We start from the raw sequence: 61,092 nt of genomic DNA, 5'->3' as shown, positions 1-61,092 counted from the left end.
AAAAAGCCAGTTTTGTATCTGACAATTGCTACTGAAAGAATCTAGAACAACATACACTTCCATCTCAGCATCTACTAGAAACATCTAGGGCCTTAATCCTTTTACATCTGCCTCCTACAGGCTCTGTGGAGAAAATAACCGTACGATGGCAGGATGTTCATTAGGTTTTTGTCCTCTAGATCTGTGCCCACACATCTCAGCTGTTTTGTGACCCCGAGGCCCTCGCTTCCCTCCTGTATGTCTTCATTTCCTGATTAACTTGCTCTCTATTGGCTCTCCCAGGAGTCTTGAATTTTTGAGGAAATGCCACTGGCTCTGCGCCAGCCATGTGTCATCGGACATCAGGAGTTCAGATCTCTTCCTTGGTTCTGTTATTCTGGGACCAAGGTTGGCAAGTCTGTCCTCAAGATCAGTAGTTTTCAGCCTGGATTATGCAGGCCTCTGGGGGTCCTGAAACCACAGGATAAAATACAATACTGCTTCCTGGAGTGTCAGTTTTATTCATAGCAATGTAAGGCAGTATTTTCAATATTATAGTTATCCAGAGCATCTTCTCTGAGCCAGACTTACATGGAATCAAATCCTGGCTCTACCACTTGTGAGCTGCGTGACCCTAAGAAATTACTTAACCTCTCTGTGCCTCAGTTTCCTCAGTACAAAGTGAGGATAGTATAACTCACAGATGTAGAGAACAAACTAGTGGTTACCAGTGGGGATAGGGAAGATGGGAGGGGCAAGATAAGGGCAGGGGATGAAGAGGTACAAACTGCTATGTATAAAAGAAATAAGCTATAAGGATGCACTGTATAGAACAGAGAATATAGCCAGTATTGATAACTCTGGGGGCACGCTGGGTCTTGGTTGCAGCGTGTGGACTTCTCTTGTTGTGGAGCATGAGCTCTGGAGTGTGTTGGCTCAGCAGTTGCAGCACAGGCTCAATGGGATCTTAGTTCCCTGACCAGGGATAGAATCCACATCCCCTGCATTGGAAGGCAGATTCTCAACCACTGGACCACCAGGGAAGTCTCTGCTTATAATAACTTTAAATGGAGTATAACAGAAAAATGTTGAATCACTATGCTGTACACTTGAATATATTATCACAAAGCAACTACATTTCAATTGAAAAAATATTAGTACCTATCTTAGGAGATTATGATGAAGATCAAGTTAGACAGTGTAAAGTACTTAAAACATACCTGGTGTATAGTAAATGCTATTTAAGTATTACCTATTATTAAAACATGGATATATTATGAAGTAACAAGAAAACTAATGTGAATTTAAGATTGATGACTTTTGAAGAAATGTCACCTAAATTTCTGCCTCAGTTTCCTAGATTTGTCCTTTTTGACAGCAAGAATACTTAATACTTAATTTTTTTTTTTTTTACAAGAGAATCCAGATGTCTTCATGTTCTTTTAATTTCCTGGGTTATTCTGACTTCCACATATACGTTAATCTCCCCATCTAACCTTCCACATCTCAGAGACACTTACCCACTTGTTCTCAGACATTTGTTCTCTTCATGTCTTATATCTTACTAGAGACACAGCATGTGCAAGCTTGAGAAAATGTTGTATTTTGTTAGTTTTCCCAATATAGATGAATTTGGTATGTAACATACTGGAAGGATGGGGAGATGGCAACAGAGAAAACAGCATGAGCGAAGATCCAGAGGTAAGCGATAGGTTAAGTTCATACCACTTGAGGGTCTTGAATGCCACATGCTACATACAGTGGTGTTTAGATTTGATTTCACCTAAGTCTCCTTATTGCCAAATTCAGACTTAAATTGAAGAAAGTAGGGAAAACCACTAGACCATACACGTATGACCTAAATCAAATCCGTTATGATTATACAGTGGAAGTGAGAAATAGATTTAAGGGCCTAGATCTGATAGATAGAGTGCCTGATGAACTATGGAATGAGGTTCGTGACATTGTACAGGAGACAGGGATCAAGACCATCCCCGTGGAAAAGAAATGCAAAAAAGTAAAATGGCTGTCTGGGGAGGCCTTACAAATAGCTGTGAAAAGAAGAGAAGCAAAAAGCAAAGGAGAAAAGGAAAGATATAAGCATCTGAATGCGGAGTTCCAAAGAATAGCAAGAAGAGATAAGAAAGCCTTCTTCAGTGATCAATGCAAAGAAATGGAGGAAAACAACAGAATGGGAAAGACTAGAGATCTCTTCAAGAAAATTAGAGATACCAAGGGAACATTTCATGCAAAGATGGGCACAATAAAGGACAGAAATGGTATGGACCTAACAGAAGCAGAAGATATTAAGAAGAGGTGGCAAGAATACACAGAACTGTATAAAAAAAGATCTTCACGACCCAGATAATCACGATGGTGTGATCACTGACCTAGAGCCAGACATCCTGGAATGTGAAGTCAAGTGGGTGTTGGAAAGCATCACTACAAACAAAGCTAGTGGAGGTGATGGAATTCCAGTTGAGCTATTCCAAATCCTGAAAGATGCTGTGAAAGTGCTGCACTCAATATGCCAGCAAATTTGGAAAACTCAGCAGTGGCCACAGGACTGGAAAAGGTCAGTTTTCATTCCAATCCCAAAGAAAGGCAATGCCAAAGAATGCTCAAACTACCACACAGTTGCACTCATCTCACATGCTAGTAAAGTAATGCTCAAAATTCTCCAAGCCAGGCTTCAGCAATATGTGAACCGTGAACTTCCTGATATTCAAGCTGGTTTAGAAAAGGCAGAGGAACCAGAGATCAAATTTCCAACATCCGCTGGATCATGGAAAAAGCAAGAGTTCCAAAAAAACATCTATTTCTGCTTTATTGACTATGCCAAAGCCTTTGACTGTGTAGATCACAATAAACTGCGGAAAATTCTGAAAGAGATGGGAATACCAGACCACCTGACCTGCCTTTGAGAAACCTATATGCAGGTCAGGAAGCAACAGTTAGAACTGGACATGGAACAACAGACTGGTTCCAAATAGGAAAAGGAGTATGTCAAGGCTGTATATTGTCACCCTGTTTATTTAACTTATATGCAGAGTACATCATAAGAAATGCTGGACTGGAAGAAACACAAGCTGGAATCAAGATTGCCCGGAGAAATATCAATAACCTCAGATATGCAGATAACACCACCCTTATGGCAGAAAGTGAAGAGGAACTAAAAAGCCTCTTGATGAAAGTGAAAGTGGAGAGTGAAAAAGTTGGCTTAAAGCTCAACATTCAGAAAACGAAGATCATGGCATCTGGTCCCATCACTTCATGGCAAATAGATGGGGAAACAGTGGAAACAGTGTCAGACTTTATTTTTTGGGGCTCCAAAATCACTGCAGATGGTGACTGCAGCCATGAAATTAAAAGACACTTACTCCTTGGAAGGAAAGTTATGACCAACCTAGATAGCATATTGAAAAGCAGAGACATTACTTTGCCAACAAATGTTCATCTAGTCAAGGCTATGGTTTTTCCAGTGGTCATGTATGGATGTGAGAGTTGGACTGTGAAGAAGGCTGAGCACCGAAGAATTGATGCTTTTGAACTGTGGTGTTGGAGAAGACTCTTGAGAGCCCCTTAGACTGCAAGGAGATCCAACCAGTCCATTCTGAAGGAGATCAGCCCTGGGATTTCTTTGGAAGGAATGATGCTAAAGCTGAAACTCCAGTACTTTGGCCACCTCATGTGAAGAGTTGACTCATTGGAAAAGACTCTGATGCTGGGAGGGATTGGGGGCAGGAGGAGAAGGGGACGACAGAGGATGAGATGGGTGGATGGCATCACTGACTCGATGGACGTGAGTCTCAGTGAACTCCGGGAGCTGGTGATGGACAGGGAGGCCTGGCGTGCTGCGATTCATGGGGTCACAAAGAGTCGGACACGACTGAGTGACTTAACTAAAGTCTGTTTCATCTGTAAAATTAGAGTAATTCCCACATCATTGTGAGGATTAATGACAGAGAACTAAACATATAGGAGGGTTGTCCTACATAGGAAATGGAATGGCTGTCACTAGGAGCTGGGGTCAAGGAGAACTTTAGGAAGAGCAAATCATCTTACCTTTCAGGGTGGCCTGCGATTTAGTCTGAGATCTTATTTTCACGCAATGCACATCTCAATCACCAGAGGGAGCTCAATACAAAGGAATCAGAGCTTCCAACCCCACACAAAAACTGGTGGGCAGGGCTGGGCAGGGGATGTGGAATTCTGGACCCAATCCAGAGCTTCTCTATGGTAGGGATAGGGCATGGAGCCAGGCACTCCTCTCTCTGGCTCTTTTGTTTCTTAGAGCCATCCCAAAGGGGATGGGGCATGCTGCTGAGAGTTACAGCTTTGCAACTCTTCTGATTTAGATCTTTAGGATGGGGTCCGAGGCGGGGCGGGCGGGGACTAGAAGAGTGAGGGCCAGATCCAGTTTCTGTATTTCAATCAAAAGAGGCTTTCTTTCATTAATTCTGTTCATAAGTACCAAATTCCTTAGAATCTCTCATGCCAGTCCAGGTTGTCTAGCTAGGCCTGGGCACCTTAGAAAAGGAGCTGGGGATAAAGCATGAGGAATGAGGGGCATGGGGGAGAATGGGAGGCCATGCCGTGTCTAACACTCAGCCTCTATCTAGAGTGGCATCCACATTGCCCTGGGACCCCAGCCTGTAGGTCTATCGCATAGGGCTGTGGGCCCTAGGCTTCTCCAATTGCAACTAACCAAATGTGTTTCTTAGGATTTTTACAAAACCTTATCTTCTCCACTTACTGGTGAAATGGACTTTTCTGTTGTTGAAATGAAGGCCCAGAGATATACAGCAATCCACCCAAGATCAAGCAGTGCTCAAGGGCAGAACTGGGCCTGGAAAACAGCAGGAGCCGCTCTCAGGGGCCTGGGAGAGGGAAGGCAGGCACAGTAACAGCCTTCAGAACTACTGCAGCGAGCGCTGGCTCTTGGCCAGGCCTGTACCCGCCCCTCCGAGGCCGCTCGCTCTCCAGCTAGGCCAGGCTGCGGAGCCCCGCCCCCACACTCCTACCCCAGTCCCCTGAGACTCCATCACCCTGGCAACAGCCAGAGAAAGGCCCAGCTAAAATATTTATGGCTCAAAACAGTCCAGAGGCTTCAGCTGGGGAGAGAGGGGGAAAAGCTGATGTCATTCCTTCTCTGCTCAAAGGGGAGGTGACTGACATGCAGGGCAGCTGGGTGGGTAGGCCAAGCCCACTAGGTCAGGGCTCCCTGAGGAAAATCCCTAGGGCGGCAAGTGGTAATGGGAAAAGGGAGCATGTGACAGACATGACAGGTGACAGGAATGGGTAAGAAACACAAGCCAGGAAAGCGGGAGGAAGGACACTTGAGTGTGGAACAGTATTATGCATAGACCTGTGGGATGTATTTCACACACATTTCAGTTGCTTTTCAGGTCCCATTCAATGGATTGGGATTTTTATCCTACTTTTATGGAGTGAACAGACCCAGAAAAATAGAGTTAAGTGAGGAGCTGGGGTTTGAATCTAGATCTTGTCTGGCTTTGGCCCTGTAAATCCATGGTTTCTAAGTACATATCCTGTATCTGAGGTTGGAAGGTAGGCAGGGCCGCCTAGATTCTAGCATTGGCTTCTCAAGTAGTGACCCAGGCTCTGCACCTCCAATTTCCATGATGAAGATACCATCTGATTCCTGAACCCTTCTGCTCCAGATTTCTCCTCTGCCTACTGGACTGAGGCAGGTCCTCAAATGCTAGACGAAGAAACTGGCCACAGATGAGGCCTAGGAGACCAAGAAATCAGGGAAAATGAAGCCGGAGCAGTCAACCCTGGATTGAAGGTCTTGGTGCAAACATAGATTGACAAACTCATCTCAGTTTGCCTGGGACTTTGCTGGTTTTAGGACTGAAAGTTCAACATCCCAGGAATCTTGTCTTGGGTAAACAAGGATGGCTTGTCACCCTAAATAAACCTCTCAAACACAATGTTTTACTGTTTCAAAGTACTTCTAGCTCTAAGAGTTACAAAAGGTCAAAAGCAGGGACTGTGAAGTCTGATAGCATGTTTTTTAACCTTAGGCAAGGTATTTATCCTCTTTGAGCCTGTTTTCTCATCCCTAAAAATGAGTATAGTGGATTGGAGGATTAAGTGAAGTAGCATTGTTTAAATGGGGTTCCCAGGAGGCACTAGTGGTAAAGAACCCACCTGTCAATGAAGACATGAGACAGGGGTTCGATCCCTGGGTTGGGAAGATCCCCTGGAGTAGGAAATGGCAACCCACTCCAGTATTCTTGCCTGGAGAATCCCACGGACAGAGGAGCCTGGTGGGCTCCAGTCCATAGGGTTGCAAAGAGTTGGACACGATTGAGCACCACCACCTTCTTCTGTTGGTGGACCGTGGGATGTTTCCACTTTAACCTCTCAAGATGCCCTCTGTAAAATCAGCCTACGGGCCTATGGCACTGGCACAGGAAACCAGAAGTGTAGCAAAGGCTGACTTTCCCATCCTTTAAGAGAAAACATTAGGATAAATAGCTAGCCCAATATAGCTGGAAGGAGAGTGGGAGTTAAGACAGGACACCTCCTTTGGCTCTCTCTCAAAGCTGATGAAAGCCACCAGAGTGGGATTCATCATCACTTGACTGAACCTTTATTGAGCTCCTCAGTGCCAGGTATTTGCTGGGGAAGGGATATAGTCCAGAGGTTAAGTGGGAAAAGCCCTACCCTATCCTTCAAGAGATTTTTGGACTTAACTAATCAACAGAGAAAAACAACAGGCTCTGAGGCTAAAGAACCTACCTTTTAAAGTACATGAACCTTCTTACATGGCTTTTCTCAGCCTGTTACAGAGGTAGTGACCAGCCACTCTCTAGGAGACCTCTGCAAGTGCCCAAGGCTGGCACCAGCAACACACATGTGGCAGGATGGGAAACAGGAGGCGGTGGTAGGGGGCTCCAGCCAGTTCTGCTGGAGACTAAAGGGAAGCAGGCAAACTGGGAATGACACAATTGGAGTTGCCAGTTTATTCACATCTAGGAGGCCATGCTGAGGATACTGTTAGTCCCCTTCAATCTTTCAGGTCCTGAGCAGGTTTAATTGTTAGCATCACAATCCCCTGTTGCCCTAAGGACTCCATTCTGGGCCTAGAGACTCTTAGGGGACTCTAGCTGGCTTTCTGTGGGTAAATCAGACAGATCAAGAGGTAGGTGGGAACAGACTGTTGATCTCCTCTCCTGGGTTTCTCTGTGCTCAGCAAATGCCCTCAGGCCAGCCTTGACACAGTAGACAGCTCTCCTGGTTTCCGGAGTCCTCTGATTGCTGCAAAGACATAGGCAAAAAAATTATGAAGCATGAAGCTGCCATACTGGGGGGATTCCCAAGCTCCCATCTGACCACTCTGCCTCCCTTACAATCTCCCCACCCTACAGCACAACCCCAGTTTACTGCATCCTAGACAAGGTTTTAGGTACACAGATGGGTAGAAAAAGAAGTCCACAGTCTATGAGCTCTCTTTTTGCTGTCAGTCAGCAATGAAAATTGAGCCTCACACATCCCATCCTTGGCCATGCCTGAGCTGAATGATCTGGGACAGACGCAACTAGACCTTCGGGGCCATTAACTACACAAGCATTGGAACCTCTAGCCATATAAAGAAGAAAATAATTTCTACTCTCTCAGAGATGTGAAAAAGATAAAGATTGTAACAAAAAGTTTTAAATCCTTTGGAAGCGAACGGGCATCTTCTCATAGCTATTAGTAGTACCTCAATCCTAGGCTCAAGGGTCCACTTTTTCTGGTTCTTACCAGCCCCTGATTCTCAGCGTTATCCACTGAGAATTGGATAGGAGAGACACCCTAAGCCTGGGGCACAGGCCAGGGCCCTAATCTCATGCCAAAGAATGTAACTGTGCTCCTCATCTTAAAAAACAGAAATGGTACTACCATCCCCTACTTGTTCAAGCCAGTAACTTAGGGCCCTCTTCTCCCACACCTAATCAATCATCAAATTATGTTCATTCTCTCTCTTAAAAGTCCTTGAATCCATTCATTTTTCGACACTTTCACTGATGTCACCCTAGCGCAGGTCTTCCTCAATTCTTTCCTTGTAGGTCTCCATAACCCATTCTCCACTCAGGAGCAAATGAAGTTTAAAAAGGAGAAATCTAACTGTGCTTCTTACCTCAGACTTCTGAATTCAACAGTCTTCAGTGATGAGCACAGCATAAGGCCCAGATTTCTACCTCACCCTGAAGCTGCCTCAGCCCTACCCTCTGCCTAGAATGTGTTTCATGTCCTTTCCCTAGATCATCTCCCAAACTCTCTGTCTAGTTAACTCTGACTCTAGATGTCAGCTCAAACATTATTTCCTCAAGGAAAATCTCAGAGTTGGTTAGCCCCTATTTAAGTCCTCACAGTACCCATTCTTTTCTTTCATAGCACCTATCACAACATAGATGATTTATGCTATTTAAGAGATTAACACGTTTAGTGTCTGTGTCCCTGGATACACTACAAGCTTCACGAGGTCAGGGACTAGTTTTATGTTACTTACTTACCACTGACTCTCCAGTGTCTAGCACATAGTAGGTGTTCCAGTTTATAATAGTGAATGTGTTAAAAAAATAAGATTGAGAGGAGTCATTTATACTCATCTCTGAGAGAAGCTTATGAAGAATCGTTATCCGAACACCAGGTATTTCTCTTTTTCAAAGGCAGATGCAGAGTTTGCTTCCTATATTCCAACCCCAGAGAGCCTGAGATATTGGGAGCACTCATTTTGTACCTAAAGCGAGGCTGTAAGTAGGAATCATGAAGGCTGAAGGAGCCCAAAGACAGCAAGAAGAATTAGCTCTGTATCTCCATCTTCTGGCTCAAATGCTTTACGTACCTGCTGAGGAGACTGGCTACCCTGAGGTGGTCCAATGTGGGCTCCAGAGCTAATGCAGGCATCTTAATGTAGTATTAAGAGCATAAACAGTACCCAAATTTCCAGCAACGTGTTCTACTTTGGTGATTAATCTGGGCTGACAGCCTCGCTGGACTCTGTCTGGAAACACCTCAAATGGGCTGTCTTTCTTCAGGAGTCCCCACAACCTCTCCCAATTTGACTGGGAAATGACAAGGCCTCTTTGAAGCAAAAAGCTCCCCTGGTCTAGGTGGGGAAAAAGCACTGTGATAGCTTGTGTGCCTGTACGAAAATTCCAACCTGCTCATTCCTTCCTGAGATGTAGCTAAAGACAACCAGCACAGCTTAGGTTGGGGGTGAGAAGTGCACCTACTGCTGAGAAGCTGCTGGATTTGTAGTCAAGGAATGTCAAGGAGCTGACCTCCAGCAGCATGGTTATGAAATTCAAATCTCTTCCAGATACAAAGTTCCTTCCTTTTAAAAAGAGAGCTACAGTTGGCAGAACACTGGAAAAGAACACATCCTCAGCCCCAGAGCCATAGCAGGCTACTGAGAAGACATACAGCCGGAGGGGTAGAAAATTGATTTTAGAGGTCAGTGAATGTATCTGCTCCTCATTACCAAACAAATGAGTTTGGTCTACTGCTTGAATGCAGCCTCACTGGGAGCCATCAGGCCACAACAGGACTAGGGTGCAGTGCCCACCATAGGTCTTTGCTCCCAAGGGGCCTACAAGGGTAAAGACAGGGAACAAAAGGATGCGAGTAAGGCAGTGCACTGGCTTCCTCCCAACGGCTGCAGCCTCACACAGCTGTATGCAGCCTGTCTGCTCAAGGCTATTAAATACTCACTGGATGCCTGTTAGCTTTAAACATGCAATAACAATCCAAAGAGCAAGAGGTACATGAGGGTCCAGAGAGAAAAAGGGAGGGCAAAGAAGGATCTAATTTTTTTAATTTTAGGAATCCGGAAATCAAGCTAGGGGTACCACCCATCTCGTGTATCAAAGCTGGGAACCACTTCCAGTGTAAGCAAATCTTTTGGTGGCCACTGTAGATACAGAGGAAAGACCAGGAACAGAGAGACTTGGGTCTGAACTCCAGCTCATGGGCCCTGTGGTCATCCTAACAAGTGCATGTCAGTTTCCCAGGAAAACTCACTTCACAGGTTGTAAGAATTGCCCTAGATGCTGCAGTATGATACTCCCTGGACAGTTAGCTCAGAAATGGTGGCAGAGACTTCATTCATTCAAGACTTGAAAGTGGTTAAGCAAAGCCTTGCTTAGTAATTCCTTAAGAGTGTGGTTTTCATCAGTGGAGACTCACAGAGTTTTGGTCTCTAATTCACAGGGTGGGTGAAAAGGACAGTACATAGCATGATGCCCTCAACGTACGGTGAAGGCCTAACATCCCCGCCTCAAACAGCCCTAACATCTGAGAGGAGAGATGGCTGTTCTTTCTGAAAAAGGCTTTTAGGTAAGAGGGAGCAGAAGCCAGGCATGAGGAGGGGAGAATACTTCCTTTGCTCTCCCACAAAGGAGTGATGCATATATGGAAGGTATTTACCGTCTGTTTCCTTTACTTCCCCAGCTCACCAGCGTGAGGGCAAACACAAGTGTGCTCAAGTCACTTTCCTGGTTAAGGCCTTAAAATACCTCCCTAAACTTCAGGACAATGTCCAAATTCCTTGACTAAAATTTAGCTTTTCAAAATCAGCACTAACCTACTCTCCCAGCCTCTGTTTATATAGGTGCTTAGCACATGTCCTGTTGAATGTTTTATACACATTAACTCACCCAACCTTCACAACAATGTAAAGTAAGTATTAAAATTTAAACATATAACTGTAAAATAAATATTATCCTCCCATTTTACAGATGATGAAACCGAGACTTGGGACGTCCCTGGTGGTCCACTGACTATGTCTCTGTGCTCCCAATGCAGATAGCCTGGGTTCGATCCCTAGTCAGGGAACTAGATCTTGCATGCTGCCAACTAAAGATCTGTATACCGCAACACAGATCGAAGAGCCCGCATGCTGCAACCAAGACCCAGCACAGTCAAATAAATAAATATTAAAAATGAAACAAAAACTGAGCCTTGGAGAGGATAACCCACCAAAGGTTCCAAAGCTAGTTACCATTACATAAAAATGTGTGTTAAACTGTGTAAAAATGGGATAAAATAGTTACTTCACAGGTGGAGAAGATAGCGAATGGCATATAGTAAAGAATGTTAGAATTGACAAAAATGCAATTGTAGCTAAGTGACCTTTTTTCTCCGATTTTATCATTTCTGAAATCAGGACTCATTTTAACACTCATGAAAACAAACCACTTTGTCAGTTTAACTGACAGTATTTTTTCTTTCTGTGCACTATTTCATGATGCATCTCATAACACATGCCCTCAGTGTCAATGAAATATGGTGTTTATCTTAAAGCAGCAGCATGCTTTTGGCATCGAGAATGGGTTTTGGTGTACAAAATGCTAATGGGCACCTCCTCCATGACTTGTTATGCAACTGTGGTAAATTACTTCACCTCCCCTAGTAACAGCTGCCTCATTTACAAAAACATACAGTAGATAGTCAAATTAACTTTTTTTCTCTCTTAGCTTGGCAAAGCTGCCTATTTCCTCTATGTCACTTTCTCTAAAAAAAAGGCGGGGGGGGGCAATGGAGCTATCCGTGGTGATGCAGCAGATAAGAATCCGCCTGCCAATGCAGGGAACATGGGCTCGATCCCTGGTCAAGGAAGATCCCATACGCCACAGGGCAACTAAGCCCGTACACCACAACGACTGAGCCTGTGCTCCAGAGCCCGTGAGCCGCAACTACTGAGCCCACACACAACCACCAAAGCTTGTGTGCTAAAGCCTGTGCTCCACAACCAGAGAAGTCACTGCAAGGGGAAGCCCATGCACTGCAACTAGAGTAGCCCCCGCTCGCTGCAACTAGAGAAAGCCCATGTGCAGCAACAAAAGACCCAGCTTAGCCATAAATAAATAAATGATTTTTAAAAATGGGGTCAAGGTCAATAATGGGAATAAACAAGTAATAAAATAAGTTAAAATGTATATTAAAGTTAATAGTAACTCTGCTGGCAAACAGTCGCCTGTACAGACTCATGCAAAGCACGAGAACATATCAAGAGGGAGTCCGCGTGCTGCCTGATGTATTCTAACTCAAATGATCTTTGGGTGACAATACAGCTTCAGGGTTTGAGGTCAGGAAGGGATTACTTAAGGTTCAAACAACTGAGCAAAATACCCACCAGCACCACCCTTATCCTCCTAGTTCACTTGGTTCAGGAGCATTCTGTACATGCAGGCAAGAAGCCTTACAGGCCCTAACTCTCAGGTTGCTGTTCCTGAAATAAAACACGGTCCGAGTCTGTTTCACTCTTGGTGGCCAGAAAGCCCTAGTGGTTGCTAACCTATCTCCACCTACATTTTTAGTCTGAGACAGGAGGTGGCAAGTGGTGGGAGAGAGAGCAAGATGGACAAACCCTAAGGCTATTTGAATGCTGCCATATCCCTAGATAAGGAAGGGTGAGAGAGTTTCTTTAGCAGCAAGTGTCACTGATGAGTACCCTGGAAACCCTGGAAGGAGATGGGGAGAGGAGCAAAGGAGGTTGATGGTGGGGGAAGGGCATGTAGGCGCTCAGCCTCTGAGCCTCTGGAGAAGTACATACAGCCAGGCATGGTAGCTACAACAGCCTCATTTCCACGTTAGCAGCCTGCAGTGTTACAGGCATGACTTGGAGTCATCCATACCTGGGATCAAATGCCAGACCCACCAGTGACGAGCTCTTAATGATGCCAAAATAGTCTAATCAGCTATTGAGTAGCTGCTGTATGCCCCAAATTGTATTAATCAGTTTAAGTAATACCAACTTCAAAGGGGATAGATTTATACCTCTATGGTCAACTGATTTTCAACAAGGATGCCACGGTCTTTAAAGGGGAAGGAAAAGTCTTTTCAATAAATAGTGCTGAGACAACTGGATATCCACATGCAAAAGAAAATGAAATTCCCCCTTCATATACAAAAATTAAAGCAAAATAGATCAAAGATCTAAATGTCAGAATTAAAACTATAACACTCTTGGAAGGAAAAAGATATAAATCTTTAGGTCCTTTAAAGAGACAATGGCTTCTTACCTATGACAACAAAAAGCATAAGCAGCAAAAGAAAACAACAGACAAACTGAACTTCATCAAATGAAAAACTGTTGCATGTTTCAAAGAAAATAAAAAGACAGTTCCTAGAATGGGAGAAAATACTTGCAAATCATATATCTGATAAGGGTCCAGCATCAAAATATATAAAGAAATTACAATTCAATAATAAAAAGACAAATAGTCCAATTTAAAAATTGACAAAAGAGTTAAACATTTCTCTAAAGATGATAAGACAAATGGTGGTAAGTACATGAAAAGATGCTCAACACTGGTCATTAGAGAAATGCAAATCAAAACCACAATGAGATACCAATTCACATCACATAGTATAGGATAGCTATAATAAACAAAAAAAAAAAATAGTAAGTGTTGGTAAGGATGTGGAGAAATTAGAAACCTCATTGCTGGTAGGAATGGTTTAGTTTCTGTGTAAAAAATTTGGCAGACCTTTGAAATTAAACACAGAGTTACCACATGACCTACCAATTCCTCTCCTAAGATATATATCCCCCAAATTAAAAACATGTCCAAAAACCCCACAAAAAACATATGTCCACACAAACTCTGTACATGAATGTTCACAGCATTATTCATATTGGCCAAAGCAGTAAATAAAATGTAGTACATGCAAATAATAAAACAGTGTTTGACAAAAAAGGGGAAGTATTGACAACATGATGCAACATGGATATGGCTTGAAAACATTCTCAAGTGGAAGAAGCCAGTCATAAAAGATTATATATTGTATAATTCCACTTTATGAAGTGTCCAGAATAAGCAAGTTGATAGAGACAGAAAGTAATTAATGGCTGCTTAGACCTAGAAAGGATAAGAGGACTGTGGGAAATGGCTTAAAGGACATGGTATTTCTTTTTGAGGTGATAAAAACTTTCTAAAATTGATTGTGGTGATGACTGTAGAACTTTGTATATAATGAAAACCACTGAACTGTACACTGAGCAAGTGAATAGTATGGTATATGAATTATATCTCAATAATCCTAACATGTCTTTTAGTTTGTATTAATAGGAGCTAACCTATCTGCAGAAGCTGCAAACTGGCAAGTGATGGCAGCATTTGGGTTGCACAGATGTTTTACAAGGTTGACACAGATCTAAGCAGACGGTAAACAACTGGCAGTATATAAAATCCAAATTTCTAGCTTTTCTTGAAAATCAGATCTAACAAGTCTAACAAGTAACTTTTAAAGCTGGGAAAGAAACATAAATGATCTTCAAATACATGATAGGATATTCCTGCAGTGGTCTAAAGCAGAATCATTTTAAGTCACTAGAGCGACTCATTCAAAATGAAAGAAAACTTCTAATACGTGGAACTATCTTAAATGAAATAAGTAGCTTTGGGAAGTAATATGTTTCCTATCACTGTATATATATTAGGTACTGAAATGTACTATAATATGCATAAACCACCTGGCACAACCATTTTACAGTTAGGATAAAAGTCCAATATCCTTAACAGAAAACCACCTTAACATACCTGACAAGGGTCTTCACTACCCATTCTATTCCAGGAAATGCCTCAGGACTTTTCAACCACCTGAAAATGGAGAAGTAAGAGATCAGTATTTTGAAGAGGAAGTTTTAAAGACATACAAAATAAAAGATAGAGATCCTGCATGCAGTTTACACATTACAGGAGAGAAACATGCAACTTTAAAGAAATTTTAAGTAACATTTCATTGTGAATATCAATACGGGGACCTAATAGGGGATAATCCTTGTACATTTTAAAATAGCTGAGCAGAAAGCTTTACTTTGGGGAGCAGCAGATCTAAACTACAGTCATTGAAATTTTACAATGTGTCATTTAAGATGTCAGACTTTGTGCCCAGGTTACATTACAGTTCACTTGTGATGGGCAGGATTATTAAGAGTTATGGCTAATTTATGCGGCAGCATATGGTTCTTCTTTTTACAGCTATTTTTATTAAACAAGTTTTGCAAAGTTTTAACATTAAAATTAACAGCTAAAGAATTGTTTATGCAAGTTGCTGTCACAGTTTATGTAAAAGAGAAATATGTGCTATTAAAATCAGACATTTAGGTTACCTTTGGTTTTTTGCGATGCATGTTAGCTTTACACATCCTGATTCTCTTGCGATAATTTTCCTTTAAAAAGGGGGGTATAGAGTGATCTCTTTTCATCAAAACAAGACATAATGCCCTGAAAGCTGACTTCAAACCATGGTTGAAAATTCAGTTATTTACACTTTATCACAATCTACAAATACATTTTTTTTGTTGGTGTGTTTTAAAAAGAAAAAAAAATGTCCATCATGCACTGCTGCAGGCAGCTTGGCACTTCATACAAGAGGATTTTTCACCCCCGAGCAGTTTAGAGTGCTCCCTTAGGGAAGGCATGAGAATCCTAATAATTAATGTGGAGGAGTAGAAACAGGGTCAACCAATTCCATCACTTCCTCTCTTGGTCTCAGAAGGTACAGAGCCAGGCTTCACACCAGATCCTGCCCCAGCCCAGTTCTTTGATTAACAGCATTTCTGGGATTGGAAGGGAAAACCCTTAAGAGCACCCAGGGTTTGCTGAATTGTCATCATCTACAGACAAGTGCTATCCCTTTCCAAGCTCACAGAGATGATTTGGTGTCACACTTAGGGCCACCTAGGGGCTCTACAAAAGGTGCAACTAGAGTGACTGGAACTTTAAATACTGAGGCCTAGGTATGGAAACCAATCCAAGTTTTAGCTTAGTTTGATTCTTCTCTCCAGAAATCAGAGCTTGTGATAAGGACTGGATAAAACTTCTTTTAACAACTTCCAGGGGGTGAAAAAGCTTTGGTTATTTTTAAACTAAAACTTAACAACTCATAAACTTTTTTTTTTTGGTAAACTTAAAATAAAATCCCCCCCAACCACTTTTAAGAATGTCTCCAACTTTTAACAAGCCCATTAACTTTAGAGTTAATTTAAGTTTATTTGAAAGAGAAAACTATTTTATTGTCCACCCAAAAAAATGACAATTCATCACATTTACTTTGATTAAAAAAGGACTAAACTTTATTGACAAACTGCTGCAGACATTTTGACATAAGTTTAAGCTACCTATTTAGGCAGACTTACACATGTAGCATTTAATCTTCCAAGAACAAAATGGGAGGACGGTACAAATCCAATTAGGACTTTAACTTATGTACAAAGTGGATTTTGATTCCTTTTTCATTCAGCTGCAGTGTCCCTTTTTATATCATGCTAGTGTTGAGACATACTTGACTAACTTCCTTGGGAACAGCTCAATATTGATAACCGTCAACTTAAGGATATCATCAGCTTTTGGCCCCAGTGTCCAAGTGAGTTTTTCATGGAGTGTAGGATCTCAGATGGACAAAATACTTTGTCTTTTGAAATACTGAAATGTTAATTATTAGAACTATTACTGAAAGGTTGTTCATGATTAAAAAGCTCTCCATCAAATTCAAGTGGCCAGCCCCTCTCCCCAAATCAACCTCTTTAGAAACTTACTTCCCGCTAAGTATCTCTCAACACTGTATGTCTGGGGCTAGATTTCAAAACCCACGTAATGAAAAATTCAGTTTTACGAACCTAATTTTGTTTTGTTTTTAAATCAATTAACGTTAAAAATTGCATCAACTATTTAATTCATTAGGATCTTTCATATTAAAATTTAACCTTAAGATTCAACCGCCATGTGTTTTTTTATATAAAGGAAACATTTTTAGAGACATCTGAGCTCACTTTTTCATGGTGGCACCTACTGCCGTTAACATTTGTGATTTTAAATCTTAAACAGCCCTGAATTTTGAAATGTAGCCTAGTTTGGGATTCTGCAACTACAACTTTACGGGATGCCTCAAATCAAAACTAAGAGAAAGTTAACAAGCCTTAACTTCAGAACCTTTAAGCAAGCAATGTCACTTTTGAAACTAACAGGTTTGTGTTTTTTTTTTTTACTCAACTTCTTTTTTATTATAAAAGGTACATTTCTGTTTATATTTAAACAACAAAGAAAAAAGCATCTACACACTTAAAAAATTAATTCGATATTCCTAAATCTATTTTAACTCATTTTAAAATACTACATACAGAAGCCAGAATGCAGAGTTAAGAATGGAGTAAGGTGGGGAGAAGAAGGGGACCACGAAGAAAAACACTTAGACAATTACTTGTCTGTTGTGGGTAAAGCAACAGGAATCCTGGGAGATACAAGAAATCAGTAACAACTTTGCTCATAACTGATATTTTCCCCTCATGTTTGTTTTTAATAACGTCCATATGGGTGCTCTCTGTACGCTCCCTTCACCGGCCTAGCTGGAGGGGCCTTCAGCGACGGCCTGGTCCCATTCCAGTCATCCTGGCCTGTGGGGAAAAGCAAGAACAGTTTATAAACCATGTGCCAATGGCATTTTGGAATGGGCAGGTGTAGGTCACCTGGTAAAGATCACCAAACATGCTGCTTTGCTTCCAATGTCTTGCCACCTCCTCTGTGGTTTACTTTTTTACTCTGCTTGGCCCTCCCTGCCAAGCAGCTCAGGCAACTTCCCAGGTATAGGGCAGTTCTGAGTGGATGGCCAGAAGGAACAGTTCAGAAAGGACTTGCGGTGATGTCCAGGAAAGAAGCTGTCCATAGGCAACATGCATGATCTATATTCCAGCCCCCAAACCTGGATAAACCCAACACCTTGCTTCGGACAGTGAGGAATCAATCTCACTGGGGCTGCAATGCTCTTTCCTATTTCCAAAGCAGTTCAGGAGAGAGCCTCTAGTAAGGTGACAACTGGAAGTCTTTCAGATTGAAAGCAACAGAGGCAGCTCCCTCTCCATGCAACAGCAAGTCAGATTTGCCTGTGGAGAAGTATCCTCTGGCTCCCTGGGAAGAGCAAGCAAGGATCACATTTCAAGAACCCTCCACCAGCAGAGCTGGCCCACTGCTCTGGCGGTGGGAAATACAATCAAATGTATCTACAGCACTCATTAGGAGAATTTATTATCTCATTTTTGTGCCAATAGTCCAGAGACGCTAAACAACATGACATGACTGCTATCCTCAAATGGTTTTCCTTTGTGACGGGGAAAAGCCTATAGCAAAAACAATCATGTACTTTTAGAGTTGATCTCTCATGAACACGAGTCGTTTATAAGTTTATTCTTTCCGCTCACCCCCAGACTTTACCCAGGCCTGCTATTTCTCTAGCTGCTTGCATTCACAAACATCTACTTCCATCATTCTAGGTCTAAAACCCCTACATGGATGTAAAGTTGCTATCTAAGCCTGTTTATACCTCTAGTACAACAGACATGTCCATCACTTTCTAAGTGACTTCTTACTGTACCAATCAGATAGTATATTTTTCTAGCTCTGTTTATAAAGGCAGAAATCAGAACAGATTAACCATGGCAGCATCATACCAGAAGCACAAGGAGCAGCCTGCCTGTTGCAGTGCAGTCTTTTTTCTAGCAAAACAGAAAGGTAATTTAGTGAACACTTACAGAGGTCCCATTTTACTGCTCACCGATGATGGGAAACACCCTGGGGCAATCATATCACCCTTCTAAACAGTAGCATATGAGCAGACCAATGCAGTGTTACAGATGGCAACTGTCCAGGACCATTTAGCTAGAGCTGGTAAAAACTGTTCCCCTGGACAACTGACTGGCTGCTAAATACTATGCTGAGGAGGTGAGGAGTCTGTCTGTGGGAGCTCTAAGAAGCTCTTTCCTCTTTCAGTTAGGTGTAAGGGAGATTGTCAACTACTATCTTAAATTGTCAACTGCTGAGTCCCTTGCCAAGGTCTCTGGACTTCCCACAGGTATGCCAGAAACATCTCATATTTAAAAGGCTGCTCTCTCTACATCTACTGCCACATGGCACTCCCTCTGGGGCCCATTATCACAGGTCCATAACTGGCTCTTGAGGATACCTCCTGAGCAATGTGTTTTCAACCAGGCCTCAGGAAAGGCAGTTTGGTCCTGCTGCCATTCCAGCATCTACAGCTCTCTTGGGATTAAGGACTAAGTTGAGATGTCTCCAAGACAGTAAGGAAGCTGAACTGTCTTGAACTGGCTCCAGTCCCCAGTTTCTAATCTAACAGGCACCTTTCTTGCCCTCAAACTGCTCTTGTCATTGGGTCTCTTTCAGCTAGCATTTCCTCTACACTGAGATTCTTTACAATGAGATCCAAAATTGTTTTTAAAAATGAGATGGGTCAGAAAAGTTGGATATGATTCCATTCTTATTATCCATCAGTGTGGCCTAGGTATCTTGCAGCAAAGGCTCAGCAACATAACCTAGGTCTAGCCATCTCCCAGCGTCAGCCGAAAAGCCTGCTGCTCCAACCAGCCAACCTGGACCTTAGCCCGAGTTTAGGACATCCGCTTAGCCACCCAAGAGTACACCTAACTCATTTCAATAGTCTTTCTTTCTACTACACACCACCCGATTTAAATAACAGCAGGATTTCTAGTGTCACATCTATCAACATGTTGATCTTTTTATGAGGTTTCTCCTTAGGTACATGACTGCCTGACCCCCAATAATCCCGTCACCAGCATTCTTCTGGGCACTTACTTGCACATTTTGTCCCACCACAGAAATAAAGACATACCATATGCTTCATAAGAATCTTGAACCTCCCCATGTCCATAGTCATAATATTCTGAGTCCCTGAAAGCCAAAGATAGAGTATTAGAGCTATACAGCAACCATATTCAGTTTTACCTTTCTCCCAAATGCTTCCATATTTTAGTCATTTTACTGAGGGTGCAAAACAAACAAAAGAAAGTTCATTCTACCCTCATCTCCAAACTGTAAAATATTTCCAAAACATGTATATACTAGATACTCATTTAAAAATTATGACAACTACAGCAAAGAAAAATGAATAGCATACAATTTAAAGTGAAAAAGCTCAACCCAAAAGCTCAGTGTAAACACACACATTCACAGGGCTCACTGGAAGAGAATAAGCAAATATGAAAAGAACTGTCTTGTCCCCACTGCAGAATTATGAGAGGCCTTTCCCAACACAGTTAACATACATATATATACACATACACAAAAACATGTTTTTTAAAAAAAGACCAGAAGAGAACCTGAGTTAAGTAATGGGAATCTAGTACCCTTTTAGACTTCTATGCAACTTTAATGTAGTTGTGACAGTTTAAAGTAACAAATCAAAACAATTTTAAGGCATTTTCCCTTTGTTCCCATATAGTCACAGCTAAGGAATTTTTCATATGCCAACCCCAGATTCTACATTATAATTTAAGATACACAGTTTTCCAAATCTGCAGATCCAAGTGTGTGCCTTACAGATGTCAAAAGCAGAGGCAACACCCTGAAAAGGTGAGCCATCTGCTCCTTAGATTTGTGCTGCCTAAATCTCTTAGTTCCTCCAACTCCCTCTATATCCCAAGGACACGAAACAGCACTCCCACTGCCTGACTCACCCTTGGCTCTGGCTGTAATAGCCTTCGTAGCCTTCATAACTCTGTTCTGCATATGTATCATCATATCCCTACAAACAAAATGAAATAGAAAAAGTCAGAATCACACAAAGTAGGTAAGGTAATATGGAGGGCTTATGAATGAACAGAACATGGAATTTCCCTCCAAAGTATTAACATCTGTTGTGGAATAGTCAAGAAAGAAACATTTAGAAAATGATCAATCAAATTAAAAAAACCCTTTCAGCTTGGGCAGGAAATAACGTTCAAGTTGAAGTTTATCAGCATTATCAGCAGTAGTAGGGGGAGTCTCCTTAGTAAAACACTAAATATCAAGGCACAGCTTATTTCCTGTTTCATCTACATTTGTATACAGTAAATTATACTTAAAATGGAAAAATCTTCTCTCATAGTTTAACAATCACTGCAACAGAAGAGGGCAGATTCTAAACCTTATAGGCAGTTCCTGCTACCTACATCAAGGGCCAATGCCCTGTCACTCAACTTCCTTTGACAATCTGTTAGCTATTAAGAAATGGCACATGGTCCAAACGTCTTACATATTCTTCATATGTTTCTGGTGCAGGCGGTGGAGGCAAAGGTATTCTCTGGATGCCTGCTGTCCGTGCTCTTGGTGCTGGAGCACCCCTCACAGTAGGTGGGGGTGGCACTCCTCGAGTCACAGTGGCACCTCTGGTAATGGCTCCTCTCACTGGTGTACCACGCACTAAAGCCCCCCGAGGTGGCCCAACGCCACGGCCCCTGCAGAAAAGAGTTTATTTTAAATGGATATTTTTAATAAATAGGCTACTTTCATGTTCAGATTTGTCTTAAAATTCTGGAGCCAGGTAGATTTTATGATGCCTTAAGTTGACTATTATCAAAAACAGAGGAATGGGGACTTCCCTGGGGGTCCAGTGGTTACGGCTGTGTTCTCACTGCTGTGGCCAGGGTTCAATTCCTGGTCCTCGAGTTAAGATCCCACAAGTTGTGCAGCACAGCCAAAACAAAACAAAACAAAAACACAGAGGGATGTGTAGGTAGGTAAAGGACCCATTCTGGAAGGTTCCCTAGGCCCATGGTGGACCTGTTAATATATTATTAGTGGAGAGTCTGTCTTGAGAGTCTGAATAGTCCATAAAGGTCAGTCAGCAAAGGTAAAATTCTAAAGTCAGAGACCATTTAAAAATGCTGAAAACTGTTCAAAATTAAAAACAACAACAACAACAAAAAAAAACAGCTTCAGCAGGACTGCTGCACCTGCTTACGGCCAAAGTAACCAAGATCTAAAATTCCACTCTTTTTTTTTTTGCTGTGCCGCATGACTTGCAGGATCTCAGTTTCCCTGACTAGGGATTGAACCTGGGTCACGGCAGTGAACGTGTCAAATTCTAACCACTAGACCACCAGGGAACACTCTAGAACTCCACTCTTGATGCAACATACACATCCGGAGACCCCTTCTAAGCTGGAGATAAGGGCAGCAGGAAGATAGAAATGGTACTAGCAGTCAGATTTACATCCCATTTCTAGCTGTCTCTATTATTTTTACCTGGGAACAGGTGGAGGAGGCGGTGCAGCTCCCCGGCCTCGCACTGGCACCCCACGTCCACGGGAGGGCTCTGGTACTCCATTCAAGTAGGAAAGCTCTAAAAATTGTTCCTGGCAGATATCATCCATCATATCCTGTGGATAAAAGATAATGAGAAGGAGTATTGTGCAACATCTCTACCTTCTGCTGAGAAGTCATCTAGCCCACGTGAGCCTTGGATGCGAAGAACAACTTTGAAAGCCCAGATGAAATCTCAGATTATTCTCTGAAGTCAAATGGCACGCTACCTGTCACCTCTTTGAGGAAAATCTTGATGGTAGGCCCCTCATTGTTCAGATGAAGTTCTTCATGATGTGGTCCCTGCCTAGCTCTCCAGATCACTTCCATCCTCTATCCATGTATAACCTCCTTTCAAGCCATGCTGAACAACTTGCAGTTCAGAACATGGCATACTCATACACATCCATTCTTGCAAACAGTTTCCTTTTCCTAGAATAATAAAAGCCACTACCATTAATTAAGCTCCACAGCTGGGTACCATATAATAAGCCTTACATAGGGTTTTCAGTTTAATCTTCAAAATAATCCTGAAGTAGGCAGATCTTCCCATTTGGGAAAACAGATTCAGAAAGCATAAAGCAACCAATATAAGGACATAGAGCTAGTGAGTGGCAGATTCTATATGTTAATTCAGAATTACTTATCTCCAAAATCTAGGCTTTGAATCATTAATGTATCAATTAATCAGTATATTGTTGCCTTTTTCTGTCCACCTGAAGGACTCTAATTCTTACAAGATTTAATCAAAAGTATTACCTTACCTCTTTTGAAAAACTTTCTCTTGATGCCAACTCCTCACTCTCTCCTCTTTTCCCATGGCACAATGTAATCTTCTCTAAGCACTTACCACATCATTTAAAAATGTCTGTCTGTCTTTCTCACTAGGTTATAAGCTCTTCAAGAACCATTTCTGTAACTTCAGACCCAAGCATAGTATTCAGCACCTACTAGATACTTAACAAATGTTTGGGATGAACAAGGAAACTGAGGCTCAAAAAGTGATATAATAACTTGTCCAACATGATTCAGATAAAGCCCCCAGTCCAGTGCTCTTCCTGCTGTACCAGTTTCTAAGGGAAAAACGGAGGACTCTGGTCATGGATGCAAAAACAGGCTCATTTGTTTTCTTCACAAGGAGGAGGAACCGAGTCAAATGCCATTTGTAAATCTTTTCACGTATTTCCCGATGAGAGCATTCAGTCTCAACACTTAGTGCATTTTTATATATCCCAGGTGCATACAGCTTCTAAAAGATTCTGGTCGCCACAGAGATGCTCCCTCCACCTCCACGCCCTGACTCTTCACCTCTTCCTACCTTACACATTTCCACTGTTTGAGACTCAAACATTAGAGAGTCAAGTGACCAATGATGGGCCATTTGCTCAGATTTCTCTAGCTGCCATAGCAACACTGAGGAAACCCAGATCTCCTTGGTAGGCTTCTTTTTTGAAGACTCACTTACATGGAAGTCTTGAAGATGTAGCTCTTTTATATGCTGAGATTAATGATAAAGAGAAGATGGGCATTCCTCTGCAGTTCTTCAGAAAACGGATGGCTCAGGATGCTTCAATACACACCTCAAAGAGTAAAGAAGCCCCTCAAGGGAAAATTTACCAGCTCTGAGTTTTTTCTAGGATATTTTAAATATGCTGTTTCAAGTTGAACATTCTAATGATGACATACTTAGAAGCAGAGCAGAATAGATATTTGAGACAGTGCTGGAATCCTTGGAGCTCAGCATTACAGAGACACACTGCCTAAAAATTTTTGCTCTGCCCATTCTCATATCCTCTGACAGTTCCAACTCCCTCATTTTACATGTATAAGAAAACCAAGAACTATGTATCATCTCTTCTCAGTTGATGAAAACTATGATGCTTACTCAATTCTAGTTGAATAGTACTCTAAATGCTTCCTAAGGTTCCAGAGTCTTCTTTGGTTGTTAAATATTGAACAGTAAGCAGTATGTTAACTCTGAAAACTACCAGGTCTTGTCAAAAGGCAAAAAGTCATCATTTCCTACTTATTCAAAGAATGAATAACCTCTGATCAGGTGGTAATAAGGAAGACAGGTAACCTGGTCTGTTCCAACTCTTCCAAGGCCTTAATTACATTCTGAAAGAAGCTATACACCAATCTGTTTAATGTCATCAACAGTTACGCCTACAACCATCATGCCTCCTTCAAATCAACTCTACTTGAGTAAACTCCTCCAGGATAGATTCTTGAATGCACTCAGGTCAGAATTTAACCCATTTACACTGGAGGCCAGATAACACATCATCAGACTAGATGATGCTGTTACCATCATCTAGACTCTCAGGAGTCTACACTATAACCCCTTAAGCACAGGGGGTTACAACTGCCTTCACCATTTTCCTATCATAACCTCCTGGTCCCATACTAGCACCAAAATAATTTATTGAAGACCCTGTTAAATCTTTTTAACCAAATGCTAGAATGCCAAGACACACTGTGGATCCAAGATATTGACAAAAGATACTGGCATACAACTAAAATCACATTAGACCAGGAGTGGTAGAGTGGCCTCGGGGCACAGTGGTTTGAGAAGTAGGTACAAGTAATGGACTACCTCAGAAAAATGAACATAAATTGCGGAAGTTGCAATTTCAGGTTATGCAGAGACCCTGGTTAAGAACCCGTGCCTTAGCAATAAGCACAAGATCCCAGTATTCTCTTGCTCAAATGATACAGGATATGGATTTCCTTACTGGTACTAGAAACTTCTTGACTTCCTCCATAGCATGGGCCATAAGAGCATAAGCTTCACATGGGGGTCCAAAGACTTCAATGAAGACATGCAGATCCATATTCAAGTGGGCATATTTGGGGTCTCCACCTTTGCGCAACTCTTCCTCCTGTGGAAAAATGCACAAAAACACCATTATCACTTGGACTACGGAGAAAATGACACCTTTACCATTAGGCCAAAGGGACAGTGAGAAATGACTCCAACACCTAAAAAAAAACCCAGTAAAGTATAAGAAAAGAGTAAAAGAAACTCTGGAGTATCGTAATTTACACAGTCTGCTAAACCTACGATTGGTCTGCTGCTAAAAGCTAACTGTTGTTCTGAATTGCTGGTGTGTTCATTGGAGCTCGTATTAGAAGGCACAGAAGAAACAAACGTAATTCCAGTCTCCATTCAGATAACAGCTGTTTGCCAAGCATCCATCCACTCATTCATTAATTGCCAAGCATTTGCTTTTAATAAACCCCAGGTAGAGCTGTTAATCACCAGCTCTTCTAATATGCTTGTATAGAGAAGGAAAAAAGTCATAACAGAGAGAAGAAAATCTCATGTACACCTCATTAAACAGAGTATTATACTTCAGCCCTAACTGTATTCATCCAGTGAGAAATGTTGGAGGAAAAAGAAGAGGGTCTGAGAAAACGTTCATCAATTAGGCTGCATACAAGGAGGCCTGAAAGAGTAAGTTTTTAGGCTGGAGTAGGTTATATCCCATCTAAAAAGCTGAATCTAGAAAGCTAAGACTATTTTGTTTTGGTGGGAAGTTTCTCCACACTTAGAGTATAAAGAATACACGGCTATGGCTTGGGGAAAAGTAAGCTCTGGATCCTACTGTCAGGATTTCTCATGGTTCCTTCTGTAACATCTTCCTTTAGCATGCCTCACATTCCAGCTGGCTATAAAACAAACCAGCCAACTAATCCTCAAACTCACCTGCACTCACAACACTACTGCTCACACTTTTCCACACTAACTGGAAACAGAATGCTGTTCACATTTTAGTGTCTTTAGTCTGGGTAAGTTTCAGTACATTCAGCTTCCCCTTCCAAGTTTTCCTAGATAAGCTTACTAAGGCCAAAGCTGCTACTGCTATTTCTATTACTACACAGTGAAGTCAGAAAAAAAAACAATTACCGGGGCATACCAAGGTTCTTCTGGGGTTGCCAAAGTAAATTAACTGGTCTATAATCTCTCACATCCAATGCGAATTTAAGGGAATCATTTTCAGTACACATGTAAGAACTAGCTTCCATAAGGTATCCATACTGGACTCTAGGCTACTGGAAGGCATTAGGGTGTCTTGTCTCATTAATGTGAGCTTACCTTGGCTTTGTCTCTCATTGAGCCCTTTCCCAACACAGAAATCTTTGCACCAGTCTCTTCTTGCAGTCTTTTGATTGTATTTCCTTGTGGTCCAAGGATCTTTCCCACAAAATTGAACTGATAGAAAATAAAGACAGATTTCTAAATGTGTATGTTCCTATAAAATATTTCTACATGTATTATTTATCTTCAATAATCCTGTAAAGGAAGTAGAGTACTAACCACTCCCATTTTACTAAAGGATATACTGAAGTGGTACTGATAAAATTGATTAGCCAAAGGTTATACAACTGAAAAGAGGCTTCCTGGGTGGCTCAGTGGTAAAGAATCCATCTACCAATGAAGGAGATGCGGGTTCGATCTCTAGGTTGCGAAGATCCCCTGGAGGAGGAAACGGCAACCTATTCCTGTATTCTTGCCTGGAAAATCCCAGGGACAGAGGAGCCTGGCAGGCTACAGTCACTGGGGTCACAATGAGTTGGACATGACTGAGCAACTGAGCATAGCATGGCACAAAACTGCAAAGTGGCAAGTCTAGAACTTGAATTTCCTGATGTAGTGTGGTGCTCTTTCCAAATTATCACACCACAACTCTTTGTAATTTAACATACATAAACATTTTTAAGGCAGTTACTTTAGAACAGAACAGACATATGGTACCCTTTGGTAGTACTGGTCTGACTGACTAAAACTAGTTGTTTTAAAAAAAAAAAGGAGGAGGAGTAGAAACCATTTATTTAAAAGTGAAACTTTGGGAATTCCCTTGAGGTTCACTGGTTAAAACTGTGTGCTTCCACTGCAAGGGTCACAGGTTCCATTCCTGGTCAGGGAACTAAGATACTACAAGCAGTATAGCCCAAATCAAAAACAAACAAGAGCAAAAAAACTTTGAGTAAGAAATAAAATTAACTTATTTTTGTGTCACAAGGATTTGTGTTGTATTTCCTTTATTTAAACTTCAGCTGAATCTTCTGACAAAGAACAATTAGGGTTCAATTTTTTTCCTTTAAACTTGAAGCTAAACAAACACTTGAGAAGGAAATTCCTTTTTTGATAATAAAAAGATGGTCGCATTTCCTTCCTGGCTGTAGCTATGCTCTTGGTTGTGGGCCTGTGTGTCTCGCCTGCTGGATACGGTCACTACAAGCATGGGACAGAACCTTCACCAAGCCCACAATCTCTGTAAATCTTTTGTTACAGCCTGTGCTACAAGACACACCACATACTACATACTCTCATACTACGAAGACAACTCAAAGAAATGAGGCACTCTTTCCCTTACCTTGGGATACTGCTTGACAGGTATCAGAACCCTCTCCTTCAGCTTCATGTTCTTGTGAGAAAATAAATCCAAGTAATTCTCCTCATCGTCCTTTTTTGAATCCCCTTTCTGAATCTTCTCAATTTCTGAATAGGACAAACAGAAATTTAATTTAGCTTTGTTCTTTTAAATAAAGGCAAAATTCTAAGTCTACTTAAAGCAGTAAGAGGGAATAGTGTAATGAGACCAAATATTAATGAACAGTTCAGATGAATAGTGCCTTAATTTCAAATAGAGACAGCACCAAAGCTAGATGAAGTTGACTAGGAAACCGAAAGCCTGCCTCTTTTTATTTACTTGGCTATGCTGGCTCTCAGTTGTGGCATGTGGGATGATCTCTGAGTCGTGTGGGATCCTTCACTGCACATGACTCTCTAGTTTTGGCTTGCAGGCTTAGTTGCTTCGCCACATGTGGGATCTTAGTTCCCTGACCAGGGATTGAACCCACATCCCCAGCATTGGAAGTCTGGAGTCTTACCCACTGGACTACTACTTTGAGGGAAGTCTCAAAGCCTCCCTCTAGTAAGGGCAGTTTGCTCTTTACTTTCAGCTGAAACCTCTACAGAGACATTCCAATGTTCTTTAGACAGGAGCGAGACGAGGAAAGAGAGATAATTAAACTGAAAAAAATTAAAACCTCCATCAAGAAAAAGTCCAAAGCCATATCTTTATTATTATTATTCTATTTATTCATTTTGGCTGCACTGGATCTTTGCTGCTGCACTTGGGCTTTCTCCAGCTGTGGTGAGCGGGGGCTACTCTCCAGTCGCAGCGCTTCTGCTTCTCCCTGTGGTGGCTTCTCTTGCTGTGGAGCACAACCCCAAGGCGAGCGGGCTCAGTAGTTGTGGTGCACCGGCTTAGTTGCCCTGAGGCAAGTGGAATTTTCCCAGAGGGATCAAACCCATGTCCCCTGCATTGGCAGGTGGATTCTTAACCACTAGACCACCAAGGAAGTCCCCAAAGTTGTATCTTAATGAAGAGACAAAGGTAATTTAACTACACAACTGAGAGTCCTATTAAAATTTTGTAACAGTAGTGCTTTGGATAGGAGTAGTCCTTAAAAGTTTGAAAGACCTCGGTTTTACTCTGCCACTCACTAGTTGTGTGAACTCTGAAAAGTTTAACTGTTCTGAACTTTGATGTCCTCATTTGTAAAATGGACGTTATTATCTACTTCAAGAGGTTGCTATAAAGACAGAATAAAGTAACATGCAGGGACTTCCTTCGTGTTCCAGTGGCTGGGACGCCTCTCTCCCAGTGTAGCGGGGCCTGAATGTGATCCCTGGTCAGGGGACTAGATCCTGCATATAGCAATTAAAAAGATGCTGTATGCCCCAACTAAGACCTGGCACAGCCAAATAAATAAAATAAAATACGCAAATATGCTAATTAAAGCCCATTTCTTTCTTTCTGCTTTTCCTTTTGGCCATGCAGGATCTTACTTCTGCCCCCTGCAGAAGTCTGGAGTCTTCACCACTGGACCACCAGGGAAGTCCTAAAAGCACATTTCTTAGGAAGTGTTTTAATATCTACTTAACACTCTCTAGCCCAAATTCACTCAGTGTCCTAAAGGAAAAAATGCACCAAGGTAAGTTAAATTCACAGGTTAAGACAGTTTCATCAGCTAGAACCTTAGTATCCCAAAAGTTCATTCATTCATTCATTCAGTGATTCCAAGTGTTTGAGTGCTTCCTATGGTGAGGCACATGAAGGGACAGGTATAGGTATGATCACTAAGCACCATGGAAAACTTACTAAGGGCCAGGCACTTGGCCCTGTAAAGTATAGGAGAAACCACACAATCAGTCAGACATGGTCCCAATCTCCACTATGTCTATATACAAGAAGTACCAGTATACGAAGCTGGCGATGAAGAATAGTTAACAGCTACAAAAGGAGTACTAACAGAGATGGGGGCAGAGTATGGAGGCAATGAATATCAGCAATTAAAATATTATACTATGGTCCACTGAGAATAAAAAAAAATTTTATACGCCCTAAAATCAGTGGAACACTTTAACTAACACAATGTTCTCCTTATACAACATTTCCAGTGTTTCTATCTTCCAGATTTTAAAAAAACTTTTTGGCCATGCCAAGGGGCATGTGGGATCTTAGCTCCCCAAGCAGGGGTCAAATCTGTGCTCTCTGCACTGGCAACATGGAGTCTTAACCACTGGACCAACAGAGAAGTCCCTATCTTCTGTAATTTAAAGATAAGGGTTCTCAAACTTCAATATGCAGCAGAATCATCTTGATGGCTAGTTCAACTAGACTGCTGGGACCCAATCCCAGTCTGGGAATGCATTTAGGATTGTGTTAGGAACCTGCATTTAAAACCATGACCAGGTCATTCTGATATTGCTGCCCTAAGGTTCACACTTCAAAAACCACTAGTTCAATATACGGGCTTCCCCTGTGGCTCAGATGGTAAAGAATCTGCCTCAAATGTGGGAAACCCAGGTTCGATCCCTGAGTCGGGAAGATCCTTTGGAGAAGGAAATGGCAATCCACTTCAGTATTCTTGCCTAGAGAGTTCCATGGACAGAGGAGGGTGGCGGAGCTTTATATACCTTAGTATATAAAGATATAATACTTTAAACACATTCTGCAAATCTAAACCTTTAACAAACTTTAAAAAGTAACTGTTTAGAATAAATCTAGCTATGATGTAGGAAAGTTACTGAGACTCACAGAGTTCAGAATTCCAAACTGAAGGCTTCTCTGTTTATTAAAAAGCCTAAACTGAGATGTTATACACTTAAAAGAACCGTAAATGACCATGCTCTTTGCACTCCTATTTTTCATTGCTTGGAGTAGAAAGCAAATTTAACCTTACCATCAACAGACTAAATGCTTCATTCAACACCCTATTTGTTCACTGTTTCACTGCCTGTGTATCCTGACCTCCACTCCTTCCCATTTACTGCTAATATTAACTTTGCAGTCACTGGTTTTGAGCTACCATCTCTGAACACACCTCTTCTAGAGCTTTTGGGCTGGTCAACTGGGTACTTAAAATCTTCAAATGTCCTACAGGAACAAAGATGCCACATTTCAAACCAGAATACACCACTGAGGAGCTTCTAAAAATGTGGCACAAGTTATATACGTCATCTCACCCATGTCTCTGTGTGCTCTAACTGCTGCCATCTAGTTAGGCCCTTCAGCTGTACTTTCTACCACTTTCCAGAAACTTTAATTGGTCAGAACAAGAAGCTAAGATTCGAAATCTGTTAATCTGTATTCCCACAGGAAGCAGGGCTGCAAACGTTGAACCTAGTAGAAAGGTTTAATATCAATGAAATGTGCCCTGTGAATATAAGGCCTTTCTAAAACATGGATCTGGGACTTCCCCGGTGGTCCAGTGTTTAAATAAGACTCTCTGCTCCCAATGCAGGGGGCCTGGGGTTTGATCCCTGGTCGGGCAACTAGATCCCACACACCCCAACTAAGACCTGGCACAAACAAATAATAATAAATAAGCAAAATTTAAAACACAGATCCTTCTGCTATGTTTTGAATGAGGTAGATTTAATTAGGATCCCCTTGTCCACTTACCTTACAATTTAAAAAATAATATTAAAGCATTTTTTAGAGAATTCAGAGAACAACGATTTAAATACAACAGGACTGAAATGATAAATCAATCACAGGGTTAGCCTAGAAAGCAAAAGAAGCAATTTGAGCCTTCAAAGAGAGTCATCTTCCACTTTTGGAAGGGGAAGGACCAATCCTTTATTCAGTGCCGCCTGCTGCTGCTAAGTCACTTCAGTCGTGTCCGACTCCGTGCGACCCCATACATGGCAGCCCACCAGGCTCCCTTGTCCCTGGGATTCTCCAGGCAAGAACACTGGAGTGGGTTGCCATTTCCTTCATCCAATGCATGAAAGTGAAAAGTGAAAGTGAAGTCACTCAGTCGTGTCCGACCCTCAGCGATCCCTTGGACCGCAGCCTTCCAGGCTCCTCCGTCCATGGGATTTTCCAGGGAGGAGTACTGGAGTGGGGTGCCATTGCCTTCTGCCTATTCAGTGCCTACAATACATCAAATTCTATACAAATATGACCCCATTTATACTCAAACATTACTGGGTGAAACAGCTGGTACTATCCCTATTTTACAACTGAAGAAACAAACTCAGAGAAGTTAAATCTCTAAGTCAGAAAGCTGTTGAAGTAGTACCCAAATAAGGATTAAAACCCAGGCTTTCTCTAACTTCAAACCTCATGCTTTTACTATTGCCTCTCAATAGGCAGAGAGGGGCACACTTTATTTAAGTGAAAAAAGAGCTACTTTTGTAAAGTTTTGGGAAATTCAGCTTATACCCCCAGACACTGTCATCCACCTAAATGCAACAAAAGGGCTCTATCGACACCTCAGATGTTCAGCTGCCTGATCTTTTTCTTTTTCAATTTCTCTCCTTAGCCTCACTTCTTGTGGAGAGCTAACAAGCAGGCTGTAAAGGGAAGGAAAAAAAAAAAAAAAAATAAGGTGAAGCTTCCTAGAAATGCCTTACCCGCAGGCAAAAGTACTTCTAGACAATCTTTGTGAAATTGACTCCTTTAAAAGATCTTTTCTTGGGTCTCTGGAGACCTTGGATGTCCCAAGAGTCAAAGAAAGAAAAAGTATCCTGTAAACAACACAGAGAGGTGACCTGTTTGGTTCAGAGTCAGATGCTGACAATAATCATTATCTTACCCTTTTGGGTTTCCCTTTGTCTTTATAATGAGGATTATCCTCACTTAACAGGTGCAGAAATCCTGTCCAACATCACAAAATTAATGACAGAGGAGGTATTTAAACCCAGGTTATTCTGTATGTCAGTTAGCAAATTCAATCAGTGTTGTGGCATTTCTTCTACTATAACTTAACCTTTCCTTTTTTGGTAGGCCTTATCACAACCGTATTGTAAGTGCCAAAGGATGAGAACTGCTTCTTAAATGTATGTCTAAGAGGAAAACCTGAGTTTTGAAGCTAAACAGAACTGGGTGTGAGTCCCAACTCTGCTACATGCTTGCTGTGTGACCTTGGGGCAAGTTGTTAAACCTCAGTCTTGCTTCTTACTTTTAAAAAGGAAGATTTTTTTTTTTTTAAACAGAAAAAAGATTTCATGAACAGAAAAATATTAATACTAGAGAAGTTAGAAAAAATTATATACAGATTTTATTAACTGGCCTGGCTTAACTAAAAATGACTATCATGTACAATCCATTAACTGAACATTTAATAAATGCTACATAAGGAGCAAGACAGTCATGATTTTCTGACTAAGGCATCCAGAGATAGTGTTTCTAGAAGGGCAAGATTCCCAGGGTATCTGCTCCAAAAGGTCAGGTGTCACGCCCTCCTCCAGAATATCAATGTATTCACTTCAAACATCTAACAACAGCACTCCTGCCCCTGCTATCAACCATTTCTGGACCCCTTCATCACTGCCATTTATAATACAGTGCCTAATAGACAACAGGCATCTATAAACATATATCAAATTAAAGAAATATTCCATTAACACTCTCAACTTCCCTTAACAATTCATATAACTTTACCATTCCCAAGTTTATAGTTCTCTGCCCTGTATCTTGTCTGTTGGTAAATCCTTATGGATTCACAAGTCCAATAAGTTTATTAACTTTGTATAAAGCCACTCCATTCTTTTCATTTTTCAAATTAATTATTCTGTAAAGTAAGAACACAAAGCTACACATTTTTAATTTTATTTAGGGTCATGAGCCCTTACAGACTAACTCCCCACAAAAACAGACACGGTATTTCACATACAATGTTAACTAAGGGTGGGTATTGGCTCAAAAAAAAAAAAAAAAAAAGCTTCAAAGCCTGAGTTAAGAGCCCTCTAAGAGGGGTTCAATTCCCATATTTCAAGATAATGGCAAACTCTATCATGGCCTATTGACCATGGTCTCCCAAATCTCTTTCTTAGGGTACAACTTACAGTTTAGGGCTTTTTTTTCCTTTTAAAAACAAAACAAACAAACCACTTTATCTTAAAATAATTGTAGATTTACATGCAGTTTTAAGAAATAAGAGATTCCCTATATCCTTCACCCACTATTCTCTATGATAACATTTTGCAGGTCTATAATACAATATCATAACCAAAAAATGCAATTACAATCTACTGACTTTATTTGGATGTCATCAGTTTTGCATGTACATGTGTGTGTGTGCACGCGTGCGTGCTTAGCTCTATGCAATTTAATCAGATTCACTCGACCACCACCAGTGTTGGTACAGAACGATTCCAGTACACCACAGAACACAAAGTTCCCTCATGCTGCCCTTTTATAGGCACAGTCACTTCCCTTCCTCTCTCCTTCACACTGGCAATCACTGATGTTCTCCAACTCAAATTATTTTGTCTTTTTAAGAATGTTAAATTAATGGAATTATACAGTATGCAATCTTTTGAGACTGGCTTTTTCATTCAGCTAATTCTCTTGAGGGAATTCCTTAGCTGTCCAGTGGTTAGGGCTTGGTGCTTTCCCTGATGCTTTCACCAGGGCTGGGGTTCAATCCCTGGTCAGGGAATCAAAATCTTATCTTTTTTTTTTTTTTTTAACTGTTGAGTAGTATTTCATGGTATGGATGTACCACAGTGAAACTATTCATCAACTGGACATATATGGCTTATATCCAGTTTTCGGCTATTATGAAAATTCATGTACAGGTTTCCTATGAATGTGAATTCTAATTTTTCTGGGATAAATGCCCACAAGTGTAATTGCTGAGTCGTATGGTAAACACATGTTAAGTTTTGTTAAAAACTGTTTTATCTGAAATTTATTCATGCTAACAACATTTTAATTTTTCTGGTATTACATGTTCCATAAAAACAATATTGTACCACATGGATAAAGCCTTATGGGATTGACCTTTTCATATAACATTAGATTTCTAAGATCTCTCCATGTTGTGGCATTCAGCTATAGTTTTCATTTTCACTGCTGTATTTCATTTTGAAAACTTCTCAGTATCCAATCAATGATGAAATAAGGTACACCATTTTATTACTGAGGCATTCACGAATAAAAGTTTGAGCATATTCCCAATACATTCCTATTTTCCTAGATAAAACAACCATGAAGTTGTTGCAAATGGTAAATGCTGCCTCTTTCTTTCCTAGTATTTATATTCATACCTACAAAGACATCCCTCAGTGTCCCAAGAAGACTGGTCCCAGGACCACACCCCCATACCAAAATAAGCGGATTTCAAGTACCTTGTATAAAATGACAAAGTACTTGTAGATAACCTACACACACCCCCTTGTGTACTTCAAATTATAACGTCTAATACAATGTAAATAGTTGGAAATACAAGGTAAACCACTGCAAAGCCAATTCAAGTTTTGTTCTTTGGAAATTGTGGAATCCCCCTACCCCTGAATATTTCTGATTCACTGTTGGTTGAATTCACATACATGAAGAAACTGTGGATATAGACAGCCATTATTTGGTCTATATAGGTCCTCTTCAATTCCACTTCTCGGGTTTAATAGGTCTTGCCAGAGGTCTGTACAATCATAGCTACAGTTTTTCTAGTTGTCATGTACAGATGTGAGAGTTGGACCATGAAAAAGGCTGCGTGCCGAAGAAATGATGCTTTCAAATTACGGTGCTGGAGAAGACACTTGAGAGCCTCTTGGAATGCAAGGAGATTATATCAGTCAATCCTAAAGGAAATCAGCCCTGAATTCACTGGAAGGACTTTCGGTGAAGCTCCAATATTTGACCACCTGATGTAAAGAGCTGACTCACTGGAAAAATTCCTGATGCTGGGAAAGACTGAGGGCAGGAGAAGGGGGTGACAGAGGATGAGATGGTTGGATAGCCTCACCAACTCAATGGATGTGAGTTTGAGTAAACTCGAGAGATAGTGAAGGATAGGGAAGCCTGGCTGACTGCAGTCCATGGGGTCACAAAGAATCGGACATGACTTAGATGTATTTAAATACATAAAAAAAAGATGTATTTCTATAGCACATTGTAAATAAAATACAGAAATTAACTATTTGAAATTTAAATAGGTTTTTGTTTGGAAATATTCTGAACTGACGTGTTTTTTTGGCCTTGCCATGCTGCATGCAGGATCTGTTTCCTAACCAGAGATCAAACCCATGCCCTCGGCAGTGGAAGCGTCGAGTCTTAACCACTGGACCACCAGGGAAGTCCCTGCACTGAGTGCTTATGGAAAATGAACTGCTGAGTATCCTTTCAAGATCATCTGGGGATTGTTAATCTATTCAAAATGTTTACTTATTCCTGAGTCATTTATACTGACTTGTACTTTCCCAGTTATAAAAAGTAGAAAAAGAACAGTGATATATATAAAAACATCTTATGTTTATTATATAAGTATTTAACACAAATACTATGATAAATTATTTGTTTCAGAAAACAAGCATGGGTACCCTCAAAGTCCTTGTACTTCTGCAAACGCATTTAATTGTCATCATAGTTGATTATCAATTTGGCTAATATAGAAGTCTATATTCAAAATCAAAATCCTTCAGAATTGTGTTGATATTTTTCCATCATGCAATGAACATGAATATTCATTCACCAACTATTTAGTAAGAAGCCACTTTGTGCAGTACTCTTAAAGGAACAGAAGACACAGCTGTGAACAAAGCAGACAAAAGATCCCTGCCCTGGTAGAGCTGACATTCTGGTCATAAAGAGGGGGTAGCCAACAAGCAAACACATTAACTACAACATATGGTGCATCAGATGCTGATAAGTACAAAATAAGGTTAAGCTGGGAAAGGGAGAGGGAGGGCTGGGAAGGCCAGAATGGTCTGGTTCTTGTGGCACCTCTTGGGAAACGGGCAGAGCTGCCTGGAGGAGTCACAGTCTCAAGTGCTATGCTCTCTGGGTTTCCTCCTCCTTCTATGTCTTGGTCTCGTTACCTTCACTGATCTGTTGGCTAGACTATGATGTGTTCAGATTTTCTTTTAATATTTTAGCACACATAAATTTTTTTGTGTACAATTTGTTGCAGGCACTATAGTGAGGGATGGGGGAGTGGTGAGCAAAGAGGTTTAGGTGTGAGGATCCAGACTTAGACTGACTTCAAATCTTCCTTATGAAGTTTATTGATTTTGTTACCTTAGGCAAATTATTTAATCTGCTTGTCTTGGTTTCCTCATATGTAGAAATAAACATAAGAGTAATAAGAGTAACTTCCTCTTAGTAAGGTTAATAGTTGATGTAAAGTGCTCAGACCAGTGTCCAGCATCCAGCATAGTGTTAGTCGTATTTTTCCTACACGTATCCTCATCACAGAGTTTAACTACTATTGTCTTCTCAGTCTCATTTCCTCACAATTGGTCAACTTTACTACAATCCCTTTTCCAGATCATTCAAAAATATCTTAAATTAACTATACTCAACTTAAAAAAACCTTAAAAGCTGGGTCCAACATATATCAACATTTATCCATGCTAAGAGTCTTCCTGGGTAGCTCAGCTGGTAAACAATCTGCCTACAATGCAGGAGACCCAGGTTCAATTCCTGGGTCTGGAGGTTCCCCTGGAAAAGGGATAGGCTACCCACTCCAGTATTTTTGGGTTTCCCTGCTGGCTCAAATAGTAAACAATCTGCCTGCAATGCGGGAGATCTGGGTTCGATCCCTGGGTTGGGAAGATCCCTAGAGGCAGGCATGGCAACCCACTCCAGTATTCTTGCCTGGAGAATCCCCATGGACAGAGGAGCCTGGCGGGCTATAGTCCATGGAGTTGCAAAGAGTTGGACATGACTAAACCACTAAGCACAGCACACTCATACTGAGAAGTATTCACGTTTCCCAAGTCAGCTCTCTCAATGAGCCAGCATTACCTCAACCCCCTTTCTCTAATTAAAATTCAATTTGGTTAAAGAAAAAAAGACATAAAAAAAGCTTTGGACCTCTCCAGTGGTCCAGTGGTTAAGAATCCATCCTGCAATGCAGGGGACCTAGGTTTGATACATGGCCCTGGGGTCTAAGATCCCACATGCCACAAAGTAATGAAGCTTATCGGTGGAAACTAAGACCTGACACAGTCAAATAAATAAATTATATATATTTTTTAAAAAGTGAGAGGAAAAAAAGCTCAAATTAAAAAAAAAAATTAAAGCACGCTCTCTTGTGACAAAAGTTAAGCAGTAAGAGAACGGTGAAAATTTTATGTTAACTTATAAGGATCAGGCTTTCCTGGTGGCTCATATGGTAAAGAATCTGCCTGCAATGCAGAAGACCTGGGTTCGATCCCTGGGTAAGGAAGATTCCCCTGGAGGAGGGCATGGCAACCCACTCCAGTATTCTAGCCTGGAGAATCCCATGGACAGAGGAGCATGGTAAACTACTGTCCATGGGGTCACAAAGAGTCGAACATGACTGAGCAACTAACACCTTCACTATAAGGATTAAGTTTTTGATAGCTACTCTAAGAAATCGTATTTTACTTAAAAGACTAGACTAGCACTGGACACCTGATGTGCGCAGAATGGCAAGAAAAATTTTGTGTTTTCATCCTAACTGTGTACCACAAATTTACAACTAGGAGAAAATTGGTGGCAAGTTATTAGCTAATGATTATAGGTCAAAAGGAACTGTGCCAGAGCTTTTTATACAACATTTAATCCTCACAATTCACCACCCCACTTTACAGATGAGCTTAGTGAGATTCAGAAAGTTTCCCAAGAGTAGATGACTAGTCAAGAGCTAGAATTTCAAACCCAAGTCAACACCTTACAGTTTTAAAGTTTGTTATTTTATTCTCACACATTTAATCTGGACTGTTTGAAGACGCAAAATAAAAATAAGACCCATAAACTTTTACCATTGTCTGAAGTTCTTGAACCTACACGTACTTGCTTTCAAACAACTGGTATTTGCTATATGCAAGACAATATGAAAAACATAAAGATTAAAAAAATCTTTCCTTGCCCTCAAAGAGTTTGCCAGAAGAACACAATGAACAGTAATGTTTCAAACAATCTGACTGTGTTAGAGAAGAGCAAAGCACAGAGTTGAAACCGTAAGCAGTTTATTTAAATGTTATTCTTGAATGTCTCGGGCTTTGTTTACTGTTTAAAAGTAAAGGTCTCTGATGTTGGGAGATAGAGAACAAACGCAGGGGAAAAGGTATTTTCATATGGGGCCTGTCCATTATTTCAATCCTGCCAAAGGGTCCAACTACTCACTCAGTGTTGGAAGGTTTTGAATTTTTATTTGGTTATAAAATTTAGGTATCATAAGACACTCTTATTATACCGTTTTAACAAGAAGAGAGAGCAAAATAGGCGGCTTTCGGGAGAAATCAGAGCGACTAGATGATGGCTAGTTTTGAGCAAAAAAGGAGCGCTAGTCTACAGACAGAGAACAAAGACTACTATTCCTTATCTGTTTCACTACTGAAAAGAGCAGGGGAGGAGGCCACGCAAACTTCTGTTAATTTTTTCCCCCATCTGATTGGGAATGCCACGCAAACCATCCTTAACCTCTATCACCCCTTCACCATCTCTAGGTTTATTTTTTTTCCCCTTTCTTGAATGCACAACACACATTATAAAATAAAGGGATCCAAAACGTCTGGCTCGGCAGAAATGACCATCTTATTGCCGAGATCGGAAATATAATTCGGAAAACCTCAAGCTCGGATTCCCACAGGTTGCTCCTGCCTCCAAGCAACTCAAGCTCCAGTTACCGCTAAGTCCGATCGGCCCCTGCGGCCGCGGCGCGCTGGACAGGGCACCCCAGTCTCACCCCATCTCACCTCGTCCCCCGCCCCCACTCACGGTCCCTCCGGGCTCAGGCTGCCTTCACCTCCTACACTCTCAGTTGAGGCGCCGACCGCCACCCGCGATCAAACAAGCTTCCCCTTTGGGGGAAGGGGGAGATGAAGGTTCCTTTCTGGAAGAATCTGAGCACTCGGAGCGCAGGGCAGCTGTAAGAGGGGAGGCGGAAGGGTCGGCCAAAGGGGCGGGGAACGCGGCATTTATCCATCAAGATCTTTGCGCTAAGAGATCGCCAAGTTCCCTCCGGGCCTCCACTGCAGCCTAGAAATTCTCCCTCGCACTCTGGGCCGGGATGGGAACGTGGGATCTTAAGCTTCCGAAGATGAGGATGAGAGGAGTCCACGACTGCCTGCGTCCTCAGGGAACGGGAAGCAAGAGGAACAAAGCCGCTACCACCCATGCCCCCGGGTGGCCGGGCGACCCAGAGGGACCCCAGAGGCCCGCTTACCTGCCGTCAGCAACTGCATGGCGTGAGTGAAGGACGGGTCGAGCGAGTCCTTCTCGGCCATGAGTTCGGGCAGATACTTGTTCTCTGGCTCCATCTTGACGGAGGCAGTGGCTGAGGGGGGCAGTAGAGGGGTCGGCGCTGGACCGCCCACTGTCGCGTCGGGACCGGTGGCCGAGGGCGGCAGCAGCGGTGGCGGCTGCGTGGCGGGCGAGGCCCGGGCACCCCCGCGAGACCCTCCTCCGCCTCCCCGGGACCGGTGAGGCAGCGGCGGCTGCCGAGGGGGCGCCTGACGCACAGAGGGGTGGGCACCTGAGGGGTCCATGGAGCCGCTGCGGCCCGAGGACCGGCTCATGCGCGCGGCGGGGTCGTCCCGGCGCTGCATTGGGAAAGATGTGCGATTAAGGGATCGAGGAAGCGACGCGGTAGCGGCGGAGGCCCGAGCGGCGGCGGCCCGAGCGGCGGTTGGCGGGGGTGGGAGAGCGGGAGCGATAGCGACCGAAGCCGACCCGAGCGACCCAGCAAAAGAGAGCACCGGAAATGAGGCGGCGCGCGTGCGCAGCCAGCCACCGGCACCGCCCTTGGGTCTCTCCGCGGAGAACAAAGTCCCCGGTCGGGCCACGGCGCCTGCGCACCGCCGCGGAGTCCGAAGAAGTCGCCTCCCCGCTCCCCTTTTTCCCTCTGAGCCCTCCAGGCCTGGTACTTGTGCGCGTGCGCGGGAGGCCGCGGGCTCCGTTCGTTTCTTTTCCACGTGACTCGGCGTTAGCGGGACACGTGTCTCCTCCCTTTTCTGGCCGAGCGCACGGAGGGGGCGGGGGCTGTGGAATGTCTTTGTCTGCGCGCGAGCCCGCGGAGTGTGGGGCGGGAGACCTGTTACTCGCTGGGCCACGCCTCCAACGGCTGAGCTGGGGGGGGGGGGGGGACCCGGGGGGGATGCCTGTACTCAGTCGGGTGGGTCGGGGTGGGGGGTGGTTACTGAAGAATGAAAGGAGACCCTCCCGGGGGATGCGGGAGGGGAAGGAGAGATAATTGGGGCTGACTGGGCAGAAGGAGACGAGGGTGAGAGGGACAGGGAGATTAGAGTGAAGAAGGAACGACTAAGGGAGAGTCTGACGTAGGGTTGAGGGGTGGAGATGCGGCCAGACTTGGAGGGGGCCATTGAGGAAGGATTGGTCAGTGGAAAGACTGAAGGCTATTGGAGGAGTTAAACTAAGAGGGAGGGTTCAGATCGGAGACCTGATATCCAGCCAGGAAAAGGGCCCCAGACCGAAGCAGGGAATCGAAGAAGTCGTGTCCTGTCGTTTCCAGTATAGTAGGTTCTTAGACATACCCGTTGTTGATCAGAGAAGTCGTCTGAAAGGTGAAGCATTTTAACTTTCTGCATATAGTACTGCTTTCTGCAGATTGTGTTTCACAAAAAAAAAGTGGGGTAGAGGCCAGCTCTTTAATCTGTGATGGTTGCATCATTCGGGTGGCTTCTTCTGCTGATGTGAGTGCTAATCCTCCTGCTGTAAATCATCTTTCCACACTTGCTCAAAGAGATAGACCCTTAGCACAGCTCTCAAAGCCAAGGTATTATAGTGGACAGTCTCCCACAGCGTACTCCTTATCCTGGGGTGCTATATGCAGATGAAGGCTAGGTCTTTACTTTCCATAAACTCTAACACTTGGTACCTTCTCTAACCCTTCCCCCACAGATTTTTTTTTGCTTCTCTCATTCGAAGCATTTGCTCTCATCCCTTTTCCTTCTGGATCTGTTGCCCTAATAAGCCCACGCTTTCCAAAAGCATTTCTGGAAATTGTCTTCTGGGTGCCTAAAAACTGCTGATTTTTAGATTTGAAACTTAGAAGCCTTCAGCTTAGGGAACATTAGGGCTTGGCTGCCTTCTTGGGGGTAGGGAGATAAATCACCAGCAGGAATGAGAACAAAACAAAATCTCCATAAATTATCACACTTGTATCTCCAGTGTCTAGGCAGTACATTACTTTGAGGTCACATAGATAGTTTATAATCAAGGAGGAGGAAAAAAGAAAGGAATGTTTTTGGATAATTGTAATGAAGACTGTAATGTGACAAATGCCCAAAGATAAATAAATATCAGGTGGGATTAGAGTTCAAAGTGGAAGTTAGATTTCAGCCAGGGGAGAATGAATTCCAAGCAAAGTGTGAATACATGAACAGAGATGAGAATGTCACAGATGTGTTTAAGGTATGGGAGTAATCCATTTGTGGACTGTGGAAAAATAGTGAGTTGAGAGAGCGAGTGTATGGAGGAGGGGAAAGGGAGTGAAGAGGATTTATAGCTCCCTTGCGATTAATTTCTGCTGTTGTCCTTGAAATTCCTGCTTGGGTGGTGGTGTTACAAATGTCCGAAGTGTCCTTGCTCTGTAATGAGATGCTCAGCTGGAGGTACCTTGAGCTGAGGCTAATAAAACTTTGATAAAGAAGTGTCTGAGAAGGCGCTGGGTAGTGGTATCTGTGGGTTTCTAGACTAGACTCAACATTTTGGGAGGCTGTCAGACCTTTACTTACTTTGTCGAAAGGTGGGGTTGAAGAGAAGTTTGAACCTTCCTAGCGAGATACAAAAACAGTTATCTCTGAGGTAATATGTTGTGACCCTGCAGTGTGTTCACCAAGTAGGCGAAGCAACAGCCTTCTGTTTGGGGGTCGGGGTGGGGTCTTCCCTGGGGTCAGGGAAGAGTAATTCCTGTCCTGAAAGACTGGAGGTCTGGATTTCATTTTGTGTGGTCCACGATATACTGTGCCCCACCTTCACCTGAAGGTATTAACAGCATGGCCTTGTGAAGAAACTGACTTTGGAGTGAGGCAGACAAATTCAAAGCCAGCTATGCCTTGTTCTTGCTGTATACCATTAGTAAAACTATAACCTGTCTGAGCCTTAGTTTCTTCCTCTCTAAAGTTGAGTTGATGATATCTACCTTGCAGAGTTGTTGTGAGCATTAACAAATAACAGTGTAAACCTCCTGGGTTTATAAGCAGAATCAGGATAGTTGTTATTCCATTTAGCGCCTAGTGAAGATTTTTGGGTGTTTCCTGTTAGCTGTGGATCTGAAAGGCCTGTTCTCTAATCTGTCTCATTTTCACTGACTGTAGCTAGATTTTGTTTTGGAGGTGGGAGAGAGAAGTTTCTTCTACCCTGTTTCCTCTCTGCATTCAGTTTCTATGGTGTAGGATGCAAGATTAATTGAGAGCATTGTGATTCAGATGGAGTTAGGTCCGAATCTGGCTTACCTGCTGGATGATTGAGTGCATTACTTAAACTTCCTCAGCCTTGCTTTCTCCTCTTTGATAAACAAGGGGTCATAACAATACCTACCTTGGGGTTGTTAGGATTAAACAGATAGTGTTTGTAAAGCACTCAGCACGGGAACTGGCAATTAGTAGGTGCTTGATAAGCGATAGTGGCCATTGTTGTTATTTTACTGAGTACCTTATTGCTTGTTTTCACTTTCATGTGAGTCCCTAACAGAGGGGCTGGAAGGACTTTTTTTTTTTTTTTTTTTGCACGTAGCTGCTTGACTTGTGCTTGATCCATGAATGGAGGACCGGCAGGCCCCGTCTGCCTTCCCTGCTTTGCGGTCAGTTCCCAAGAGTTGAAGGGCTCCAGCCTGGAGCTCTCCAGCTCTCCCTGGGCCGGAGAGTTTCTCTTCTATCCATCTGTTTAAGCTTAAACATCTATGGTGCCAAATATGTGGAGGATATGGAAGGAGAAAGGGAGACCAAAATTCAATATTTAAAATTTTTCTAAGATTTAAAAAATTTTAAATTAGAGTATATTTGATTTGCAATGTTGTGTTAGTCTTGGGCACACAGTAAACTGAATCCATTATGCACATACATTATCCATTCTCTTTCAGATTCTTCTCCCATATAGGCCACCTACAGAATATGGAGTATGGAGTAGAGTTCCTTGTGCTATATAGTAGGTCCTTAAGACTCTACACATGGACATCACCAGATGGTCAACAGCGAAATCACATTGATTATATTCTTTGCAGCCAAAGATGGAAAAGCTCTATACAGTCAGCAAAAACAAGACTGGGAGCTGACTGTGGCTCAGATCATGAACTCCTTATTGCCAAATTCAGACTTAAATTGAAGAAAGTAGGGAAAACCACTAGACCATTCAGGCATGACCTAAATCAAATTCCTTATGATTCTACAGTGGAAATGAGAAATAGATTTAAGGGACTAGATCTAATAGATAGAGTGCCTGATGAACTATGGACGGAGGTTCACGACATTTTACAGGAGACAGGGATCAAGACCATCCCATGGAAAAGAAATGCAAAAAAGCAAAATGGCTGTCTGGGGAGGCCTTACAAATAGCTGTGAAAAGGAGAAAAGGAAAGATATAAGCATCTGAATGCAGAGTTCCAAAGAATAGCAAGAAGAGATAAGAAAGCCTTCCTCAGTGATCAATGCAAAGAAATAGAGGAAAACAAAAGAATGGGAAAGACTAGAGATCTTTTCAAGAAAATTAGAGATACCAAGGGAACGTTTCATGCAAAGATGGGCTCGATAAAGGACAGAAATTGTATGGACCTAACAAAAGCAGAAGATATTAAGAAGAGGTGGCAAGGATACGCAGAAGAACTATACAAAAAAGATCTTCACACGACCAAGATAATCACGGTGGTGTGATCACTGACCTAGAGCCAGACATCCTGGAATGTGAAGTCAAGTGGGCCTTAGAAAGCATCACTATGAACAAAGCTAGTGGAGGTGATGGAATTCCAGTGGAGCTATTTCAAATCCTGAAAGATGATGCTGTGAAAGTGCTGCACTCAATATGCCAGCAAATTTGGAAAACTCAGCAGTGGCCACAGGACTGGAAAAGGTCAGTTTTCATTCCAAAGAAATGCCTAAAGAAAGGCAATGCCAAAGAATGGTCAAACTACCACACAATTGCACTCATCTCACACACTAGTAAAGTAATGCTCAAAATTCTCCAAGCCAGGCTTCAGCAATACCTGAACCCTGAACTTCAAGATGTTCAAGCTGGTTTTAGAAAAGGCAGAGGAACCAAAGATCAAATTGCCAACATCTTCTGAATCATGGAAAAAGCAAGAGAGTTCCAGAAAAACATCTATTTCTGCTTTATTGACTATGCCAAAGCCTTTGACTGTGTGGATCACAATAATCTGTGGAAAATTCTGAAAGAGATGGGAATACCAGACCACCTGACCTGCCTCTTGAGAAATCTGTATGCAGGTCAGGAAGCAACAGTTAAACTGGACATGGAACAACAGACTGGTTCCAAATAGGAAAAGGAGTACGTCAAGGCTGTATATTGTCACCCTGTTTATTTAACTTATATGCAGAGTACATTATGAGAAATGCTGGGCTGGAAGAAGCACAAGCTGGAATCAAGATTGCCAGGAGAAATATCAATAACCTCAGATATGCAGATGACACCACCCTTATGGCAGAAAGTGAAGAACTAAAGAGCCTCTTGATGAAAGTGAAAGAGGAGAGTGAAAAGTTGGCTTAAAGCTCAACATTCAGAAAACGAAGATCATGGCATCCAGTCCATCATTTCATGGCAAATAGATGGGGAAACAGTGGAAACAGTGTCAGACTTTATTTTTTGGGGCTCCAAAATCACTGCAGATGGTGACTGCAGCCATGAAATTAAAAGACACTTACTCCTTGGAAGGAAAGTTATGACCAACCTAGATAGCATATTGAAAAGCAGAGACATTACTTTGCCAACAAAGGTCCATCTAGTCAAGGCTATGGTTTTTCCAGTGGTCATGTATGGATGTGAGAGTTGGACTGTGAAGAAGGCTGAGTGCTGAAGAATTGATGCTTTTGAAGTGTGTTGGAGAAGACTCTTGAGAGCCCCTTGGACTGCAAGGAGATCCAACCAGTTCATTCTGAAGGAGATCAGCCCTGGGATTTCTTTGGAAGGAATGATGCTAAAGCTGAAACTCCAGTACTTTGGCCACCTCATGTGAAGAGTTGACTCATTGGAAAAGACTCTGATGCTGGGAGGGGTTGGGGGCAGAAGGAGAAGGGGACGACAGAGAATGAGGTGGCTGGATGGCATCACTGACTCGATGGAGGTGAGTCTGAGTGAACTCCGGGAGTTGGTGATGGACAGGGAGGCCTGGCGTGCTGTGATTCATGGGGTCGCAAAGAGTCGGACACGACTGAGCGACTGAACTGAACTGAACTGATTATCTATTTTGTGTTTAGTAGTGTGTATATGTCAATTCCAATCTTCCAATTTATCCCTCCCCCGTCTAAGATTTTTTAATTATTATAAATCTATGCTTTGATTATTTAGCATCTCTGTGCTTCGTTTTTTCTTTTATACAATGGGGTTAAACTACACCTGCGACTTCCCTGGTGGTCCAACGGTTAGATTCTGTGTTTCTGCTGCAGGAGGCATGGGTTTGATTCCTAGTGGGGAGCTAAGATCCCACATACCTTGTGGTGCAGCCAAAAACAAAAGGGCAAACAAACAAAAAAAATACCCCTACTACCTACTTCATAGGGCTGTTTGAGGACTCAAAGAGCACATTTATACAAAGTAGAGTAATGCCCAGAAGATTACAAATGTCAAATAAATAGCACATTTTATTATAAAAATAATATGCTTCTAGTTTTAAGGAAAATCAACCATAAGAAAGGAAGAAAGTGAAAAGTAAAATTCCCCTTAAAACCTGGCCCATTCACTTGACTGTGCTTTTCTAAATATATCCACTATTCAGTGGTTGCTTATGTAAACGTCTAGACATTTTTAAGCATCTGTATGTGAGTCTGTCCTTTTTGTTTTAAACACAAACTGAAATATACTATATGAACAGTTTTTGACTTATTTTTAAATGAAATACTCTATTCAAATATCCCTTATCAGTATATGTAAATCTACTTCATTTCTCATGGTAGGATATTATTCCACCAAGTACTTCTCATTACCTTCTGATGGAAATGTAGGTTTTTCCAGCTTTTCAGTGTTACAAATGATACTGCAACGAACATCATCCTACAGAACATCTTTGTGCACTGATATCAATATACTCATGGCATAAATTCCTAGAAATGACACAATAAAACTGTACCTAGCAACATCCTCTTCTCCAACCTCCTCAATCAATTCTGGCTATTCTCGTCCCATAGTTTTTTTAAACCTGATTTTATTTTTTCATGGAAGAGCATTTCATTTTAAACATAGCAGTGTGTAATGTCAATCCCAAACTCATAGTCTTATCCCCCACTGCCAGTAACCATAAGCTAGTTCTCTATTTGTTTTGTAGATAAGTTCATTTGTATCTTTTTAAAGACTGCATATAAGCGATATTGTATGATATTTGTCTTTCTCTGTCGGACTTACTTTACTCAGTATGATAATCTCCAGGTCTACACATGTTGCTGCAAATGGCATTATTTCATTCTTTTTAATGGCGGAATAATATTCCATTGCATATATGCACTACATCTCCTTTATTTTCCTTCCTGTAGTTTTGGTCTTTGCCTCTGTGGTGTGGTGGATGAAAATGGCATGATGGCCAACACTGAATAAGAGTCCATGCCCTCAGGGAGCTTACTGTAGAGTGAAGAGGACAAATATGTAAATCAAGAGTTATCAGGCAGTGTGAAAAGTGCTTAATCACAAAGGACTATACCAAGGGCTGCTGGAATGCACAGGAAGGAGTGACTGGCCAACTGCCAACATAAATGAGGGAAGGTGAGATTTGGATGAAAGTTGCCAGGTGAAGTGGGGGCAGGGCATTTTAAATGTTGGGAGTTCAGACCTGGGTCCTGTGCCTAATATCCATACTCCATGATCTGGAATTTAGATCTCTAACCCAAACTTCTGTGTTCCAAATGCAGATAGCCAATTGCATCCTGTTACATCCCCCTATTGATGTCCCAGAGACCCATCAAACTCACCATGTCCCCAGTAGAACTCACACTTGCAGCACTAGCAGTGCTGCTTCAGGGCTCAGATGACTTGAGAAACTAACTCCTTCAATTAGACCCAGGCTTGCTCCAGCACTTGAGAGCATCATGTGCCAGCAACACTTAAGGAGGAATCCACTTCCAGGGCCAGGCTGCTTGTTTGCCTCACTCTAGTCCAGGGGTGCTGTTAGCATTCCTACAGAAGGCACCCTTCCTGGGGTCAGTGGGCAGGGACAAAGGGGGTCAGTGTGGGGCTGATGTGCCCAATGACTTGGCCCCAACACTTAGTCTGACAGTCGCTTATGAAAAGTCCCTAGAAGTGTCCCCAAGATACTTGAAGGGAAATTTGTAGGGGGAACAACAGGAACTTGGAATGATTAGTGTTCGTATGGCTTTGTTTGAGTTCACAGGGTTATGAGGCCTGTGTAATATTTGGATTATAATAATTTTTTATGCCTGTCCCCCTTGTGTGCAGGAACTATTTCTGTCTTTATATATAGACAGAGGCTGGAACAAAACAGGCATTTGATAAACGTGTCTTGCTAAACTCTCTTTCTCCCCGTTGCTTTCACCACCAGCCTGCTTCTCCTCCCAAGTTCCCTGTCTTAGGGACTAGCACCCCCAAACTCACCACAAAGCCAGGAATCTGAGAGTCATCTTTAACTTCTCTCTATTGCCTCACTGCTCTATGCCCACCCTATGAAATCCATGCCTGAACCTTTTTGTTGTTTACTTCATAAATATTGCCTCTCTGTGTTTCTCTGTCTCCACTACCTGTGTCTCCATCTTAGGTGCCATAATACCTCACCTGAACTTCTGCAACCTCTGAACTGGTCCCCAACTTCTCCTTTTGCTCCTACCCCTCTTCTCTATTTCTCTACCCAGAAGCCAGCGTAGTGTTTTCCAGATGTAAATCTGATCATGTCTGTCTATCTCACACACATACAAACATCCTTAGTTAAACCTCTTCAGTGGCTTGCCACTGTCCTTAGAATAAAGACCAGAACCCTCACCACGTCTGATCCAGCCCTGCCTGCATGGTGAGCCCTGCCTGGCTTTCCTGCTTCATTTCATGCCATTCTTCTCCTCAGTTCCTGTGCTTGGCAACCCAGCTCTTTTTCAATTCCTCAAGCAAGCCAGACTAAGGCCTCCCCCAGACTGCACACTTTCTGGTTCCTTTGCCTAAACTCCAAATATGTCTTTCCTCCCCTCAGTCAAGTTCCCCTGCCTCTGCCTCTTTTCATTGTTGTTGTTGTTTAGTCGCTAAGTTGTGTCCAATTCTTTGTGACCCCAAGGGCTATAGCCTGCCAGGCTCCTCTGTCCATAGGATTTCCTAGGCAAGAATACTGGAATGGGTTGCCATTTCCTTCTCCAGGAGATCTTCCTGACCCAGGGATTAAACCTGTGGCTCCTGCTTGGCAGGAGGATTCTTGACCCCTGAGCCACCAGGGAAGCTAATTCTTATCTATCCTTCAGACTTATGAAGAATGTCATTTCTTCAGAGAAACCTTTCCAGATCCCCAGGGCCAATCAGGCTAGCTTTCACTGTTACATGTTCTCAGGGCTTCATTCCTAACACTTACCACATTTTAAATTTACTTCTTCATGTGATTGTTTGAGGAACATCTACCTCTGCCAGTTGAATGTAAGGCCTATTCAGGCAGGAGATTTATCTGTGGGGCTTACACTTATGTCCCCAGCAACCGGCACATACTGGATTGGCTGAGTTGGCTGATCAACAAAGAGTGGTTGGCTCAGTGACTAAAGAAATAGGAACAGCACATACAGAGATATGAAAGCATTACAAAGCTTGGCATGGGGCCCTGGCAAGTCACATGGTATGATCTAGACTGGGGTCTAGGGAGGTGCATGGAAAATAGCAGGAGATGTTGTAGGCCCCGAAGTTAGTCCATGTTTTGATGCTCAAGTAAGGAAATAGAAGGTTCATGGGGAGCATCAGGGTCAGAGCATCAAAGATGAAGAGCAGAGAAGAAAACCATTGGCTCACAAGCCATATTTGGCCTGTGCATATGTTTTAATTGGCTTGCCTAACTTAAAAATAGCAAATAGAAGGGGGAAAAGTAGAAGCAATGACAAATTTGATTTTCTTGGGCTCCAAAGCCACTGCGGACAGTGACTGCAGCTGTGAGATTAAAAGGCACTTGCTCCTTGAAAGGAAAGCTATGACAAACCTAGACAGTACATTAAGAGGCAGAGACATCAATTTGTCAGTGAAGGTTTGTATAGTCCAAGCTATGGTTTTCCAGTAGTCATATACAGATGTGAGACTTAGACCGTAAAGAAGGCTGAGAGCCCAAGAACTGATGCTTTCAAATTGTGGTGTTGGAGAAGACTCTCAAGAGTCCCTTGGACTGCAAGGTGATCAAACAAGTCAATTCTAAAAGAAATGAACCCTGAATATTCATTGGAAGGACTGATGCTGAAGCTCTAATACTTTGGCCATCTGATGCAAAGAGCTGAATCATTGGAAAAGACCCTGGTGCTGGGAAGGATTGAAGACAAAAGGAAAAGAAGACAGCATAGGATGAGATGGTTAGATAGCATCCTTGACTCAATGCACATGAATTTGAGCAAACTCCAGGAGATAGTGGAGGACAGAGAAGCCTGGCATGCTACAACCCATGGGGGTCACAAAGAGTCAGATGTGGCTTAAAGACTGAATGACAACAACTTAAAAAAATTTCTCAAAACATCAGCTGTTCTAGGAACAATGGGTTTGTACTCCTGCAAGCAGTAATTAGTTTCCACCTTTAAAGGGCATTGCCTCTAACTCCCTGGGCCTTTTCCTACCAGCCTGACTCTCTAAGCATTTAAGTTGTGACCCAGTTTTAGAGGGATCATTCCAGTAGGGGAATGGAAGAGGAGGGTGGAGAGTGGATAGGGGAGGGCAATGGCAGTGGGAGGAACCCAGGGAGTGGAGGGAGTTCATGTTAAACTTGGAGACACTGAAGCCAAAGGGACCCTACATCTGGACTCAGTCAGTTGAGCTCAGGCTTAGGGTTGGGGAGGAGAATAAGCTTTAGATGCTAGGGCTCTCCTTCCGCCATTAGAGGCTTTGTTTGGATTAAGTGTGCATTAGTGTTAGTCACTCCATCATGTCTGACTCTGTGATCCCATGAACAGTATCCTACCAGGCTTCTCTGTCCATGGAATTCTTCAGGCAAGAATACCGGAGGGGGTTGCCATTCCCTTCTCCAGGTAATCTTCCTAACCCAGGGATCAAACCCAGGTCTCTGCATTGCAGACAGGTTCTTTACCAACTGAGCCAGCAGGAAAGCCCATTGTTTAGATTCAGTTTAGTTCAGTTCAGTTGCTCAGTCATGTCTGACTCTTTGCGACCCCATGGACGGCAGCACGTCAGGCTTCCCTGTCCATCACCAACTCCTGGAGCTTACTCAAATTCATGCCCACTGAGTCGGTGATGCCATCCAACCATCTCGCCCTCTGTTGTCCCCTTCTCCTCCCGCCTTCAATTATTCCTAGCATCAGGGTCTTTTCAAATGAGTTAGTTCTTCACATCAGGTGGCCAAAGTATTGGAGTTTCAGCTTCAGCATCCGTCCTTCCAATGAATATTCAGGACTGATCTCCTCTAGGATGGACTGGTTGGATCTCCTTGCTGCCCAGGGGACTCTCAAGGGTCTTCTCCAACACTTCAGTTCAAAAGCATCAATTCTTTGGCGCTCAGCTTTCTTTATAGTCCAACTCTCACATCCATACATGACTACTGGAAAAACCAAAGCTTTGACTAGACAAACCTTTGTTGGCAAATTAATGTCTCTGCTTTTTAATATGGTGTCTAGGTTGGTCATAACTTTTCTTCAAAGGAGCAAGTGTCTTTTAATTTCATGTCTGCAGTCACCATCTGCAGTGATTTTGGAGCCCCCCCAAATAAAGTCTGTCCCTGTTTCCATTGTTTCCCCATCTATTTGCCATGAAGTGATGGGACCAGATGCCATGATCTTAGTTTTCTGAATGTTGAGTTTTTTTTTTTTTAACTTTTATTTTATTTTTAAACTTTACAATATTGTATTAGTTTTGCCAAATATCGAAATGAATCTGCCACAGGTATACCCGCGTTCCCCATCCTGAACCCTCCTCCCTCATCCCTCCCCTACCCTCTCTCTGGGTCGTCCCAGTGCACCAGCCCCAAGCATCCAGTACCGTGCATCGAACCTGGACTGGCGACTCGTTTTATACATGATATTATACATGTTTCAATGCTATTCTCCCAAATCTCCCTACCCTCTCCCTCTCCCACAGAGTCCATAAGACTGATCTATACATCGGTGTCTCTTTTGCTGTCTCGTACACAGGGTTATTGTTACCATCTTTCTTTCTTTTTTTTTTTTTTTTTTACAATTCCAACGTTTTATATTTATTGCTGGGTCTCAGACTGATAGTGAGGAAATAACATCATGGGCCAAGCATTACAGTAGTGATGTTTTCATTGTGATCTGGCTGCTTAAAAAAGTGGTCTTAACATGTGTGCCACACATGTTAAGACCACTTCTCATAGACCCAGCTTGCTTCTTATAGACCCAGCTTGGTTCTTCTCCAATGTCTTCTCTTGGAGTTGTACCTGATTTTATTGCCAGTTTTCATTCGAATCCATTGAGGAATGGGACGATTCTGCTTTTGTTTCTTGGCCAGGAATCGCTTGATCCTGAAAGTCTTGTGAGAAGACATGGTGAGGAAAGAACTCAACCACACATAGGATGGCGGAGAAGAGAAAAGACTGTTACCATCTTTCTAAATTCCATATATATGCGTTAGTATACTGTATTGGTGTTTTTCTTTCTGGCTTACTTCACTCTGTATAATAGGTTCCAGTTTTATCCATCTCATTAGAACTGATTCAAATGTATTCTTTTTAATGGCTGAGTAATACTCCATTGTGTATATGTACCACAGCTTTCTTATCCATTCATCTGCTGATGGGCATCTAGGTTGCTTCCATGTCCTGGCTATTATAGACAGTGCTGCGATGAACATTGGGGTACACGTGTCTCTTTCCCTTCTGGTTTCCTCAGTGTGTATGCCCAGCAGTGGGATTGCTGGATCATAAGGCAGTTCTATTTCCAGTTTTTTAAGGAATCTCCACACTGTTCTCCATAGTGGCTGTACTAGTTTGCATTCCCACCAACAGTGTAAGAGAGTTCCCTTTTCTCCACACCCTCTCCAGCATTTATTGCTTGTAGACTTTTGGATCGCAGCCATTCTGACTGGCGTGAAATGGTACCTCATAGTGGTTTTGATTTGCATTTCTCTGATAATGAGTGATGTTGAGCATCTTTTCATGTGTTTGTTAGCCATCTGTATGTCGTCTTTGGAGAAATGTCTATTTAGTTCTTTGGCCCATTTTTTGATTGGGTCATTTATTTTTCTGGAGTTGAGCTGTAGGAGTTGCTTGTATGTTTTTGAGATTAGTTGTTTGTCCGTTGCTTCATTTGCTATTATTTTCTCCCATTCTGAAGGCTGCCTTTTCACCTTGCTAATAGTTTCCTTTGTTGTGCAGAAGCTTTTAAGTTGAATGTTGAGTTTTAAGCCAAACTTTTCACTGTCCTCTTTCACCTTCATCAAAAGGCTCTTTAGTTCCTGTTTGCTTTCTGCCAGAAGGGTGGTGCTATCTGCATATTTGAGGTTATTGGTGTTTCTCCTGGCAATCTTGATCCCAGCTTGTGCTTCATCCAGCCCAGCATTTCTCATGATGTACTTGGCAAATAAGTTAAATAAGCAGGGTGACAATACACAGCCTTGATGTATTCCTTTTCCTATTTGCAACCAGTTTGTTGTTCCATGTCCAGTTCTAACTGTTGCTTCTTGACCTGCACACAGGTTTCTCAGGAGGCAGGTTAGGTGGTCTGGTATTCCTATCTCTAAGAATTTCCCACAGTTTGTTGTGGTCCACACAGTCAAAGGCTTTGGATTAAAGAGAAAATAAAAGCAAAACAGGAAATCTGATGTGATCCTGGCTGATTTGAGAGTAAGTGAATGGATGAAAGTGAAAGTGAAGTTGCTCAGTCGTGTCTGACTCTTTGCGACCCCGTGGACTGTAGCCTACCAGGCTCCTCCGTCCGTGGGATTCCCTAGGCAAGAGTACTGAGTGGGTTGCCATTTCCTTCTCCAGGGGATCTTCCCAACCCAGGGATCGAACCCAGGTCTCCCGCATTGGAGGCAGACGCTTTAACCTCTGAGCCACCAGGGAAGCCCAAGTGAATGGATACTGGAATTTTAACAAGATAAAAACTACCTTCTTCTGGCCTGTCCTTGCCCTCTCCACATCTCAGAGAGATACAAGATAGACAAGACCATGGTCCTTAGTACAGAGAAGATTGACAGTCTTGTTGGGGAAGAAGACATTTAAATAATTAAATGCTGCTGCTGCTAAGTCGCTTCAGTCGTGTCTGATCCTGTGCGACCCCATAGACGGCAGCCCATCAGGCTCCCCTGTCCCTGGAATTCTCAAGGCAAGAACACTGGAGTGGGTTGCCATTTCCTTTTCCAATGCATGAAAGTGAAAGTGAAGTCGCTCAGTCGTGTCCGACTCTTAGCAACCCCATGAACTGCAGCCTACCAGGATCCTCTGTCCATGGGATTTTCCAGGCAAGAGTACTGGAATGGGGTGCCATTTCCTTCTCCAAATAATTAAATAGTGCTAGGTAATAGAGAAGCATTCATTCATTCACCAAATACATTGTGAACCCCTACTGTGTGCCAGATACTGTGCTAGGTATTGGGAACACAGTCTTGAAGAAAACAGACATGGCCTCTGCCCTTATACAGTTTATACCTAGGTGGTTTGGGAGATCAGAGGATGATGGAATTAATTCTGAGGGATGCAACTCTTATAGGCAAACATTTGGGCTAGGCCTGGAAGGAATAATAAAATTTTACTGGGACTTGGGTTGGAGCACAGAAAGTCCATTCTAGTCAGAAAGAAGAACAGGAAGAGCTGGTGAGAATGCGTGAGATTTCTATGTTAAAATAGAGAAGTGTTAGGTTGGAGTGATTTTTATAAAAGAGAAGAAAGCAAACTGTTTAGAACACAAGTTGCTTTTTAATCTAAATATCACTGGGCTCTTTTGTAGAAACTGAATACTTTAAAATGGAACTACTTCAAAATAACTAAAACAAGAAACGAATCCAGAGGTGAAAACACTGTTATTCCATTGTATGAGGTTTCACTGTAAAATAATCATATTAAATCAGCATAACACTCTAGAAATTACCCATTGAAATCAGAGGCTTTTGATTCCTCTTTTCAAATTGCTTTCAGAGCCTAAAGCCCGTTCTTATTTTTTGGGCTCCAAAATCACTGCAGATGGTGATTGTAGCCATGAACTTAAAAGACACTTACTCCTTGGAAGGAAAGTTATGACCAACCTAGATAGTATATTGAAAAGCAGAGACATTACTTTGCCAACAAAGGTTCATCTAGTCAAGGCTATGGTTTTTCCTGTGGTCATGTATGGATGTGAGAGTTGAACTGTGAAGAAGGCTGAGTGCTGAAGAATTGATGCTTTTGAAGTGTGGTGTTGGAGAAGACTCTTGAGAGCCCCTTGGACTGCAAGGAGATCCAACCAGTCCATTCTGAAGGAGATCAGCCCTGGGATTTCTTTGGAAGGAATGATGCTAAAGCTGAAACTCCAGTACTTGGGCCACCTCACGTGAAGAGTTGGCTCATTGGAAAAGGCTCTGATGCTGGGAGGGATTGGGGGCAGGAGGAGAAGGGGACGACAGAGGATGAGATGGCTGGATGGCATCACTGACTTGATGGACATGAGTCTGGGTGAACTCTGGGAGTTGGTGATGGACAGGGAGGCCTGGCGTGCTGCGATTCATGGGGTCGCAGAGAGTTGGACACGACTGAGTGACTGAACTGAACTGAAGAAAATAAAGTTTGTTACTGTTGTTTCCCCATGTATTTGCCATGAAGAGATGGGACTGGATTTCATGATCTCAGTCTTTTGAATGTTGAATTTTAAGCCAACTTTTTCAGTCTCCTCTTTCACCTTCATCAAAAAGCTCTTTAGTTCCTGTTAGCTTTCTGCCAGAAGGGTGGTGCCATCTGCATTTCTGAGGTTATTGATGTTTCTCCTGGCAATCTTGATTCCAGCTTGTGCTTCATCCAGCCCAGCATTTCTCATGATGTACTCTGCATATAAGTTAAATAAGCAGGATGACAATATACAGCCTTGACGTTCTCCTTTGCCAATTTGGAACCAGTCTGTTGTTCCATGTCCAGTTCTAACTGTTGCTTCTTGACCTGCATACAGATTTCTCAGGAGTTAGGTCAGGTGGTCTGGTATTCCCATCTCTCTAAGAATTTCCCACAGTTGTGATCCACACAGTCAAAGGCTTTAGCATAATCAATGAAGCAGGTGTTTTTCTGGAATTCTCTTGTTTTTTCTATGATCCAGCGGATGTTGGCAATTTGATCTCTGGTTCCTCTGTCTTTTCTAAATCCAGCTTGAACATCTGGAAGTTTTCGGTTCACATACTGCTGAAGCCTGGCTTGGAGAATTTTGAGCATTACTTTGCTTGTGTGTGAAATGAGTGCAATTGTGTAGTAGTTTGAAGATTCTTTGGCATTGCCTTTATTTGGGATTCCCTGGTGGCTCAGAGGTTAAAGCTTCTGCCTGCAATGTGGGAGACCTGGGTTCAAGCCCTGGGTCGGGAAGATCCCCTGGAGAAGGAAATGGCAACCCACTCCAGTATTCTTGCCTGGAGAATCCCATGGATGGAGAGCTTGGTGGGCTACAGTCCAACAGGGTCATGAGTGACTTCACTTTCACTTTCACTTATTTGGGATTGGAATGAAAACTGACTTTTTCCAGTCCTGTGACCACAGCTGAGTTTTCCAAATTTGCTGGCACATCCCTAGTACTTATTTATCTTATAACCGGTAGTTTGTACCTTTTGACCACCTTCTCCAATTCCCCCTCCCCCAATTCCTTGCCTTTGTAACCACAAATATGATCTCTTTTTCTGTGAGTTTGTTTTTGAAATATAATTGACCTACAACACTATGTTAGTTACTGTTATACAACATAGTTATTTGATATTTCTGTATGTATATTTAAAAATGGTCATGTAGGTCTAGTTATGGTATGTCACCAGAGATACTACAGAGTTATTGACTATATTCCTCACATCGTACAGTTTATAACCATGACTCATTTATTTTGCAACTGAAAGTTTGTGCCTCTTAATCTTCCTTACTTTTTCTTTCCTCTGTCTTTTCCCCCTTCCCCTCTGGCAACCACCTATTCATTCTCTGTATCTCTAACTCATTTCTGTTTTGTTATGTTTGTTTGTTTTTTAGATTCCACATCTAAGTGAAATCATACAGTTTTTGTCTTTCTCTGGCTCATTTTACTTAGTATAATATCCTTTAGGTCAATCCATGTTGTCAAAATGGCAAGATTTCGTTTTTTATGGCTGAGTAATATTCCATTGTGGGGCTTCCCAAATAGCACTAGTGGTAAAGAACCCGCCTGCCATTGCAGGTGACATAAGAGATGTGGATTTGGTCCCTGGGTGGGGAGGATTCCCTAGAGGAGGGCCTGGCAAACCCACTCTGGTATTCTTGCCTGGAGAATCCCATGGACAAAGAAGCCTGGCAGGTTACAGTCCATAAGGTCACACAAAGTAGAACATGGCTGAAGCAACTTAGCAGGCACGCAATATTCCATTGTATATCTTCACCACATATTCTTTATCCATTCATCTATTGATGGGCACTTAGATTGCTTCCATATCTTGGCTATTGTAAATAATTGTGCAGTGAACATAAGGGGTACATAGTTCTTTTCTAATTAATATTTTTGTATTCTTCAGATAAATACAGGAGTGCAATCACTGGATCATATGGTAGTTCTTTTAGTTTTTATGAGGAATCTCCATACTGTTTCCATACTGATTGTACCAATTTATACTTTTTGATGTTGAGTTGTATGATTTCTTTGTGTATTTTGGCTATTAACCCCTTATCAGATATATCACTTGCAACTACCTTTTCCCATTCGGTAGGTGATCTTTTCATTTTGTTGATAGTTTCCTTTACTGTGCAAAAGCCTTTTAGTTTGATGTAGTCTCATTTGTTTATTTTTGCTGTAGTTTCCCTTACCTGAGGACACATAGCCAAAAAATTACTACTGAGAACAGTGTCAAACAACTTACTGCCTATGTTCTCTTCTAGAAGTTTTATGGTTTCATGTCTTACATTTAAGTCTTTAATCCATTTTGAATTTGTGCATGGTGTGAGAGAGTAGTCTTCTTTCACTGTTTTGCATATAGCGGTCCAGTTTGCCTAATACCATTGAAGAGGTTTCTTTTCCCCGTTGTATATCCTTTCCTCCCTTGTAATAGATTAACTGCTCATATAATTAATGTGTGGGTTTACTTCTGGGCTCTCTATTCTATTCCACTGATATATGTATGTGTTTTTGTGCCAGGATCATACTGTTTTTTATTACTGTAGCTTTGTAGTATAGTTTGAAGTCAGGGTCAATAAATAGTTCTTGAGCATCTCCTATGTGCCAGGAACTGTGCATGTTGCTAGGGACATAATAGTAACATGATGTGGGTTGCTGTCCTCAGGTTGCCAAAACAGTGGGGGACACGGACAAATAAACTGGCAGTTGCTTGTCAGTATAGTATCAGTAAATGCTAGAATGGGGTAAGGTACAAGGTGCTGTGAGAGTACAGAGGAGAGGGGCTGGTCTGAGGCGTTAAGAAATGCTTCTTGGAAGAGGTGTCATTTAAGCTGAATTTGAAGGGTCTCAAGAATTAGCCATGGGAAGGGTTGGAGAAGAACATCCCAGGGCTTGAGGGAGTGTAGAAGGGAGCAAATTATTGGTGAATTTGAGGACCCACAAGGAATTTAGAATCACTGGGTCTTAGAGGGATAATGGTTCACTGCCTGTGTAATTAGACTTTTTTCTGAGACAAACTCAATAGGGCACTTTTCAGATACCTTTTCTGATAGGACATGCTCTTCTTTACTAGGGCCTAGGAACTTGGAATCACAGAAATAAGTAATAATAGCCAACATCTTCATTTGTTCAGTTTATTTAATTCTCACAATAGTCCTTATGACACTGGTACTCTTATTCCTATTTTGCTGTTGACAGGATAAAAGCACAGGAAGGTTAATCCCTTGCTCAAGGTCACCAGGGTGAACCTGGGTAGTCTGACTCAAGAGCCCAGATTATTTTAAAATTAATTAATTAATTTTTATTGAAGTATAGTTGAACAATATTATATAAGTTATAAGTGTATAATATAGTGATTCACCATTTTTATTACTTATTTATTTATTTTGGCCATGCCACACAGCTTGTGGGATCTTAGTTCTCTGACCAGGAACTAAACCCATGCCCTTGGCAGTGAAAGTGTACAGTCCTAATCACTGGATCACCAGGGAATTTCCACAATTTTTATTTTTATTTTGTTTTTTCTTTTGAGCCGTGCCACACAGCTTGGGCGATTTTTAAAGGTTATGCTCCATTTATAGTTATGATAAAATGTCAGCTATATTCCTGGTGTTGTACAATATATTCTTGTAGCTTATTTGTTTTATACAGAGCAGTTCGTACCTCTTAATCCCCTACCCTTATCTTTCTCCTCCTCCCTTCCCTCTTCCCACTGGTAACCACCAGTTTATTCTCTATATCTGTGAGTCTGTTTCTGTTTTGTTATATTCATGTATTTTCTTTTTAAAACCATATATGAGTGAAAAAATACAGTATTTATCTTTCTCTGCCTGACTTATTTTATAAGTATAAAATCCTCAGGTCCATCCATGTAATTTAAAATGGCAAGATTTTGCTCTTTATGGCAGAGTAATATTCCATGTTCTATATATGTCTCACACATCTTCTTTATTCATTCATCTGTTGATGGACACTTAGATTACTTTCATATCTTACCAGCTGTAAATAATGCCACTATGACAAGTGGGGTACATGTATCTTTTTGAATTAGTGTTTTTATTTTTTACAGATATATACCCAGGGGTAGAATTCCTGGGTCACATGGTAGTTGTATTTTTAGTTTTTTGAGAAACTTCCATACTGTTTTCCATAGTGACTATACCAATTTACATTCCCATCAACAGTGCATGAGGGCTCCCTTTTCTCCACATCCTTGTCAACATTTGTTAGTGGTGGTCTCTTTGATGATAGGCCGTTCTGACAGGTTTGAGGTGATATCTCATTGTGATTTTAATTTGCATTTCCCTGATGATTGGCCATGTTGAGCGTTTTCTTGTGTGTCTATTGGCATCTGCATTTCATCTGTGGAATAAGGTCTGTTCAGGTCTTCTGCCTATTCTCTAGTCATTTGTTTTTTGATGTTGCTTTGTGTGAGCTGTTTATATATTTTGGATATTAATCCTTTAGCAGTCATATCATTTGCAAATATTTTCTTCCAGGTTGTCTTTTTGTTTTTTCAATGGTTTCCTTTTCTATGCAAAAGCTTTTCAGTTTAATTAAGTCCTATTTGTTTATTTTTGCTTTTATTTCCTTTATTTTTAGGAGACAGATTAAAAGAAAAGTATTGCTATGATTTATGTCAAAGAGGGTTCTGCCTATGTTTTCCTCTAGTTTTATGATTTCTGGTCTTATATTTAGGTCTTTAATCCATTTTGAGTTTATTTTTGTATATGGTGTTAGAGAATGTTCTAATTTCATTCTTATGTAGCTGTCCAGTTTTCCCAGCATCACTTTATTGAAGAAACTGTCTTTTTCCCATTGTATATTCTTGCCTCCTTTGTCATATTAATTAATAATTAATTATTAATTGACCATAAGTATGTAGGTTTATTTCTGGGCTCTCTATTCTTGTCCTCTGATTTGTGTGTTTGTTTTTGAGCCATACCATACTGTTGTAATCACTATAGATTGTAGTATTCTCTCAAGTTAGAGAGTGTGATTCCTCCAACTCTTTTCTTTTGAGAGCCCAGAATTCTAAGTACTGCACTATAAGTGTGACCAATTTAGGGATTTAAAGACCACGATACAATCGGTAAATTTTGACCTCTAGTTCTATAAATTGGATGTAATTATAAGCAGAGACATTACTTTACTGGCAAAGGTCCATATAGTCAAAGTTATGGTTTTTCCAGTAGTCAATGTATGGATGTGAGAGTTGGATCATAAAGAAAGCTGAGCACCAAAGGATTGATGCTTTTGAACTGTGGTGTTGGAGAAGACTCTTGAAAGTCCCTTGAACTGCAAGGAGATCAAATCAGTCAATCCTAAAGGAAATCAGTCCTGAATATACATTGGAAGGACTGATGCTGAAGCTTAAGCTCCGGTACTTGGTCCACCTGATGCGAAGAACTGACTCATTAGAAAAGACTCTGGTGGTGGGAAAGATTG

The 61,092-nt window shown here is 42.0% G+C and overlaps 2 protein-coding genes and 1 long non-coding RNA gene across 4 annotated transcripts; 1 reads left to right on the top strand and 2 right to left on the bottom strand.

The window, feature by feature from the left end:
* Nucleotides 1-6,959: 6,959 nt before the first annotated feature.
* Nucleotides 6,960-40,285, bottom strand: KHDRBS1 (KH RNA binding domain containing, signal transduction associated 1). 2 transcript variants are annotated; one of them, XR_015139530.1, is made up of 11 exons: nt 39,756-40,285; nt 27,473-27,597; nt 26,191-26,307; nt 24,827-24,973; nt 22,035-22,168; nt 21,043-21,244; nt 20,486-20,553; nt 19,642-19,700; nt 17,203-17,395; nt 14,541-14,600; nt 6,960-7,269 (listed from the first exon to the last, which is right to left on the bottom strand). XR_015139530.1 is itself a non-coding variant. In XM_086334026.1 (9 exons), the coding sequence occupies exons 1-9, from the start codon at nt 40,135-40,137 to the stop codon at nt 17,298-17,300; spliced, it is 1,332 nt and encodes a 443-aa protein (XP_086190152.1). In that variant the 5' UTR covers nt 40,138-40,285; the 3' UTR covers nt 16,056-17,297. The 2 variants fall into 2 exon arrangements, 1 of the variants encoding a protein (XP_086190152.1); XM_086334026.1 differs by lacking the exons at nt 6,960-7,269; nt 14,541-14,600 and having other exon boundaries at nt 16,056-17,395.
* Nucleotides 40,286-40,624: 339 nt separating this feature from the next.
* LOC147377592 (uncharacterized) lies at nt 40,625-46,068 on the top strand. The gene is made up of 2 exons (XR_015139589.1): nt 40,625-41,112; nt 43,632-46,068. It is a non-coding gene; the product is annotated as an uncharacterized LOC147377592 (long non-coding RNA).
* A 5,968-nt stretch (nt 46,069-52,036) lies between these two features.
* Nucleotides 52,037-52,442, bottom strand: LOC147377591 (large ribosomal subunit protein eL39). Its single transcript, XM_086334186.1, has one exon. The coding sequence runs from the start codon at nt 52,391-52,393 to the stop codon at nt 52,238-52,240; it is 156 nt and encodes a 51-aa protein (XP_086190312.1). The 5' UTR covers nt 52,394-52,442; the 3' UTR covers nt 52,037-52,237.
* Between the last annotated feature and the right edge of the window lie 8,650 nt (nt 52,443-61,092).

This window comes from Bos grunniens, chromosome 2 (assembly GCF_055505025.1).
Source record: "Bos grunniens cultivar Pamir isolate PY7600 chromosome 2, Bosgru_T2T1.0, whole genome shotgun sequence".
Lineage (NCBI taxonomy): Eukaryota > Metazoa > Chordata > Mammalia > Artiodactyla > Bovidae > Bos > Bos grunniens.
Note: the sequence above shows the minus strand (reverse complement) of the source record. Positions and strands in the feature narration are given on the sequence as shown.

Coding starts and splice junctions, on each gene's coding strand:
- KHDRBS1 (XM_086334026.1), bottom strand. CDS start 40,137: ATGCAGCGCCGGGACGACCCCGCCGCGCGCATGAGCCGGTCCTCGGGC. Junction 20,554..21,042: donor CAGAAACATATGAAGAATAT/GTAAGACGTTTG, acceptor TTTTGTTTGTAG/GGATATGATGATACATATGC. Junction 17,396..19,641: donor AGATTCTTATGAAGCATATG/GTATGTCTTTAT, acceptor TTTTCCCCACAG/GCCAGGATGACTGGAATGGG.
- LOC147377591 (XM_086334186.1), bottom strand. CDS start 52,393: ATGTCTTCTCACAAGACTTTCAGGATCAAGCGATTCCTGGCCAAGAAA.